At 40.6% G+C, this 56,524-nt stretch overlaps 2 protein-coding genes across 2 annotated transcripts; both read left to right on the top strand.

The window, feature by feature from the left end:
* The first annotated feature begins 26,674 nt into the window (after positions 1-26,674).
* On the top strand, positions 26,675-29,630 carry LOC106607506 (homeobox protein HMX3). The gene is made up of 2 exons (XM_014204516.3): positions 26,675-27,453; positions 27,864-29,630. Exons 1-2 carry the CDS (start codon positions 27,165-27,167, stop codon positions 28,472-28,474), a joined length of 900 nt encoding a protein of 299 aa, XP_014059991.1. The 5' UTR covers positions 26,675-27,164; the 3' UTR covers positions 28,475-29,630.
* Positions 29,631-35,276: 5,646 nt separating this feature from the next.
* On the top strand, positions 35,277-37,980 carry LOC106608753 (homeobox protein HMX2). The gene is made up of 2 exons (XM_014206873.3): positions 35,277-35,740; positions 36,922-37,980. Exons 1-2 carry the CDS (start codon positions 35,470-35,472, stop codon positions 37,467-37,469), a joined length of 819 nt encoding a protein of 272 aa, XP_014062348.1. The 5' UTR covers positions 35,277-35,469; the 3' UTR covers positions 37,470-37,980.
* The last annotated feature ends 18,544 nt before the right edge of the window (positions 37,981-56,524 follow it).

Below are 56,524 nucleotides of genomic sequence, written 5' to 3'. Positions count from 1 at the left end.
ACCACGGGCCACAAATAAAGAAGATGGTATAATAGCTTTTGACTGGCCAGCTCGTTCCTGACGTTAAATGAAGTGTCCAGTTGTGAGTTATCGTGGCCAAACGTCATTTGTACAGCCTAAAAAGTGGGGGCATTTTTCTAGCTTGTCACTCTGTGGCTATAGCTCATTGTCCTGAATGATGCCTCTGAATGCACAGTTGCCCTAATACGAGCATTTCACTCGCACCGCAAGAAGGGTTGTAACGGATTAGCCTGTCCATAGGAGGATAATATAGTGCATCCACTGGCACATCCTTAAACACTAGTGCTCTGCTGGTTTCTGGTCACATGTGAAGCAGCAGCTTGTAACATGTCGGCTACACTGCTCAATACAAAAGGAGGCTGATGTTCTCCCTTTGGATTAAATGGATTCATCGCACAAATCCTAGTTTCTTGGTCATATATAATGGGCAAAGTCTGTGTTTCACTGATAAATTAAGATTTTAAAAATGGGTGTACCTTGATTTTTAGAGTTTGATATATTGTTGTGTTACTTCAGGGAAATAACCATTTGGAAGTAACATGAAACAGGTTACCGTTATGGTTAGTATAGCCTGCAATGTACGTCCTATTCACTTACCTTCCTGGTAGAAGATAACTACACTTTAAATTAACAGTTTTGTGGGGATCACTAAATGGTTTGAGTGGAGTGGTCATTGAGTCAGGCTAGGTAAAGAAAGAGTAGTCTGAATTAGACAGTGTTCCTAATGTGAGGGAAGTTGTAGATTAATGAGGACTCTGCTTTGAGTGTATTGATCAAAGCCAATCTTGACTGGAAACGATTTCCCATGCTCCCCTGCTGGTTTCTGTTCTATTCTATCCAATGACTCATGAAGTTTGCCCAAGGGCCTTATCCTGTAGACGCTGTCATGCTGTGATTTTTGAAACATCAAACCTTTCCATATAAAAACCATCAACATTCATATAGGCCCTGCAGTTTTTTACAACCACGTAACCCGGAATAACTAGCTCTAACGCTATGCCCAAGCCCCAACCCTAACCCAGGCTCAGCCCCAGCCCCTGCCCTAGTCTCAGACTCAGCCCTGTCCAAGCCCCAGCCCTAGTCCCATCCTCATCCCCAGTCCAGGCTGCTGCAGGCATCGTTAGTCAGGCAATGATGGGAGCGGCCCGGCCTAATAGGAGGCTTGACTGACCCCTGACCTCTGATCGATCCCCTGGCTATGTCCAGCTGGGCCTCCCCAAAACCAGTGAGCTGGAGAGATGTTTAAAAGCTAACTCTCTTGCCCCTATCCGCTCCCCTACGCACTCATTAATTACGTAATTTACCTGTGACAGTGACAAACCTGCTACGCCACACCACAATTTATTATGGTCACTGTATAAACACATAAAATACAGACCAAACCCTGAGCAAGTGTGTGTGGGGGGGCATTCAGATTCATTACGTACAGTATAGGATAATGAGTATGGATGCATCCTCTATAGGGAAGTGTATAGACTGCTTTGTCTGGCCCCATCGTGAAGCCATGACTGAGGATCTTTATTTTTATATGTTTGTGCTGTCAGTTTTTTTCTCATATGGACACGAATGAAACCCAACAAAGTCTTTCAATGATACATTCATAAAACACCAAATATCCTGTCAAAGTGACAAGTTTAACATTTTGGTCACTGGAATATGAAAGTCATCTTAAATATATCCCAGTGTTTCCTCAACATGTAATCTTTGTATCTTAAATGTGCCCCATAATTTCCTGTGCCCCATTGTATAAACCCCTCTCTGTTGTCCTACTCTTTTTTTTATTTTTATAGTAGCTGTATTTCTATGTATCATTTTCCTGTTTCTCTTCCTTTTCTAGTCAGTTGGTTCTTCATTTCACATTATTTTTCTTCAAAACCTTTCCCTCTTTTCTGACCTCTCTCTGTTGACCATCCTCCTGTCTTCTTTGTGCCTTCTCAAAATACCCCCTCTTTACTTTATTTTTCTTATTGCCTTCATCCTACCCTTCCTTTATCCCCCTCTCTCACTACTTTCTCACTCTATCTATTCTGTGGCTCCTGTCCTGCTCCCATGGTCTTAAGTGTCCTTTTCATCCCTCCCTTACCTTCTTACTGCAACCTCCATCTATCTGTCTCCCTCTCCATAGCTCTCCCCCACAGCAACATTTCAATGCCAACTCAATCGAGAGGAGTGACCCATAGACATAAAGAAATGGCTTTAAGGCTTTCGAAATAAACCGAATCTGCTGCAGGTCGCACTGGGGGAAAATAAGCGGGAAATGTAAGTAAGCACAAAATAGTTTTTCATTAATAATCCAAATGACAACAGGCTTCTCTAATGGTGTCAGGGGGTTGTAAAATAATGTTACAAATGTTTTCGCTATTAAAGTGAAATGGAAAGCCAAATATATAACACTGCTGGCAGAAAAGTTGCGTTCTGGGGCCTGGGAATGGATTCCTCTCTGGCATGGGGAGATTGAGGACACAGTTAGGTGCTAGTGATGGGGATGGTGGTGGGAGGGAGAAAGGAGTTAACGTTACAGTCAAGGTCTTTCCAGGGGGGAAAGACATACAAAATCAATTGGTCAATAACTGCCCCCATTTTCCTAAGTGTGTGCAGGTAAGCATGGCGTCATCTGTTCTTCTTGTGCAATGCTTATTTGAACTTGTGTTTTTACAAATAATCAATGCTCCATTTTGACTGGTTAATAGACAGGCCAATAATAGCACACCTACTCAGAGAGAAGAAAGGAAAAAGAAATGAGAGAGGAAGTGAAAGGCACACAAACAACAGAAAATTGGACTTTGTGATGGATCTCTATACCAGGTAGTGTCAGATGAAGGTCCAAAAACTTGTCAAAGACTCTAGCCACCCAAGCCATAGATTGTTCTCTCTGCTAATGCACGGCAAGCGGTACCAATGCACCAAGTCTGGAACCAGCAGAACCCTGAACAGCTTCTAACCCCAAGCCATAAGACTTCTAAACAAGGCCGCTAAATAGCTAATAAATGGCTACCCGGACTACCTGCATTGACCCTTTTCTTGCAATAACTCTCTTGCACTGACTCTATGCGCCACACACTGAACTCTACACAGTCACTCACACATACTTACCCCTGACAACCCAAAACACACACACACACACACACACACACAGACACACACACACACACACACACACACACACACACACACACACACACACACACACACACACACACACACACACACACACACACACACACACACACACACACACACACACACCATACACCCACACATACATAACATGCACACACAGACATACTGACGCCAAACACGCGCACACACACACTCAAACTCACTACATATCCTGTTGCCTAGTCACGTTACCCCTACCTATGTGTACAGTACATAGTTACCTAAATTACCTCGTACCTACTAGAGGTCGACTGATTATGATTTTTCAACGTCAATACCGACACCGATTATTGGAGGACCAAAAAAAGCCGATACTAATTAATTGGCCAATTAAAAATATATATATATTTGTAATTATGACATTTACAACAATACTGAATGACTCTTTTATTTTAACTTCTTATGTGAGAGAACGCTTTGTCCACCACTGGAAACCAAGTGGCCGGGCAATAAAATAGCACAAAAGTAGAGGGGAAGGAAAGGAGGGAGAAAGTAACAAAGATCATTGGGGAAGTGAGAGACATGAGAATTATGGAAACAGTAAGAAAGTGAGGTTGGGGGAGGGCTTGTGGAACAATAGCTACCTACTGCATCATTGTGAGTAATATCCAAACTATATATATTTGCTTCCCTCCTTCACCATAAGTTTTCACCTAACTGCATTAATTTCTCGTATGCTTCTTTCAGATTAAAGCGAAGTCAACCACAAATTAAATGAGCCATGGGCTCGGCTCCTGCTGCAGATCAAATGTATTTTATAAAGCCCTTTTTACATTTTCAGTTGTCACAAAGTGCTTTACAGACACCCAGCCTAGAATTCCAAAGAGCAAGCAATGCAAAGGCAGAAGCAGAAGAAAAGGTAGGTCACAGAGATGCCAAGGGGGAGGCATCACGACTAGAGGTCGACCGATTATGATTTTTCAATGCCGATACCGATTATTGGAGGACCAAAAAAAACCGATTGCGATTAATCGGCCGATCGTTATACATATATTTGTAATAATGACAATTACAACAATACTGAATGAACAATCAATACTTATTTTAACTTAATATAATACATCAATAAAATATATTTAGTCTTAAATAAATAATGAAACATGTTCAATTTGGTTTCAATAATGCAAAAACAAAGTGTTGGAGAAGAAAGTAAAAGTGCAATATGTGCCATGTAAAAAAGCTAACGTTTAAGTTCCTTGCTCAGAACATGAGAACATATGAAAGCTAGTGGTTCCTTTTAACATGAGTCTTCAATATTCCCAGGTAAGAAGTTGTAGTTATTATAGGAATTATAGGACTGTTTCACTTTATACCATTTGTATTTCATATACCTTTGACTATTGGATGTTCTTATAAGCACTTTAGTATTGCCAGTTTAACAGTATAGCTTCCGTCCCTCTCCTCGCCCCTACCTGGGCTCGAACCAGGAACACATCGACAACAGCCACCCTCGAAGCATCGTTACCCATCGCTCCACAAAAGCCGCGGCCCTTGCAGAGCAAGGGGAACAACTACTTCAAGGTCTCAGAGCGAGTGACGTCACCGATTGAAATGCTATTAGCGCGCACCCCGCTAACTAGCTAGCCATTTCACATCGGTTACACCAGCCTAATCTCGGGAGTTGATAGGCTTGAAGTCATAAACAGCTCAATGCTTGAAGCACAGCGAAGAGCTGCTGGCAAACGCACAAAGTGCTGTTTGAATGAATGCTTACGAGCCTGCTGTTCCTGCCACCACTCAGTCAGACTGCTCTATCAAATCATAGACTTAATTATAACATAATAACACACAGAAATACGAGCCTTAGGTCATCAATATGGTCAAATCCGAAAACTATCATTTCGAAAACAAAACATTTATTCTTTCAGTGAAATACGGAACCGTTCCGTATTTTATCTAACGGGTGGCATCCATAAGTCTAAATATTCCTGTTACATTGCACAACCTTCAATGTTATGTCATAATTACGTAAAAGTCTGGCAAATTAGTTCGCAACGAGCCAGGCGGCCCAAACTGTTGCATATACCCTGACTCTGCGTGCAATGAACGCAAGCGAAGTGACACAATTACCCTAGTTTAATATTGCCTGCTAACCTGGATTTCTTTTAACTAAATATGCAGGTTTAAAAAATATATACTTCTGTGTATTGATTTTAAGAAAGGCATTGATGTTTATGGTTAGGTACATTCGTGCAACGATTGTGCTTTTTTCACCAATGCGATTTGTTAAATCATCCCCCGTTTGGCGAAGTTGCCTGTCTTTGTTAGGAACAAATAGTCTTCACACAGTTCGCAACGAGCCAGACGGCCCAAACTGCTGCATATACCCTGACTCTGTTGCACAGAACGCAAGAGAAGTGACACAATTTCCCTAGTTAAAAGAAATTAATGTTAGCAGACAATATTAACTAAATATGCAGGTTTAAAAATATATACTTGTGTATTGATTTTAAGAAAGGCGTTGATGTTTATGGTTAGGTACACATTGGTGCAACAACAGGTGCTTTTTTCGCGAATGCGCTTGTTAAATCACCCATTTGGCGAAGTAGGCCATGAGTCAATGATAAATTAACAGGCACCGCATCGATTATATGCAATGCAGGACAAGCTAGATAAACTAGTAATATCATCAACCATGTGTAGTTAACAAGTGATTATGTTAAGATTTATCGTTTTTTTATAAGATACGTTTAATGCTAGCTAGCACCTTACCTTGGCTCCTTGCTGCACTCTAATAACAGGTAGTCAGCCTGCCACGCAGTCTCCTCGTGGAGTGCAATGTAATTGGCCATGATCGGTGTCCAAAAATGCCGATCACCGATGGTTATGAAAACTTGAAATCGGCCCTAATTAATCGGCCATTCCGATTAATCTGGCGACCTCTATTACTTACACGTCGAATTGGTACTGGTACTCCCTATATTCACTATTTATACAAAAGTAAGTGGATACCCCTTCAACTTAGCAGATTCGGCTATAAAATGTTGCACACGGCCATGCAATCTCCATAGACAAACATTGTCAGTCAAATGGCCTTACTGAAGAGCTCAGTGACTTTCACCGTGGCACCGTCATAGCATGCAACCTTTCCATCAGGTCAGTTTGTCAAATTTCTGCCCTGCTAGAGCTGCCCCGGTCAACAGTAAGTGGAGTTATTGTGAAGTAGAAACGTCTATGAGCAACAACGGCTCAGCCGCGAAGTGGTAGGCCATCAAGCTCACAGAATGGGACCGCAGAGTGCTGAAGCATATAGAGTGTAAAAATCATCTGTCCTCGGTTGCAACACTCACTACTGAGTACCAAACTGCCTCTGGAAGCAGCATCAGCACAAGAACTGTTCGTCGGGAGCTTCCTGAAATGGGTTTCCATGGCCAAGCAGCCGCACACAAGCCTAAGATCACAATGCACAATACCAAGCGTCGGCTGGAGTGGTGTAAAGCTCGCCGCCATTGGACTCTGGAGCAGTGGAACTGCGTTCTCTGGAATGATGAATCACGCTCTACCATCTAACGAGTCTGGGTTTGGCGGATGCCAGGAGAACACTACCTGTCCGAATGCATAGGGCTCCCGAGTGGCGCAGTGATCTAAGGCACTGCATCTCAATGCTTGAGGCCTCACTACAGACACCCAGGTTGGAATCCAGGCTTTGTCACAACCGGCCGTGATTGGGAGTCCCATAGGGCTGTGCACAATTGGCCCAGTGTCGTCCAGGTTTGGCCAGAGTAGGCCGTCATTGTAAATAAGAATTTGTTCTTAACTGACTTGCCTAGTTAAATAAAGGTTAAATTAATAAAAAAAATATTATTTAAAAATGATTAAAATAGTGCCAACTGTAAAGTTTGGTGGAGAAGGAATGATGGTCTGGGGCTGTTTTTCATAATTTGGGCTAGGCCCCACTTAGTTCCAGTGAAGGGAAATCTTAACGCTACCGCATACAATGACATTCTAAACAGTTCTGTGCTTCCAACTTTGTAGCAACAGTTTAGGGAAGGCCCCTTCCTCTTTCAGCATGACAATGCCCCCGTGCACAAAGCCTATAAGGTCTATACAGAAATGGTTTGTCGAGATCATTTTGAAAAAACTTGACTGACCTGCACAGAGCCCTGACCTCAAACCCATCGAACACCTTTGGGATGAATTGGAACGCCGACTGCGAACCAGGCCTAATCTCCCAAGATAAGTGCCTGACCTCGCTAATGCTTGTGGAAGAATGGAATCAAATCCCTGCAGCAATGTTCCAACATCTAGTGGAAAGTTTCCCAGAAGAGTGGATCCTGTTATAGCAGCAAAGGGGGGACCAACTCCATATTAATGCCCATGATTTTGGAATGAGATGTTCGATGAACAGGTGTCCACATACTTACACTACATGACCAAAAGTATGAGTGTCATGCAAACACAAACTGTGTTCTGTATTGTTCTCTTCCCTTCACGATTGGAGAAAGTAGAGGGAGATATATTTGTTGAATTTGAATAGCTCATTTTTATGTGTCTTTTCTGTTTTAATAACTAATGGTATCTGACTAATCAATCAATTAATTAATAATCAATAATAAACCTCTCCAATTCCTGAATTAAATCTCAATCTAATTCTAGATTTGTGTTCAAATGTAATTGACCCCAACCCTTCTCGAATTAGAGCAGATAAGAAAATCTGGTTCCATTTTAACGTGGAGTGCAGTGTGTGTCTGTTATGTACCACTGCCTCAGCAAGGCCTAAACCTTTCTTTGTAGTGAATTTTTTATTTTTATTTCACCTTTATTTAACCAGGTAGGCTAGTTGAGAATAAGTTCTCATTTACAACTGCGACCTGGCCAAGATAAAGCAAAGCAGTGCGACACAAACAACAACACAGAGTTACACATGGAATAAACAAGCGTACAGTCAATAACACAATAGAAAAAAAAGAAAGTCTATAGACAGTGTGTGCAAATGGCGTGAGGAGGTAAGGCAATACATAGGCCATAGTAGCGGAGTAATTACAATTTAGCAAATGAACACTGGAGTGATAGATGTGCAGATGATGATGTGCAAGTAGAAATACTGGTGTGCAAAATAGCAGAAAAGTAAAGAAAAACAATATGGGGATGAGGTAGGTAGATTGGATGGGCTATTTACAGATGGGCTATGTACAGCTGCAGCGATCGGTTAGCTGCTCGGATAGCTGATGTTTAAAGTTAGTGAGGGAAATATAAGTCTCCAGCTTCAGCGATTTTTACAATTCGTTCCAGTCATTGGCAGCAGAGAACTGGAAGGAAAGGCGGCCAAAGGAGGTGTTGGCTTTGGGGATGACCAGTGAGATATACCTGCTGGAGCGCGTGCTATGGGTGAGTGTTGTTATCGTGACCAGTGAGCTGAGATAAGGTGGAGCTTTACCAAGCAAAGATTTATAGATGACCTGGAGCCAGTGGGTCTGGCGACGAATATGTAGCGAGGGCTAGCCGATTAGAGCATACAGGTTGCAGTGGTGGGTGGTATATGGGGCTTTGGTGACAAAACGGATGGCACTGTGATAGACTGCATCCCGTTTGCTGAGTCAGTGTCTCGAGTGGGTACTTACTCCGGTCCTGGCCCTACTACTCAGCTCTGTCTAAAATAACACTTTCCATCCTCCAAGTGATCACATCCTAAATACCAACAGCTCTTTCATTATGCAGTGTCACAGAGAGATAATCTAGCCCAGTGAATCTAGCCTTCGGTACATAGTTACATTAAGTACATGTCTCATTGGTTTTCTATGTCAAGGCCTGCATAGACAAGCACTGTAGTAGATGACTATGAACGTCTTTGTCAGTTAACTTTGGTCAGATTTTCAAATGGGGGTGCATTTACAGTGTAGCTAGATGAGAAAGTGTGCACTAGTGTTACCAAATTGACTGTGCATAATGAGCTAGTTGCTAAGACTCTGCTTAGAAGTTCTTCACAATGACTAAAAGGCAAATTACATGCTTGCTAAGTGCTCCATACAATGTTTCCTATTCTGAAGTGTTCAGTCTTCTGACAGATTTTTCACTCGATCAATACACTAACGAATCCTTGGTGTGACTAAAGAGAACTGAACCAAATGGGGCCTATTTTTTTTACTACACACTCGGTTGAATAGGTCGCTTGGGTCACATTTAGATATTGTTAAGTGGCTTTGAATAGCTCTGTCGATTTCACAGTTCCAAATGACCCGCGATAATCAGCCCATTAAAATGAAACCATTCCCCACATCTGACACACTTCCAGTCGCGGCTCATCTGAATAACAAATCAGGCCTGGAGTGCTGTCTCAAAAATGTACTCCTAGCACCTTTCATTTACCCATATCTCTATGTTTAAAACTACAGATGGGGAGTAAGCCTGGGAGCAGGGGGGAAAAAGGTCCTGTCAAAAGTGCCAGTGCCTTTGTGAAATTACCCGATTTTCTTAATTCATCCCTTAGGAGCGGATAAGTCTATCAATCTGTTAGATTGGAAAGCCATTAGGTGCTGTGGTTTATGTGTTTCAAGCTGTTAACTAGAAGCTGATTGATTATTGTTCCTTTGATGGGATATGCTGATCTAATCTCACTGTGCTAGAGTTTGCAATAAATTACACAATTCATTTCCCCCATTTAGAGGGAGAAAATCACACCTCCAGGCATGCCTGTGCTCGAGAGACAAAAGAGCAGGGAACCTATTTTATGGTGCCATTTAGCCAGCAAGCTTTCAGCAATCCCAGCCTTCCTCTCTCCCCCCCCAAAAAAATTGAAGCATAATCAAGGTGTATGTTTAGAAAATTTATTGTTATAATTTTCCCCCATAATCTCTTCCATTTTCCAGCCCCAGACGCGACATAGATCATCATCTAAAAAGAGAAAATGGATAACAGTTTAAAATTTATCGGTCTTTGATTCTCAATTATACGTGTTTATGACTTCATCTGTCTTCAGTGACTTCAACCTTTTCCATTATGGTGGAATATTATTTGTACGGAATCCATTAAATTCACAAGGCAGGACTCTAATGGTGGGGCTGCAGCAATTTGCAGAGGGAAAAGTTTTTGAAAGGTTGGCTTTAGGAAAAGCGCAGCTGTTATGACACTAGAAATTGCTTTATTGATGGGCTGCTCTGCTGCCTGTGCATTTGGCCATTTGTTACTCTGCCCATATCTATATCTCAGCCTGACACTGATAAGAACCTTTCTTTTGCCCGCACCAGATTACTGGGTTGTAATGACACGTCGAGGCAGGTTGGGTGCGGGCGTGTAAAATCCAGGGCTCAGTGGTGATTCTGGGCGTTTTGGAGGAGGAGGACGGGAAGCCTATAGGAGCCTGCACAATTCTGTCAGAGCTGCACATAATGGTGAAATACAGCTACATCGCTCTGACTGTGTCCATCAGAAACCAATGAGGTCATCATCTCTGTGGAGAAACGATAAAGGGAAAGAGGAGGTGATAAAGGGAGAGAAGGAGAGAAAATAGAGATAAAGGGGTGAAATGCCCTGTTTTTGAAAAGTGTTTTTATTATTTATAATATGATGCCACATAGTAACCTCATAGAACTACCACTTCAAATACTTGAAATGTCTTTGAGTCTGAGTGAGAACCCCAGATGATCTCAGGACTACAACATCCACCACAAGCTTTGTCAGTAGAGAGGCCACAACTATACAAATCCACAATACATCCACCTCAGACCCACACCACAGCATCCATAAGCAGGCCAAAGCTAAGGTCGAGTACAATAGATTAACTTGACATGGACTGGACCACATGTCATTTTTACATAGGAAGTGCTACGTTTTTCCATCACTAAGTAGAGTCCCCATCGTCGCAATGCATGTTTAGAGCCTCCTCAACCTTCTGAATGACATTGAGATCCCAGCTCACTCCATTGGCTGTAACCTGGTGCAGGGAGCAGATAAAAGCAGCAGACACCTTTCTCCTAATCATGCTTTAACTCAGGCCTCGCCCCACCACTCACCAATCAATACCTGCAAAATCCCAATTAAGGCTTCCCGGTTCATCGAGGGGCCACCAATTGCTTTACAAGTTAAATGCAATGCTTAAATCCAGGCAATCTCAGTGACCTTTAGTAGTTTAATGGTTTGTTCAAATGGGCAAGGCAGTTAAAAGCAAAAGAGGGACACGTGATTGTCAGGTTACACTGACCGTTACTACCAAGATCATGTGCTGCTGAATATCTTTAACTTTAGTGAACAACTAGGGTGAAGGTGATCAGAAACGTAGTCTCTAAATGGAGAATGTCATACAGCAGTGTCCCATTATTACTTTTACCTGACTCTTCTCTGACAATGTACCGTATCTTCAGTGGTGGAAAAAGTACTTGATTGTCATACTTGAGTAAAAGTAATGATATCTTAAAACCTCACTAGGATAGGGGGCAGCATTCGGAATTTTGGATGAAAAGCATGCCCAAAGTAAACTGCCTGCTACTCAGGTCCAGAAGCTAGGATATGCATATAATTGGTAGATTTGGATGGAAAACACTCTACAGTTTCCAAAACTGTTAAAATAATATCTGTGAGTATAACAGAACTCATATGGCAGGCAAAAACCTGAGAAAAATCCAACCAGGAAGTGTGAATTCTGAGGTTTGTAGTTTTCAAGTGAATGCCTATTGAATATCCAGTGTCTGTGGGGTCAGATTGCACTTCCTAAGGCTTCCACTAGATGTCAACAGTCTTTAGAAGTTGTTTCAGGCTTGTATTGTGAAAGGGGAGCGAATAAGAGCACTCTAAGCAGATGGCCCAGGTGAAAGCCTTTAGTTTAGTCACGTGTGTGGCCGTGAGCGCGAGCTCCGTTCCCTTTCCTTTCTAATGAAAACAGTATTGTCTGGTTGAAACATTATTGAATATTTATGATAAAAACACCCTAAGGATTGATTAGAAACATCGTTTGACATGTTTCTACGAACTCAAATTGAACTTTTGTTGACTTTTTGTCTAGACTTTGTGCCCGTGCTTTATGCATTTGGATTACTGGACTAAACGCGCAAACAAAAAGGAGGTATTTGGACATAAAGATGAACTTTATCGAACAAAATGAACATTTATTGTCTAACACGGAGTCCTGGAGGTGCCACCAGATGAAGATCATCAAAGGTTAGTGATTCATTTTAACGCTATTTCTGACTTTTGTGACACCTCTCCTTCTTTGGAAAATGGCTGCATGTTTTTTTGTGGCTAGGCGCTGACCTAACATAATCGCATGGTGTGCTTTCACCATAAAGCCTTTTTGAAATCGGACACTGTGGTTGGATTAACAAGAAGTTTATATTTAAAATGGTGTATAATACTTGTATGTTTGAGGAATTTTAATTATGAGATTTCTGTTGTTTGAATTTGGCGCCCTGCAATTTCACTGGCTATAGGCCAGGTGTTCCGCTAGCGGAACCCCCTTCCCAGAAAGGTTAAGCACCGGCCTGTACCCTAAATTCCGAAAGCGCTCTCCTGGCCCCTTACACTAAGTTTGAATTTGTCCTGCTAGGTGACCTACACTGGGACATGCTTAAACCACCTAACTATGTCCTAAAGCAATGGGACTCCGTAAATCTTTGTCAGAGTATGACCAATACCAAAAGGTATGACTCCAAACTCCCAGAAAAGACTACTCTTCTAGATGTTATCCTCACAAATAATCCTGATAGGTATCAGTCTGGTGTTTTCTGTAATGACCTTTGTGATCAGTGTTTTACAGCCTGTGTTCGTAATGGCTGCTCAGTGAAACGACCTGTCCTGACCTGTCATAGACGCTTGCTAAAAAACTTTAATGAGCAAGCCTTCCTTCATGACATGGCCTCTGTAAATTGGCATAGAATCAGCTTGATCCCCTCTGTCGATGAAGACGCTTGGACCTTCTTTTTTTATATTTCCAGTGGTATTGTTTACTAACACCCCCCATAAAGAAAATTTGAATTAAAAACAGGTTCAGCCCCTGGTTCAACTGATCTGGCAGAGTTACTCCACCTCAAGAATTCCATTTGGCGAAAGGCTCGGTACACGCATACTCAGGCTGACTGGCTCTCATTCAGGCAAATTAGAAACAAGTGCACTCAGGCTATCCGGAAGGCCAAAGTTAGTTACTTTAAGGAGCAGTTCTGTCTCTGTGGGTCTAACCCCAAGAAGTTCTGGAAAACGGTTAAAGACCTGGAGAATAAACCCTCCTCCTCACAGCGGCCCATGTCCCTTAATGTTGATGTGGTTGTTACTGACAAGGAGCACATGACTGAGATCTTTAATCACCACTTCATTAAGTCAGGATTCAAATTTGACTCAGGCATGCCTAATTGCCCATCCAACATTTCCTCATCTCCCACCCCTTCTAATGCGACTGTCCCTGATGTTCCTCCCTCCTGCCCCGCTACAAAGTTTCTCCCTGCAGGCGGTCACTGAGTCTGAGGTGCTAAAGGAGCTCCTTAAATTTGACAAAAAAAACCATCTGGGTCAGATTTTAGACCCTTTCTTCTTTAAGGTTGCTGCCCCTATCATCGCCAAGAATATCTCTGACCTTTTTAACCTGTCTTTCCTCTCAAGGGAGGTTCCCATTGCTTGGATGGCAGCCATGCTGCGTCCTTTATTTTAAGGGGGAGATCAAGCTGATCCTAACTTACTGGACAATTTCTATTTTGCCCTGTTTATCAAAAGTGTTGGAAAAACTTGTCAATAATCAACTGACTGGCTTTCTTGATGTCTATACTATTCTCTATGGTATGCAATCTGGTTTCCGCTCAGGTTATGGATGTGTCACTGCAACCTTAAAACCTCTTTGGGCTAGGGGGCAGTATTTTGACGTCCGAATGAAAAGCGTGCCCAAAGTAAACTGCCTGTTACTCAGGACCAGAAGCTAGGATATGCATATAACTGGTAGATTTGGATAGAAAACACTCTGAAGTTTCTAAAACTGTTAAAATAATGTATGTGAGTATAACAGAACTGATATGGCAGGCGAAACCCCGAGGACAAACCATCCAAAAAAATTATAATTTCAGCCTACCACTGTTTTCAATGGCTGTCATGTTTATTATGAGGCGAAATCCTCCCAGATTGCAGTTCCTAGGGCTTCCACTAGATGTCAACAGTCTTTAGAAAGAGTTTCAGGTTTGTTTTGGAAAAATGAGCTAGAATTTGTGGCTCCCATTTTGGCTGTAGTGTTTTCATGCGTGTGGATGAGAATGTGTTCTTTGTTGTTTATCTCCGGTAAAGACAATAACGATTCTCCGTCTTAAATTGTATCATTTATTTACATATTAGGGTAGCTGAGGTTTGATTATAAGCGTTGTTTGACTTGTTTGGAAAAGTTTATTGGTAACGTTTGGGATTCATTTTGTATGCATTTTGAAGGAGGGGAACCGGTGGATTATTGAATGAAGCACGCCAGCTAAACTGAGTTTTTGGGGTTATAAAGAAGGACTTTATCGAAAACAAAAGGACCATTTGTGATGTAGCTGGGACTTTTTGGAGTGCCAACAGAAGAAGATCTTCAAAGTTAAGGCTTTTATTATATAGCTATTCTGACTTTCGTGGCGCACCTGCCTGGTTGAAAAATGTTTTTCATGCTTTTGTATGTGGGGCGCTGTCCTCAGATAATCGCATGGTGTGCTTTCGCCGTAAAGCCTTTTTGAAATCTGACACAGCGGCTGGATTAACAAGGAATTAAGCTTTATTCTGATGTATGACACTTGTATTTTCATGAATATTAAATATTTATATTTCTGTCATTTGAATTTCGCGCTCTGCAATTTCACCGGATGTTGTCGAGGTGGGTCGCTAGCGGAGCGCCTGCGCCAGAAAGGTTAAAAGGTCCTAAATGATGTCACCATTGCCCTTGATTCTAAGCAATTTTATGCTGCTATTTTTATTGACTTGGCCAAAGTTTTTGATACGATAGACCATTCCATTCTTGTGGGCCAGCTAAGGAGTATTGATGTCTCTGAGGGGTCTTTGGCCTGGTTTGCTAACTACCTCTCTCAAAGAGTGCAGTGTATAAATTCAGAACATCTGCTGTCTCAGCCACAGCCTGTCACCAAGGGAGTACCCCAAGTCTCGATCCTAGGTCCCACGCTCTTGTCAAGTTACATCAACAACATAGCTCAGGCCGTAGGAAGCTCTCTCCTTCATTTATGTGCAGATGATACAGTCTTACCAACAAGCTTTCTCTGCCCTTAACCTTGTTCTGAACAATTCCAAATCAAAGGTCATGTGGTTTGGTAAGAAGAATGCCCCTTTCCCCATCGGTGAGATTACTACCTCTGAGGGTTTAGAGTTTAAGGTAGTCACCTCATACAAGTACTTGGGAGTATGGCTAGATGGTACACTGTCCTCCTCTCAGCACATATCAAAGCTGCAAGCTAAGGTTAAATCTAGACTTGGTTTCCTCTATCGTATTCGCTCCTCTTTCATCCCAGCTGTCAAACTAACCCTGATTCAGATGACCATCCTACCCATGCTAGATTACGGAGACATAATTTATAGATTGGCAGGTAAGGGTGCTCTCGAGCAGCTAGATATTCTTTACCATTTGGCCATCAGATTTGCCACCAATGCTCCTTATAGGACACATTACTGCACTCTATACTCCTCTGCAAACTGGTCATCTCTGTACAGTGCCTTGCAAAAGTGTTCATCCCCCTTGGGGTTTTTCCTATTTTGTTGCATTACATCCTGTAATTTTAATGGATTTTTATTTTGATTTCATGTAATGGACATACACAAAATAGTCCAAATTGGTGAAGCGAAATAAAAAAAGTATTTGTTACAATTTTTTCTTTTTTTTATTAAACGGAAAAGTGATGCGTCCATATGTATTCACCCCCTTTGCTACGAAGCCCCTAAATAAGATCTGGTGCAACCAATTTACCTTCAGAAGTCACATAATTAGTTAAATAAATTCCACCTGTGTGCAATCTAAGTGTCACATGATCTCAGTATATATACACCTGTTCTGAAAGGCCCCAGGAGTCTGCAACACCACTAAGCAAGGGGCACCACCAAGCAAGTGGCACCATGAAGACCAAGGAGCTCTCCAAACAGGTCAGGGACAAATACATATATCTGAAACTTTGAACATCCCACAGAGCACCATTATATCCATTATTAAAAAATGGAAGATTATGGCACCACAACAAACCTGCCAAGAGAGGGCCGCCCACCAAATCTCACGGACCAGGCAAGGAGGGCATTAATTAGAGAGGCAACAAAGAGACCAAAGATAACCCTGAAGGAGCTGCAAAGCTCCACAGCGGAGATGGAAGTATCTGTCCATAGGACCACTTTAAACCGTACACTCCACAGAGCTGGGCTTTACAGAAGAGTGGCCAGAAAAAAGCCATTGCTTAAAGAAAGAAATAAGCAAGCACATTTGGGGTTCGCCAAAAGGAATCTGGGAGACTCCCCAAACATGGAAGAAGGTACTCTGGTCAGATGAGTCTAAAATGTAGCTTTTTGGCCATCAAGGAAAACGCTATGTCTGGCGCAAACCCAACACCTCTCATCACCCAGAGAAACCATCCCCACAGTGAAGCATGGTGGTGGCAGTATGGTGGGGACGTTTTTCATCGGCAGGGACTGGGAAACTGGTCTGTATTGAAGGAATGATGGATGGCACTAAATACAGGGAAATTCTTGAGGGAAACCTGTTTCAGTCTTCAAGAGATTTGAGACTGGGACGGAGGTTCACCTTCCAGCAGGACAATGACCCTAAGCATACTGCTAAAGCCACACTCGGTGGTTTAAAGGGAAACATTTAAATATCTTGGAATGGCCTAGTCAAAGCCCAGACCTAAATTCAATTGAGAATCTGTGGTATGACTTAAAGATTGCTGTACACCAGCAGAAACCCATCCAACTTGAAGGAGCTATAGCAGTTTTGCCTTGAAGAATGGGCAAAAATCCCAGTGGCTAGATGTGCCAAGCTTATAGAGACATACCCCAAGAGACTTGCAGCTCTAATTGCTGCAAAAGGTGGCTCTACAAAGTATTGACTTTTGGGGGTGAATAATTATACACGCTCAAGTTCAGTTTTTTGGTCTTATTTCTTGTTTGTTTCACAAAAAAATGTATTTTGCATCTTCAAAGTGGTAGGAATGTTGTGTAAATCAAACGATACAACCCCCCCAAAAAAATCTCTTTTAATTCCAGGTTGTAAGGCAACAAAATCGGAAAAATGCCAGGGGGGATGAATACTTTTGCAAGCCATCGCAAGACCCACTGGTTGATGCTTATTTATAAAACCCTCTTAGGCTTCACCCCCCCCCCCCCCCCCACCCCCCCACCCCCCCCATATCTGAGACACTTACTGCAGCCCTCATCCTCCACATACAACACCCGTTCTGCCAGTCACATTCTGTTGAAGGTCCCTAAAGCACACACATCTCTGGGTCGCTCCTCTTTTCAGTTCGCTGCAGCTAGCGACTGGAACTCTGCAAAAAACACACAAATGGGACAGTTTTATCTCCATCTCTTCATTCAAAGACTCAATCATGGACACTCTTACTGACAGTTGTGGCTGCTTCGCGTGACATATTGTTGTCTCTACCTTCTTGCCCTTTGTGCTGTTGTCTGTGCCCAATAATGTTTGTTGCTGCTGCCATGTTGTGTTGCTACCATGTTGTTGTCATGTTGTGTTGTCATGTTGTGGTGTCTCTCTTGTCGTAATGTGTTTTGTCCCGTATTTTTATTTTATTTTTTATTTTTAATCCCAGCCTCCATCCCCACAGGAGGCCTTTTGCCTTTAGGTAGGCCGTCATTGTAAATAAGAATTTGTTCTTAACTGACTTGCCTAGTTAACATTAGTGTTAGCCACCTAGCTAACGTTGGCAATAACAGTTTGGAATTCGTAAACATATCATACGTATTGAAAATTCATCACATATTGTATTGATTGCAATTCATAAAATATCATTTGAATTGTTATGCGTAACACATCATACAAATTGTAATTTGTAACATATCTTAGAAAATGGATGATGAAAATCCACAAATTAATACATACCCTACCAAACGTAACATATCAAAGTAATCTGAGAGTCCCGGATTATCGTTTACGATGTTACGTCTACCCCTGAGTCCAGGTTGCAGCAAAAATAGGCCCAGACCAACATGTGATGTTATTACACCAATAGCCTAACAATAATGGACATTAGGCCTACGTCCGATTTACATTGCGCCACATGTTGTTTAACAAGCTAACTTTATTTCAGAGTCCCTTATTTCTGCAGGCTAGTAATTTGTCAAATATGTATAGGCTCATCATCAGGATAATGGGAATTTAGTAGGCTATTTAGCCAAGTGAAGTTAAGGCTTTGTCCGCATCATTGCCGTAAAAGGTGCATCTTTGTACAATGCAATCAAAGGTTGATTATGTTTAGAAAATTATGTTGAGAAAAGTATGTACAGTATGCATAAGCTGTAAAGCAATAACTTTAGAATGTTCCATAAGTCTATTTTGTTGCTCCTCTGGTAGGCTACTATGACTTTCATATTATTTATTTCCAAGCGCCTCGATATTGATTATTTCACAAGAAAAATGACAAATGGCAGCAGGGAATGACACGGTCAGCAGGTTCTATTAGAGAAATGATAGTATTGCTCATGGTTTGTTAAAAGGTCCAGTTTAGATACTTTATAGGTTTACATCCATCATCGTCTAATGACCTATATGATGAAAAACATGGAGTCTGGTGACAACGGCCCTGTGCAGCTAACTTCACTTAGTAATTGCCCCCATATTAAATATAGATTTTTGTTATGATATCTTGTGAGAATTATTTTCTTTGGGTCAAGAATCTCAAGATTATGATAAAATACATAGATTTAATGGCGAAATCACAGAGGGGGAAAACAAGAAACAATAGGTAACCTACATAGGCCTAAAGATGGTGGCTTCACCAAAATATGCTAGGTCATCAGTATTGTTGTTAGCTATTGTTACCATTTTAGGACAATGTCGACTGAATCCTGAAATGGAAGTCAATAATGAGTATATTTAACCATTTTATTAACACTTTTGATGATTTTTTAAAATGTAAAATTTGTATTTAACCTTTTGTTAACTAGGTTGCTAACATTAGCTAGGCTAGGGGTTAAGGTTTGGGTTAAGGTTAGAAGTTTGGTTAAAGGGTTAGGGTTAGGTGAAGGGTTAGCTAACATGGTAAGTAGTTGCAAAGTAGCTAAAAAGTCTACATGATAAAGGGGAAAAGAGCAACGGAGAAACAACAGCGGAAAGGCCAAAGGGTTGGTCTACTATTTCGGCAGCCCTGTTTTCATCCAAGAAATTGCCTTATTTTGCTTTGCGCCTCCTTAACACATAGGCCTATGCTTCGCTTGGGTTTTGGATTTCCTTAACAAAAGTCATGAGGTTATGTATGCCCTATCAACAACATTCTTGACATTGTGTTCCACATATTTTCGTCGCAGTAAAATATGTGAACTTGCATTTATTGCGTATGGATTTGTAATGTCTTCTTCTATGACATCTTCGCACGTCATTTTGGGGTATCCACACATAATTTTGGGGTATCCCACAACCAGTTTCATAGGTGGGCATAGAAAACTTATGGATGGTGACAAAATAGGCTACCTGTGATGATTAACAGGTGACAGGAGATGGCAATAACATCATATAGACGCAGAATAACTGCACTTAAGCGGTCATTTAAAGCTGAGATCCGTGATAGGCAAAACAGCGCCACTGACCTCCCCAGGCACATTTGTTATTGTTTTTGTTTTGAAAAAATGAACATCCAGCATTCTGGTAAAAAAATGATCATAGTACATACTCTGCTGTTCTATAGTGCATAGCAATGATGTGCAATGATGTCCGAGGGAAAAAACAAACATTGTTTGTTGTTTGAAGTAATGTCTTAATATCCCAAACAGATGTGGCAGTTTCACCACTATCGATTCCAGCTTTAAAGATGTGCTATAAGGTTTTGTATAATTTCAGCCAGTAGTTGAAAGTGGGGCTCAAGAGCCAAAATGGTCCCCAAAAATTGGGCATAATTGTGTATGTCATCCATTTCATATGATATGCTACTTCCTGCTATTTTTTTTCATGTCATATCATATATATTTTTTCATATCATACGAAATTCCTGTGATATGCTACAAATTCCAATTTCTACAATATGTTCAATCACTTTAAATGAGCAGGTGTTAATTAAGACCACCAAAGGCTTATCGGGGAAAATAATCTCCATGCTCAATAGGTTATCCAGCCTTTATCCTGTAATTTATAAATACTGTCATGACTATGGTTGGTTGGCATGGTCACACAGCAGCAGCCTTTTAGGCCTACACCACAGGGTACTTCCTCCAATAATGGCAACAGGACTTCACCTTCCTCACCATCATAATTAAGCCTATGAATGTGTATTCACTTCCATTTTTGACCTAATTGGCTTCCTCTTGGGGCCCACTCGCCAATGATGATGATGATGTCGATGATAATGTCGATAATGATTAAATAACATAGCCAAATCTAAATGAAAATAATAACAGATCGGCTATGATACATTAGGCTACATTTTGTGTTGCAACATAATCTCACACTCAATTCATGTAAATATGTACAAAAATAATTTCAGCAGATTTTGTGTGGCTTAATTTGTGTGAAAATACACACATTTTGTGCGTCTTAATTCGTGTTAAAAGACTTAATTCATAGGAAAATACATTTGTTGGGGGAAAACTACAGAACAATCTTTTGACTGTTATTGGAGCAATGCATTTTGGGCAATGGTGTTCTACACTGCCATTTTTTGTCTCCCACATTTATTTATATATATATATATATATATATATATAAAAAACGTGTTAACAACCCAATATTGTTAATCAACCAGGTTGTCACCGAAATAATTATAACATAATAATTGTTTTTAAAATTGTATTTTATTAATGCCAATGCTGTTTTCAATATTTATTTACGCTTAATACTTTGGGATACTGGTGCTATGTCAGATTTTATGAGGGTTGCCAGATTGCAGTACAAAGCTGTATTTGTCTTTTTTTTGTGGTGTCAATGAAGGTATTTGATTGGGGAATGGCGATACATTTTCATGATGGGAAATCTGTTTGGTTTAAATTCCCCTGGTGCAACTGCATGGTATTTGCAACTATAACGAGTCTGGACTATGATCAATTAAGCCATATCAATGCAGTTAAACAGGTAATGTAAAATAATGAATTATGTTGGCTAACATATGGCACGTCCAAGGCCGTTTCATGATGATTATTATGGTTGTGTCAATCATCTTATATACTTAGGCTATTGTAACAAGGCATATGCCAGCATTGTAGGCCAACTGCCTCTGCTTGTTTCAGACTCTCCTATGCCACTATTCCCAACATCTTATACCCCATAGGTTTTAAATCAACCCTTTTTAAGGTGATATAACTTGTATCATTATTACAGGGCTGTGAAACCCATAGCCGAATGCCTTCAGACTGAGCTTTTCTCATTATTTACAGTGCATTCAAAGTATTCAGACCCCATGACTTTTTCCACATTTTGTTACGTTACAGCCGAATTCTAAAATTGATTAAATAGTTTTTTCCCCCCTCATCAATCTACACACAATACCCCATAATGACAAAGCAAAAACAGGTTTGTAGAAATGTTTGCTAATTTATTCAACAACAACAAAAAACTTAAATATCACATTAACATACGTATTCAGACCCTTTACTCAGTATTTTGTTGGAGCACCTTAGGCAGCAATTACAGCCTTGAGTCATCTTGGGTATGACCATTCTCTGTAGATCCTCTCAAGCTTTGTCAGGTTGGATAGGGAGCGTTGCTGCACAAGTATTTTCAGGTCTCTCCAGAGATGTTAAATCGGGTTCAAGTCCAGGCTCTGGCTGGGCCACTCAAGGACATTCAGAGACTTGTCCCGAAGCCACTCCTGTGTCGTCTTGGCTGTGTGCTTAGGGTCATTGTCCTGTTGGAAGGTGAACCTTCACCCCAGTCTGAGATCCTGAGTGCTCTGGAGCAGGTTTTCATCAAGGAACTCTCTGTACTTTGCTTCATTCATCTTTCTCTTGATCCTGACTTGTCTCCCAGTCCCTTTCGCTGAAAAATATCCCCACAGCATGATGCTGCCACCACCGTGCTTCACCTTAGGGATGGTGCCAGGTTTCCCCCAGACACTTCGCATTCAGGCCAAAGAGTTAAATCTTGGTTTCATCAGAATCTTGTTTCTCATGGTCTGAGTGTCCTTCACGTGCCGTTTGGAAAACGTCAAGCGGGCTGTCATGTGCCTTTTACTGAGGAGTGGCTTCCATCTGCCGACTCTACCAAAAAGACCTGCTTGGTGGAGTGCTGGTTGTACTTCTGGAAGGTTCTCCCATCGCCACAGAGGAACTCTGGAGCTCTGTCAGAGTGACCATCTGGTTCTTGGTCACCTCCCTGACGACGGACATTCTTCCCCTGATTGCTCAGTTTGGCTGGGCGGCAGCTCTAGGAAGAGCCTTTGTGGTTCCAAACTTCTTCTATTTAAGAATGATAGAGGCCACTGTGTTCTTCGGGACCTTCAATGCTGCAGAAATTTTTTTGGTACCCTTCTCCAGATCTGTGCCTCGACCCAATCCTGTCTCTGAGCTCTACGGACAATTCCTTCGACCTCATGGCTTGGTTTTTGCTCTGACATGCACCGTCAACTTCAAAACCTTATATAGACAGGTGTGTGCCTTTTCAAATCATGTCCAATCAATTGAATTGACCACAGGTGGACTCCAATCAAGTTGTAGAAAAATCTCAAGGATGATCAATGGAAACAGGATTTACCTGAGCTCAATTTCGAGTCTGAAATCAAATCATATTTTATTGGTTACATACACATATTTAGCAGATGCTATTGTGGGTGTAGCGAAATGCTTGTGTTCCTAGCTCCAACAGTGCACTAACACTGCAGTAGTATCTAAAAATGATTCACAACAATACACAGAAATCTCAAAGTAAAGTAATGTAATTAAGGAATATATAAATATTAGATTGAGCAATGTCGGAGTGGCATTGACTAAAATACAGTAGAATATAATATAGTATATAGATATGAGATTAGTAAAGCAGTATGTAAACATTATTTAAACATTATTAAAGTGGCCAGTGATTCCAAGTCTATGTATATAGGACAGCAGCCTCTAAGATGCTAGTGATTGCTATTTAACAGTCTGATGGCCTTGAGATAGAAGCTGTTTTCAGTCTCTCGGTCCCAGCTTTGATGCGCCTGTACTGACCTCGCCTTCTGGATGATAGCGGGGTGAACAGGCCGTGGCTCAGGTGGTTGATGTCCTTGATGATCTTTTTTGGCCTTCCTGTGACATCGGGCGCTGTAGGTGTCCTGGAGGGCAGGTAGTTTGCCCCCGGTTATGCGTTGGGCAGACCGCACCACCCTCTGGAGAGCCCTGCGGTTGCGGGCGGTGCATTTGCCGTATCAGGCAATGATACAACCCAACAGGATGCTCTCAATTGTGCATCTGTAAATGTTTGTGAGGGTTTTAGGGGCCTAGCCAAATTTCTTCAGCCTCCTGAGGTTGAAGAGGCACTGTTGCACCTTCTTCACCACACTGTCTGTGTAGGTGGACCATTTCAGATCAGATGTGTATGCCGAGGAACTTGAAGCTTTCCACTTTCTTCACTGCAGTCCCATCTATGTGGATAGGGGCGTACTTTCTGCTGTTCCCTGAAGTCCGCGATCAGCTCTTTTGATTTGTTGACGTTGAGTGAGAGGTTATTTTCCTGGCACCACTCTCCCAGGGCCCTCACCTCCCCCCTGTAGACTGTCTCATCATTGTTGGTAATCAGGCCTAGTACTGTTGTGTAGTGTGCAAACTTGATGATTGAGTTGGAGGCGTGCGTGGCCACACAGTCATGGGTGAACAGGGAGTACAGGAGGGTGCTGAGCACGCACCCTTGTGGGGCCCCTGTGTTGAGGATCAGTGAAGGGGAGGTGTTGCTTCCTACCTTCATCACCTGTGGGTGGCCCGTCAGGAAGTCCAGGACCCAGTTGCACAGGGTGGGCATCAGACACAGGGCCCGGGACTTAATGATGAGCTTGGAGCGTACTATGGTGTTGAATGCTGAGCTATAGTCAATGAACAGCATTCTTACATAGGTATTCCTCTTGTCCAGATGGGATAGGGCAGTGTGCAGTGCGATGCCGATTGCATTGTCTGTGGATCTATTGGGGCGGGAAGCAAATTGAAGTGGGTCTAGGATGTCAGGTAAGGTAGAGGTTATATGATCCTTAACTAGCCTCTCAAAGAACTTCATGATGACAGACGATAGCGAAGAGTCCTAATACTTATGTAAATAAGGTATCTGTTTTTTATTTTTAATAAATTTGCTAAATATTCTAAAAACCTGTTCATGCTTTGTCATTGTGGATTGTAGATTGGATTGTAGATTGATGAGGAAAATGTTTTATTTAATCAATTTTAGAATAAGGCTGTAACGTAACAAAATGTGAAAAAAGGGAATTGGTCTGAATACTTTCCGAATGCACTGTATTTACGGAAGGCAATTTCCGTTTCATAACAGATAGCGTCCATTTATTTACAGTAGTGTGATGATTAATTATTGCTTTCTTCACTGGAAATACAGAATGTCTAAAAATGCCAAATATACCAAAAGCTAAATCAAGTAGAGATTTACGACTATTTAACCATGTTAATCATTACTGAAACATGCTAACTACAAACATTTAACTAGTTTAAGATAATTAATACATCACAACTAATTACAAATATTTTATAAAAATGATTCATTCAAGAGTTGGCTATAACATGAGTACCAACAAAGTGAGTGTGTGTATATGTGTGTAAGTGTTTGTATGCGTGTGTATTATGGGGTTTATTATAATTTCCCATCATAAAAATGTATCTAAAAAAATTGTTTTACCTATTTGCACAAATTGAACGTGAGATTGTGTTGTTTTGTGAAGTAGTGCGTAGCCATGCTGACAAGTCTTTTGTTGCTGATCCGTCTCCATCTGTGATTAAGGTCCTGCATTTAGCCTTTATTGCCCACAGAGGACGCTGTCCTCTCATTATTCATTTATCATTGGGCATGCTCTAACAAGTAAATGAATATCACTGAGTGAATATACATACCGCATTTACAGACTGCAATCTAAAGAACGAATGAACAAAATCGATTTGGTAAAAAATAATGACTATGCAACACAGAAACATTTTAGACATCCATAAAGTAGAAATATGATTAGAATTGCTCATTCATTACATATTTTAGGCTTACAGTTGGCTAACCATGACTGTTTCTGAGACCATTTCAGAATGAATTTCTAAATAAATCAGCAAAAACAAATGATAGTTCGAAAACAGTGTTCAGATCTCTGATGAAACAAAGTAAACACAGATGAGTCTTATTAAATTGTTGGGTTTAATTGTTCTAATTAAGGGGGAAATGTATCAACTGGGTCAGAATGTTGTATGGTTTACCTTTATTGAGGTAAACCTATGTTATAGCATACAAATACACACAATTCAGCATGTGTCCCATGAGCCTTTGTGTCCTAAAAAGCAATGCAAATAATTGCAACTTGACTACATTTGGAGTTAGGCAACTGATTAAACATGCGCATCCAATTGACAATCATTTGATTGCAACAATATTTTAATTAGGCTATATCTAAATGTAAATATAGATTCCTTATTCTGTAAACTTTTCATAATAGGCGTAGTGATAATATGGACATAATTTGCAACCTTTTTCAATAGAATTGTTGGCAGATAGTCCATAGGGGAAAAAGTCTAAATGTTCATCAATTTAATTTATTCACTCCAAATTGTGTCAAAACATGACACCTGGAGGGAAATGATCTTGTCTGTGCTGTAATAATTAAAGTTTGTATCCTACCCTGTAAAGTTATAATAGCTAGCATATAAACATAGTCGAATGAATCGTGTAAGTAGAATAGGCCCTATTTAGCTAAATATGTTACACAACATTTTGCGTGTAGCCAATTATGGGAAAAATTGAAAAATGTATTTACTGAGTAATAATCAAAGTATGTTTTCCCAAATGTGCTCTAATCCACAATATTCTACTTTGTTGTAGGCCTATCTTCATCTGAGCACATGAGTATTTATTTTGTTGGTATTTGTGTTACGAAAATGGCCATTATAAAAAGCAGAACTTACAGCCATCCATAGTTTGCCGAAAATTGGTATTGCTCTTTCTGAATCTAAGCTATATTATCGATAACTATGAATCATATCACAACCTCAAAATACCCAAATTAATATTCACTATAATGTTTTCCAATATTTGTATTTATTTATTTTATTTAGCTAATTGTGATAGAGGCATACTCTGCTATTAGACTATAGGCTGTGTTCGGTTAGAGTAATTTGCCTATTGTAGCCTACTTCCAAAGAAGCTCAGGCCAAACATGTCCTTTTGTGCTAACAACCCTGTCCTCATTTTCTACCTAATTGGACTATATAAGACCAATAAGACCAGAACGCTACAGCCTACAGCCAAAGCGCAATGTTAGGGTGGACTTCGTTGTTATCGCGTAGCCTACACCCCCTCTCTCTCTACCTCGCTCTCTCTCTGCCCGTCTCTCTCCCCCTCGTTCTACTTCCCATCTCTTCCTTAATCCCATTTGCCATTGTACATGCCCAATCGCCGTATACTTTCCGCATTTAACTTGGATGACATTTTTATTTCATCATTAGCATCCGGCGCCAGACTGACGCGGTGGACACAGTTGCATGTTGACTAAGGAACGCACAAGACTTGGATGCAATATCGATATTATTTTGTTCTCTCTGAAGACTATTTACTTTTCTGATGTGTATTTTATTTTTGACGTTCTCGATCATCTGGTTATCAAGACGATATTCCTAATTTAAAACATCGCAAAGAAGGACAATTACGAGTCTTCTATTTGAATAATATCACTGTTTCTAAGTCTTTTATTAACACTTACATTTGTGGTCTAAGGCATTCGGACCACAACCTCCAAGCAGCAATGCCCGAGACGGCGCAAGAGACGTGCACTCCGGTGAAAGACTCTCCCTTCTTCATTAAGAACTTGCTGAACTGTGATAGTAAACCATCCAAACCCAAGCCCATCTTCGCCTCGGCAAAGGTAGCTTTTGAAGGGGGCTTTTCTCTATCCCAGGTCGGGGACTTCAACTTTCCTCGCTTTGAGTTACCCACACAGAGGTTTGCCTTACCGGCGCACTATCTGGAGCGAGCCTCAGCATGGTGGTATCCCTACACACTCAGTGCAGCCAGTCATCTACACAGAACCGAAGGTAAGTCCATGAACATCTGATGGTCTTCTCTTTCTTTACCTTTTACACTATCAGAAAACGTATAATGTGCGTAATTTGTATAGTGTAAATTGCTATTGATGCTATGGGTTGAGCTTTCATCTGTCAAATGACATTCAAACAAGGATATACTCAGCAAGTATGTTGCCACTTATGATAAGTATTTCATTCAACGTAAGGCCATTGTCAGCATTGTATGTTTCTATTTTTCTTTTACGCGTTCGTTAGGCCATTGTCAGCATTGCATTGCATGTTTCTGTTTTTCTTTTACGCGTTCAAGTGAATGGTATAGCCAACTGCTATTTTATATATTTGCTAAAGCATACCCAGTGTCAACGAGGTATTGAACATGCAGTCATGTTTATAACCCATATTTCCTGTCGTCATTTTAGTTGCGGAGAAGGCAAGAGCAAGAGACTCCTCTCCAACCTCGTGCACGGATCGCGACTCGCCAGACCTGGTGCTCAAATCTGACCCAGACGGCAAAGAAGACGAGGACAACAAAAGTGGGGATGAAATAGTTCTTGAAGAGAGTGATCCCGAGGACACAAAGAAAGACAGTGGGGTAGACGACTGGAAGAAAAACGAGGACGGCGGGGACAAGAAAGCATGTCGAAAAAAGAAAACACGCACAGTGTTCTCCCGGAGTCAGGTGTTTCAGCTCGAGTCCACCTTTGACATGAAACGCTACTTGAGCAGTTCGGAGAGGGCCGGATTGGCAGCGTCTTTGCACCTGACAGAGACCCAGGTAAAGATTTGGTTCCAGAACAGACGAAATAAATGGAAGAGACAGCTTGCCGCTGAACTAGAGGCTGCCAATCTGAGCCACGCCACTGCACAGAGGATAGTGCGAGTGCCCATCCTCTACCACGAGAACTCTGCCTCAGAGACTGGCAGTGCCACCGGGAATGTGCCTGTGAGCCAGCCGCTCCTCACCTTCCCTCATCACCTCTATTACTCTCACCCAATCGTCACCTCTGTGCCGCTACTCAGACCGGTCTGAAAAACAAGAGGTTGTTGTCTATATTCCTAACTCGTACAGAACACTACACAATACAAACTAAAACAATATTTTTGTAAGGAAGAAAAATAAAAAATAAAAAAGAGAGCCATGCTTTCTGTCAAAGAGGACCTATTGCGCATTTTTATATTAGACTGCAGTTTACATTTTCTCTGGTATAATTTCACACTATTAGCATATTGTTATTATTAATATTAAAAGTATTCTTCTAATTATTGTTATAATAATAATTATAATTAGGCCTATTATTATTAGGCTTTTTGTTATTATAGCAGCTTTGAGATCATTTCCGCTAAGACTATCCAGTTCACACTGCCCCAAAATACATTTCAGCAAGCCTGTTTCCCCCGCGCAGAACCATGACATTCAGGAAATTACATTGGAGTTAATTTTGTTCCATTTTTATTTACAACGTGTGTTATCACAATTCGGTAAGATTGGTTTGTTTTCTATTGGACAATGTTTTGATATGGGCAATACTGTTAGCACTAGCATTTCACCCCAAGTTATGTGATAGACCCATTCAATTCGTTGTGTTTTCTCTTTGCTCAGCTATTTAGGAATGAATATCGGACAGATTATCGAACGGGCTCAACATTTTTTGGGGTTTTACTTAAAGCGCTTTAGCAGGGGACAATCAAGATACACTGTTTTATGTACAATATAATTGTAGCTTATAGGCTTATTGTTTTGATGTACTGACTCTCATTTATGCTTGCTCGACAATGTCCTTATAGCACAACTAAGAATTGAATGTCATTGCCTTTTGTGTTTTTGAAACTTTATCACGGTGTACAAATGTATATGGATATATTGAATCGAGTCAATGAAAGAAGCTACCAGGTGATGCTATTCCTTTGTACAGAAAAACCAGTTTTGATATTGTACTGCTGAATTCTGTTGTGAAATAAATGGAGGTTATTCCATATTTAAATATTTCAAATCAGTGCGTACTCAAGAATGCACAATGATGTAATTAGGCGTCGTCTACATATGACTCAGGCATCTATTCAGAAATGTCACATTTTGCCTGTTTGCCTCCCAAACAAATTAGGCTATTTTCGACTTTCAAAACGTCTTCATGAACAGGATGTATTGTTGCATAATGAAAATGAATATAAATAAACAAACAATACAACTTTCCATCAAATCTTTATTATAGACCCAATATAATTGTTGTGGCTTTCAAAATTGGCATGTGTGAGAGGAAATCAATATGCTCCTGGCATATACAAAGAGGAGGATATTCTGCCTAAATACTGTGTCTGATCATAAGTCAATTCCCATTACAGAGGCTCGACTGGCTCTATCTAACAACAAGTGCTACTCGTCTAGCAGACCACGTGGCCGACACTCCTCGGAGACACACTGCCATAGATATCGATGGTTGGCTGAATAAGATTATTACAATTTGGACCCTTGACATATTATATACAGTATATTGAAACATTTATCCTTGGAACAAACACGTTGGAAAATGTGAGTAGACCATGTAGCCAAAGGACATCAGAAAAAATTAGAATGAATCAAAATTAAGCATTATGCATATACATTGGCGCAACTTCACAAAGTTAAATATTAAAACCACACAGTAACCATTTTTATTTGCTTTAATTATTAGTAAATACTTTAATTTGCCATCCATATTGAATGTAAATACAGGTAGGCCTATCCCGAAACCACACGCTTATTTTGGTAGACCCATACATTATTATGTGAATGAAGAACCTGAGCAGGTGCGTAATCAACTTGCTGTTATGCACTTTCAAAGTTGTTTTACATTTAAAAACATGTATCGGTCAATTAGATGCGTAATTGCCACCATCTTGAGGGAAATGTAGTCTATTCAAAAGACAAAAATTACATTCCCTAGTATTACGCTGTTCAAAAATGTGTGTGTGTGCATGTGTATGCGTGCGTGTGGTGTGCGTGTGTGCGAGCACAGCTCGAGGCAAATTTTAACAATTCATTTAAAATAGTGTACGTTTAATTTCGCAACAATACTCGTTTTACTTGTGGATGCAGCTTCTATGTCCGTCTTCGGTAACGGTATACCACTGGACAGGTGCAATTAGCCCACCAAATATGCAATTTGTCTTTGACGTAATGGTTGTATTGTCAATTTTGGCTATGTAGTTTCAGCTGGGTCAGCAAAACATAAAGGCCTAAAGTTAGGGTTTGCTCAATTCGTTTTCATGTTCTAAGGGTTTAGATTGGTTGCATCTGGCTATTCACACACCAATGCCAATGTCTCTGCAATGCATGCCTACAATTCACCTGTGGAATGTTGCAAATGGTCGAAAAGATAAATTTGTGTTGAGTAGAAAACCTTTGGTATCTTGTGAAAAAGTTATCTCAAGTCTTTCGATCACCCATAGGCCACATTAATGTTTTAGGGAGTCGAAAGGTTTTGATAGCTATATGACAACGATTGACGTAGACTTTCTCCTCAAACCTTCACAATTTGTATCCACGGTATGTTGTGGACTGACTTTTTCCTTTTAATACATAAAGAAATATACTTTGTTAAATCATAATGTTTCACCGGTTTAATGTCAGTCACAAATTTTTCCTTTATTGTGGACGAGATAAATTGGCTCAAATTACATAGCTGCAACATTAGCCTAATATAAAGTTTTGATGTAGCGAAATATTTAACACATTTATTATCTACAATGTTAGATGGAATAACATAAATATCAATATGACTATAAAATTACTCTTGAAGATTAGACCTACTTTGTTGTTTTATTCAGCATTCCTTCCAGCTGAGTAGAAACCAGTCAACGCCTTGCCTAAAGGTCATTTTCTGATTTTGTCTCTAATGCAGTTATCGAAAACAAATCAGTAGCTACTCTATTATGACCGCATCACTAGACAAAGAGCGCATTCAAATATAGTCTGATAATCACTCATGTATTGACGTATTATATCATGCAAACTCCACATGGACCCATTACAGAGAATTAATAGATTGGGATATATGGCGTTCTTCCCCTACCACATATTGATCTACAAACGTCTAAAATATTGTTACAAAAAATGGCATTGTTCACGGGCAGTTCTGGTTACGCTCATGACCTTGATTTGCGCGCATAAATTGAAAAAAATGACAACTCGATAATTTCCATTTGTAGAACATATTTATGTAAAGTAGAAGGGGCGAGACCAAAAATAGGATAAAGTAGCCTACATTTGCAGGAACAGGGCAACGGACGTAATCGCAGGAAAGTTGAGTGCTGATCAAGTGCCAACAGCTTATTAAGTATTTTCAGCCCTTTCCTGAAACCCTGGGCATCTGTTCACGCATGTGTGATTCATGCAAATATCTGTGGAGATATTGTGTTGCAATTTCTTTACCGTAGGTAGGCATAATTATGTTAATTGAGCTTAAAGGGAAAATCCACTCAAAAATTACCTTTTGGTATTTCTTTTCATTAGTCCACTGTTGATACAGTCCCAAAATGTTGTGCATATCAGATGTCCCGTTTGAAAGATATTGGACTTTCAAGAAGCAAAGTGTCACAGGCCTCATCATGATGATGCAAAATGATTAGTCAGGAAAGCTTGAAAAAAAATATCAAAAGTAAGTTTGAATGGATTTTACTAATTGTTTATACATTGCCACAAGCCTGCATACATTTGTAAATATCGTGGCATCATTTTGTCAATAATGTATAAAATAAAAACAAACTTTTGGTGTCAAAGGGATAACATGGGCCTTAGCACAACACTTTCTGGACACACTTATTTTTTAGGGAACGGAAATCTTTATACTAGTATCTCATTTGCTTCGGGATTGAATGCGAGCATCAAGATTTTCATAAAAGTTCTATTAAGTGAAACATAGGTTGCGGGGCACAGTCTGATTGGAACAGTTTAAATGTTAATTGTGTTTTTAATTTGACATATAGTTGCTGTGAAGAATGACACCGAAACGCCAAGGGGCGGTCGATTTTCTTAATTTCTCCCCGAGGAATTGATGAGTCTATCAGGGCAGTAGATTGGAAAGCCATTAAAACTCAATGGTGAGGTTGTTAATTGGAACTTGATGGATAGGAGCCCTTGGATAGGCTATACTGATCCAATCTTCTTGACTTTCTGTTTTCCAATAAATTACCCAATTCATTTCCAGCCGAAGATTACATAAATTGTAGCCTACACCTCCAGGGTTCGCGCTCTGTTTTGCTCTTACGACTGCTTCGACCCTCTCTCTCCCTCTCTCCTATTTGAAAAAAGGAGCTGGGCTCGGATCCTTGAATGAAAATCGAAACATAATCAACGTTTATACTTAGAAAATGTATTGATATCATTTTCTCTGGTAATTTCCTTATTTTAGAGTTGGACACATCATATATCATAATACACACGTGTAGGGGTCTTTGTTTAATATTTATCGAAGCTTGATTCTTTGATCAAAGCTGCTCATAACTTCATCTGTCTTTCTAAGACCCCTTTCCCATAGTAAAGATCGTGTTCTGTTATTGCGGTAGGGCTGCAATACAACACCTATCACTGTGATAGAGCACGAAGTTAGACCGCGCAATGATGTTTCTGAAAAAAAATTCTATAAGTAAAATGTACAAACGTCATGGATAGAAAAAGACTGCATATCAGAGACGTGAATGCAGGATCTTCAGAAACGTTCAAATAAATATGAATGACACAATTACCTTTATGCAGGCATATAGGCCTACAATGAATTATAATGCCATTTATTTATTTATTTTATTAGGCTATTATGAACAATATATTCAGATTTGTTTAAATAACATCCTAATAACTGTGGAGTTGAATTTGTATTCAAGTGTCGGATTAATTATGTAATGATTTCTTGTTAAGGATAGCTTAGAAGGGTATAATTAAAGCTTTAAAAAGACATCGCTGCTGTTGACAAAGGTCTTTGTTTGAAAAGAGCGCGTATACAATCAGCCCATTTAACTGTCATGGCAGATTTCATGCCTCATGTGTAGTCACCGTAAATCCAGCGCAATCTGACTGCCCTCATATATTACCCCAGTACGTGTAGCTAGCCTACGTCTCGGTGGACATAATGCGTTCCTGACAATCATGGTTTCATCATCATCCTCATCAGCACCCTCATCGTCTTCATCATCGTCTTTATTATCGTCATCATTATAATCATCGTCATCCTGTTACTCCTTCCTCCTATCAAAGGATTAACAGAACCACAATACGAAACAGTATTGAACAGAATAAGGAGAAAGGCTGGGGTCGCCTCCCTTGGCGCAGCAGCATGAGGGTTCGGGCGCTGACATTATGATTAAAGCTGACCGTTTGTAATGTGTCTGGGGTCCCTTAGAAAGCAGTAAAGAGGGATAATGTGCTCGAACTGCGAACTCAAGCCCAGCACCTGCCCCGCCAGACACGGTCAGAGAGAGAGGGAGAGGAGATGCAGGGGCGGCGGTGGGGAGCGCCCCCGCCCTCCAATCAATTAGTCAATCAATTAGCAGGCCTCTACTCTACGCGAGGCAGAATAACTGTAGTAATGATCAAATGAATTCCTAATCGCAGATAATGGACCTGGAATGTGTTTATTATTTTCTGGAGAAAAAAATAGTAAGGTTCCGTATTAGTTTCAGAACTGTGTTGGATTATCTGACCAGTTTACCTTGCACAAGGCTAATAAAATACTTTCCATTCCTTCAATGAAGTCATTGTGCAGTACTTGTGTCTACAGTGGCCTGTAATAGCATGGTGTGCATTTCCCCCCGAGGGTGTCTCAGTGGTATGCTATTATTCAGTTGTAACTAATTATGTTAGGGATATGGGGTTTGTTCTTTGAGGGAATCTTCCAAACAAAGTATTTTACACTAGTAAGTGAAAAGGTTTAAATTATAGTCTATATCTACATCTAGAATAATAGACAAGGGGAGAATCATGACCAATCCAAACATCATGTCGATGTGAAACATTATTCTCTCCATTCACTTCAATACTATACATCTTGCATGGGAAATAATACGGGTCTACTACAGTGTAACAACAATGTGTTATGTTGTCTTGCAATAGACCTATTTGTGACAATATTAATTGGTAAAATTCCATCAACAAAGTATTGAATACTTGTGATTGAAAAAAAGGTAAAAGAAAAATCACTGAAGCTCATCGTTAAAAGACTCCTGGTAACTTCCATGGTTGCACCTGTTTCACATTTTCTCATAGCCTCGTGAGTGGGAAATTCATCCCCAGTCTGTCCTCTTAAATTGTGAATCAGGCCTACGTATTAGGTAAGTCATTTGCTACAGTTCCACGTGTGTAAATATATACACAAAAACAAAACAAACAGGCACAAAAAACGACACACAACATAAGACTCGAAAATTAGAAACCTTTACCTACACAACATTCATAGCCTAAACAATTCTCCCTTTTCAACCAAACGTCCAACGTAAATGAATGTGGGTTATAATAAGAGACTTGCTGCATCAGTTTCTAAATGAAAGTCGATGGATACTATGCCTATGCAAAACGTCTTGTGCTGTATATTTCTGGCAGAGAGAGATGTCTGATGAAGTAATATAATAGCCTAAGATGTGTGATTTGTCTGTACCATAAGGCCTATATTTGTCTACCTTCACTATCGGATTCAAAGAGGGACGTAAGATGGAATAAACGACAGCCTTTCCTTATCTCCTCTCATCCTATCTCAGAACCTCAACATGAGTTTAAAATTTCCGGGCTTAGTTTGAGCGTGTGATTGGCCCAGAGGAGCTTACCTACATGCAAATGAGCCAACGCCACAATACTGCCTTCAGTCCAGAGCGCGTGGAAGTAGACCAGGAATACATTCATGTTCCCTGAGCTCCAGGAAAAACCAACCCAAGCACCCCAATTTCTAAAAAGGTTTTACTAAAAAAAGACTATTTTCGAACTCTTTTACACAAGAGTCCTCACAGACCAATAATAAGAAAAAACTATACGATATAGCCCAATCTTACTGTTATGAGTCGAGAATGAGTACCACAGAAGACAACGGAAGCAAGTGCTCTTCGGCCCCGATTTCCACCTTCACTATTCAGTCGATATTGGGCAAGTCGTCGGAGAAGCCACGGTCCGGGGCGAAGGAGAGTTCCAAGGGACTGCAGCTGGCGAGGACGCGCTTGCTCTCGGTTTCTTCGGAAGAGGAGTGCAGTGGTGGGGAGGACTCAGCAGACTGTTTCTGCTCGGATCCTGGTCACAGCGAGCCATGCAACCAACATCAACCACTTAATTTTTCATGTTTAGGTGAGTAGATTACTGAATGTAATTTGTGTTGTGCGTAAAACGTACTAATTTTTGCTTTAAGATAGATTTTTCTTGAATTGATTTTCGTCGCTGACATTTTGCCTTTCGAAAATAAACGCTTATTTTCCAAGTAAAAAAGTTAAGTAGGCTATATATTGTATAAATCTATGTCATCTAACGGGATATTATCATTATTTCTATTATTAGGCTATTATTGTAGCCCAATAATAGATCAACAGTAGACTAAGGTAGGCTAGGCCTAATTATACACGTATTTATGATACATTTAGCCTAGTACTTGCTGCAATTTAAGCTTGTAAACTTCGATAACTCTATAGTAGCCTGTTTGTGACTGCAGATAGGTAGGCTATCACTTCACTTTGTTTAATGTGTCGTATTACTGCTAGATCAGCGAACAGGGGAAAGGTCAAATAATTAACAGGATGTTTCCCCCTTCATTCCAAATTTAATCGAGTCTTCTAATTGATTAAACATGTTTTCACAATGACTGCACTACATTTCGTCAATTGAGCGTTAAATGTAACCTGATTTAATTAATATTGTGCACCAGGCAGAGTCATATTAAATTGTTTATTTAAAAGGCCACTTACAACCTTTCAACGGTCAATTAATGAGTCAAAGTTCACACTTAATGCACTCTTGTACCGAGTATCGAATAATGTTCTTCTTTTAATAGGGATGTTCTCCAAACCTGGGTAGGCCAAAACAAAGCCTTTGAAAAATAAGGGTGAAATCTTTGAGACATATTCTACATTTTGTGACAGAATTGATAATCTGATCTAAAGGCAATAGACTAAAGCGTCCAGTAGCATATCTTAAGTTGATGCATATATCTTGAGGGTAGGCCTACACCATTTATCAATGTTGGTAGGCTATAGATGATATCGAGGAGGACATTGGGAAATCAGTGTTGAAATATTTTGAAATTATTTACATTTTATTTCCAACCTAGTGGTCTTTATACTGGGGCGGCAGGTAGCTTAGTGGTGTTGGAGTAGTAACCGAAAGGTTGCAAGATCGAATCCCCGAGCGAACTCTATCGTTCTGCCCCTGAACAAGGCAGTCAACCCACTGTTCCTTGGTCGTCATTGAAAATAAGAACTGACTTGCCTAGTTAAATAAAAGGTCAAATAAAATACTGGTATTTTTCCCCAATGCAGGTGCAACCAAGGGACTTATTTCAAGCCATGACGGGATTGCACGGCGACCGCACTTGACACAGCCTCTGCTGCAGGATTACAAAGAGGAACAAGAGAGACCATGCAATCCAATGTCACCTATTTCCGAGGAGAGACAGACAGACGGTGCGGACAAGCAGACTAACTCGTCCAAGAAGAAGACTCGTACCGTCTTCTCGCGGAGTCAGGTGTACCAGCTCGAGTCCACATTTGATATGAAGAGGTATTTGAGCAGCTCCGAGCGAGCTTGCTTGGCATCAAGTCTACAGCTAACAGAAACTCAGGTGAAGACGTGGTTTCAGAACCGCAGAAACAAATGGAAGCGACAACTGTCGGCGGAACTGGAGGCTGCGAACATGGCACACGCATCCGCACAGACACTGGTCGGAATGCCGCTTGTTTTTAGAGATAACTCCCTGCTCCGGGTACCAGTTCCAAGATCTATTGCTTTTCCAACGCCACTATACTATCCTGGCAGCAGCCTACAAGGGTTACCACTGTACAATCTGTATAACAAGATTGAATATTGACTCAATGCCTGTGATGACAGTCCAAAAAAATAACACGTTAACACACGACAGTACTTTCTTATAAATGTCTGCCAAACTCTTGTATATTATATCACTTTATTTGTTTAAAAAATATGTCTTATTATGCAGCAAATATTTTAACAAGAAAGCAACAAGCTTCTCTAAATGTATAAAATACACCATGTGTATAATAATTATTTTGAACCTTGATTTTGCGTTCTTCTCCCTGGTTACACGTTATATTGTGGGAATTTAGACACTGAAATACATATGTTATCAAGTGGACTGTTTCCCAAACGAATTATGAATGCATTCAAACAGTTTTAAATGTAATGTGAATGTGAATATGAAATATTGAGGTCCAACCACCTTAATCTGTTAAAATACTGGAAGAAATTGGGTTTATACATTTGGGGATATGGAAGTGCAAACTCGTTGCTTCGATTTTGGGGAAATGTTATTGTAATCATAGGCCCACCAAATGAACTGCTAATTCAATAAATTTTCTATATCAGTGAAACATGGGTTGGGATTTATTGTACATTGCCCGTTTTTAATATTTATTTCGACATCTCAATTGTGGCATTCAATCCAGTTTTTGAAAAACAGGAAAGGAAAAACGAATTTCATATGTACCATATAAAATAGCTTACTCATTTAAAATGTTCACACTGCAGCTCAAACATTATTAAAGACAAACCTATATTTGTTATTTTTCTGTGTAACTTTCTGCAATTGAAGTTTCAGTCAACATGGCACCCAGCTACAGTCGGCCAAACTCTCTTCTAAACGTATGACTCTGCAACTAACTAGGCCTCTAAAGGTGAACAGCGATACTAAAACACCCTCTTAGCCAGTGGCATAAGCGTCCAGCGCGCCAAAATTCATATTAAAAACATCTAGACTGCCTGGTAGCCTAAAAACAATGTAGGACACTGTTTTTCCGTATCCAACATATATTTGTCAAATGTGAACAATGTCATACTATACCCTAAGCCTCATAGGTCTGTTGTAACAAGTGCTCATATGCCTACTACTAACTGTGTTACTAACAGGATGTGCTATTAACAACAAAGTGTTGTCAACATGTTTTTACAAGAAGGGGACTACAGTTTCAAAATGATCTATGTATACAAGTGATTTCAGGTGTAGCCTTCCACTGCAGTATTACTGGCTGCAGATGGGTTTATGTGCTGCTTCCCTTCAACCATGGGCACATAATGAGTTAAGATCGTGTCAAACGCTTTGGTTATATTTATGTTGCCTGTCTTAAACACAAAGACTCTTTTCATCTGTCATCACAGTCCTTTGGCAAGTTAGCCAATGTGAAATGTGTCATATGTACTTATGAGTGTCAACTCAGTGGTCTGCTTAACCTATTTCAGGGGAAGGGAAAGAGATGTACACCATCAGCAACCAATCAGAGTCATGGTGGCATATTCTGACATTTGAAGTGTGCATTACAGGAACGTCTAGCCTTGTTGAAGGGAATGTAATAAGCAGTGGCATTGTTAAAGTTCAAGACTCACCGCATCGTTGTGTGATGCTTTTCCTTTTCAAGCTAGCCACCACTCAAATCAAATCAAACTTGATTTGCCACATGCGCCGAATACAACAAGTGTAGACTTTACCGTGAAATGCTTACTTACAAGCCCTTAACCAACAGTGCAGTTCAAGAATAAGAAAATATTTTCCAAGTAGACTAAAATAAAAAGTAATAATAAAAAGTACACAATAAGAATAACAATAACAAGGCTATATACAGGGGGCACCGGTACCGAGTCAGTGTGCGGGGTACAGGCTAGTTAAGGTAATCTGTACATGTAGGTGGGGGCGAAATGGCATACCACTTTGAGTGTTTATAGGGAGAAATAATATATTTAACTCTCAAATCACTGATTGGTGTTGGCCCAATTGATAGCAGTTTCATTGTCTATTGCAGGATTACAGTCTAGTTGTAACAAGTGTATACTGTACAATATTAGGTAATACATAACGTAGGCCTATAAGAATGGGGCCAACTCCATTTCAACTCAGGTCAATTCATGAAATTCATTGAAATTGAAGCAATGTAAAACTTTTGCCTGGAGCTTAGATTGCTTTTAAACTTAACAGACAATATTATTATAGTAAACTAAAACTGAAACTAAAACAAAACGAATAATAAAAAAAAGGATTTGGTGCATCTTTGTCATCTCACCTAACCTATGACCTGACCCATCACCTTATGCATTACTGCCCCACAGTGGCGAAAAGAGACATTCCACAAAACCAAAAAATTGTACAACACAAAAATGGCTCCTAGCCTCCCAAAGGCTACTTCATTTCACTAACACTAAAATTAAATAATAGAAAAACTAAATGTTTTTATTATACTTAAACTAAGTGACTAGTAAATCAGATCTGAAAACTAACTGAAACTAAACTGAATTTCGAATAAAATCTTAAAACTAATAGAAATAAAAACGAATATAAAAACAGACCTATAATCTTGGTTTCAACTATTGAAACATACATATTACGCACATTTTAGTTTTCCATGACCGCCGATAAGGCTATTAAAAAAACGGATAACTATTTTGGTACCATTGTACAATAATGCAGCACATGGAAAATGGTTGGAAATACACATTTTGGAAATAACTCTGTCTTGTTGTATCTTCTTTGTATCTTTGCTTGATCTTACAATATTAGGCTACAGTATTTGGTTGCTCTTGTGTTAATTGGCCCAATCAAACCATGCGCACACACACACACACACACACACACACACACACACACACACACACACACACACACACACACACACACACACACACACACACACACACACACACACACACACACACACACACACACACACACACACACACACACACACAGTTTTATGTCGTATAAGGGATCTCCCTCTCTCTCTCGGTGCTAATGGCTATACATTACCCTGCAGCATCATGACTAGCGAGGCTCTGTTGCCCAGCAGATTATTCCTGACCCAATTCCTGCAACTGCCGCTCGGTGTTCTGGGCAAATGGATCGCGTTAGACAACAGAAGTGATTTATGGGTAACTGATGCTGGCGGAGAGGTGCAGGGGGATGAATTTGTGAAAGAAAGGAAAGGGAGAGAAAAGAGTGAAAGAGACATGAAAAGGAGGAATAGCGTTGTGTGAATGAAGCTGTTTATTAGTTTTACAGCGGTCATTATGCCATCATGTTTGACGGTAAAACACTACTCTCCTGGATGGAAACTTGTGCACTGCTGACTTGTGGGAAATCTGCATGACCTGTTACATGGAGTTGTTTGATTTACAGGAGAGAGATAGAAAGGGTTGTAGAGACTGAGCGGTGAGAGAGAGAGAGAGAGAGAGAGAGAGAGAGAGAAAAAGAAAAAAATGAGAGGGGCTTGTGTTATACATCTCCCAAATGGCAGGTATGAATTACACATTTTAATAGTGAGGCAATGAAAATGATTTGAAGTGGTTTAAACGACAAAGAAATAGTGGCTGGAATCACGGTGAAGATTTCTTGAGATTATGTGTTGTGCTTTAGGATTGATCAAACCTGCCTGGTAAAGTGAAAAGCAAGTGTAATTCACTTTGTGGTATAATTTATGGCAAGGATAATGGTAACTGTAGAAAGAGGGGCAGGGAAAAGATGAGCTGAAGGATTTCCAGGATATTTCTTTAATCCCTAGAGGAAACTATCTTCAGGACTCCTAATGTTTACATTTTACTCAGCTTTTCCCATGTGGCAGTCCTAAAATGGATACAAAAATTACAATCATTTGATTAGCTACAGTTGAAGTCAGAAGTTTACATACACCTTAGCCAAATACATTTAAACTCAGTTTTTCACAATTCCTGACATTTAATCCGAGTCAAAAATCCCTGTCTTAGGTCAGTTAGGATAACCACTTCATTTTAAGAATGTGAAATGTCAGAATGATAGTAGAGAGAATGATTTATTTCAGCTTTTATTTCATTCATCACATTCCCAGTGGGTCAGAAGTTTACATACACTCAATTACTACTTGGTAGCATTGCCTTTAAATTGTTTAACTTGGGTCAAATGTTTTGGGTAGCCTTCCATAAGGTTCCCACAATAAGTTGGGTGAATTTTGGCCCATTCCTCCTGACAGAGCTGGTGTAACTGAGTCAGTAGGCCTCCTTGCTCCCACACGCTTTTTCAGTTCTGCCCACAAATTTTCTATAGGATTGAGGTCAGGGCATTGTGATGGCCACTCCAATACCTTGACTTTGTTGTCCTTAAGCCATTTTGCCACAACTTTGGAAGTATGCTTGGTGTCATTGTCCATTTGGAAGACCCATTTGCGACAAAGCTTTAACTTCCTGACTGATGTCTTGATATGTTGCTTCAATATATCCACATACCTTTTCTCCCTCATGATGCCATCTATTTTGTGAAGTGCATCAGTCCTTCCTGCAGCAAAGCACCCCCACAACATGATGCTGCCACCCCCGTGCTTCACGGTTGGGATGGTGTTCTTCGGCTTGCAAGCCTCCCCCTTTTTCCTCCAAACATAACAATGGTCATTATGGCCAAACAGTTCTACTTTTGTTTCATCAGACCAGAGGCCATTTCTCCAAAAAGTACGATCTTTGTCCCCATATGCAGTTGCAAACAGTAGTCTGGCTTTTTATGGCAGTTTTGGAGCAGTGGCGTCTTCCTTGCTGAGTGGCCTTTCAGGTTATGTCGATATAGGACCCGTTTTACTGTGGATATAGATACTTTTGTACCTGTTTCCTCCAGAATCTTCACAAGGTCCTTTGTTGTTGTTCTGGGATTGATTTGCACTTTTCACACCAAAGTACGTTTATCTCTAGGAGACAGAATGCGTCTCCTTCCTGAGCGGTATGATGGCTGCATGGTCCCATGATGTTTATGCTTGCGTACTATTGTTTGTACAGATGAACGTGGTACCTTCAGGCGTTTGGAAATTGCAGGTGTTTGGAGGTCTTGGCTGATTTCTTTTGATTTTCCCATGATGTCAAGCAAAGAGGCACTGAGTTTGAAGGTAGGGCTTGAAATACATCCACAGGTACACCTCCAATTGACTCAAATTATGTAAATTAGCCTATCAGAAGCTTCTAAAGCCATGAAATCATTTTCGGGAATTTTCCAAGATGTTTAAAGGCACAGTCAACTTAGTGTATGGAAACTTCTGACCCACTGGAAATGTGATACAGTGAATTATAAGTGAAATAATCTGTCTGTAAACAATTGTTGGAAAAATTACTTGTGTCATGCACAAAGTAGATGTCCTAACCGACTTGCCAAAACTATAGTTTGTTGACAAGAAATTTGTGAAGTGGTTGAAAAACTAGTTTTAATGACTCCAACCTAAGTGTATGTAAACTTCCGACTTCAGCTGTATATGACTGTATTACAGTATAGGGTAATTCTGTTCCAGTTAGACTGCACGTTTGATCTGAAACACAAACAATACCAATATCATGTTTGACAAGGCTCTAACAAAGTGTCATGTCATCATTACAACTTTATGTTTTCTTTATTGTATTTGTCACCTCAAATATAAAAATGCCATCTGTTACTGTTTACATTCCTAAAGAAATACCGTCCCACTGGGCACAAACTGGTTGAATTAACATTGTTTCAATGTAATTATCAATTTATCGTGATGTGGAATCTGCGTGAAAAATACATTGGATTAAAAGAAAGTAATCAACGTAAACTGCTTTGAGGGTGAAATTTCAAATCACAGGATTATGTCATCATTGTAGCCAATTTTCAACATAGACAAACCTTGTATAAAATATGTTGAATTGTACCTTTGAAACAACGTCAGATCTCCAATGTTATATATATATATATATATACACTGCTCAAAAAAATAAAGGGAACACTTAAACAATACAATGTAACTCCAAGTCAATCACACTTCTGTGAAATCAAACTGTCTACTTAGGAAGCAACACTGATTGACAATACATTTCACATGCTGTTGTGCAAATGGAATAGACAACAGGTGTAAATTATAGGCAATTAGCAAGACACCCCCAATAAAGGAGTTATCAGATCACTTCTCAGTTCCTATGCTTCCTGGCTGATGTTTTGGTCACTTTTGAATGCTGGCGGTGCTTTCACTCTAGTGGTAGCATGAGACAGAGTCTACAACCCACACAAGTGGCTCAGGTAGTGCAGCTCATCCAGGATGGCACATCAATGCGAGCTGTGGCAAGAAGGTTTGCTGTGTCTGTCAGCGTAGTGTCCAGAGCATGGAGGCCCTACCAGGAGACAGGCCAGTACATCAGGAGATGTGGAGGAGGCCGTAGGAGGGCAACAACCCAGCAGCAGGACCGCTACCTCCGCCTTTGTGCAAGGAGGAGCAGGAGGAGCACTGCCAGAGCCCTGCAAAATGACCTCCAGCAGGCCACAAATGTGCATGTGTCTGCTCAAACAGTCAGAAACAGACTCCATGAGGGTGGTACGAGGGCCGACGTCCACAGGTGGGGGTTGTCCTTACAGCCCAACACCGTGCAGGACGTTTGGCATTTGCCAGAGAACACCAAGATTGGCAAATTCGCCACTGGCACCCTGTGCTCTTCACAGATGAAAGCAGGTTCACACTGAGCACGTGACAGACGTGACAGAGTCTGGAGACGCCGTGGAGAACATTCTGCTGCCTGCAACATCCTCCAGCATGACCGGTTTGGCGGTGGGTCAGTCATGGTGTGGGGTGGCATTTCTTTGGGGGGCCGCACAGCCTTCCATGTGCTCGCCAGAGGTAGCCTGACTGCCATTAGGTACCGAGATGAGATCCTCAGACTCCTTGTGAGACCATATGCTGGTGCGGTTGGCCCTGGGTTCCTCCTAATGCAAGACAATGCTAGACCTCATGTGGCTGGAGTGTGTCAGCAGTTCCTGCAAGAGGAAGGCATTGATGCTATGGACTGGCCCACCCATTCCCCAGACCTGAATCCAATTGAGCACATCTGGGACATCATGTCTCGCTCCATCCACCAACGCCACGTTGCACCACAGACTGTCCAGGAGTTGGCGGATGCTTTAGTCCAGGTCTGGGAGGAGATCCCTCAGGAGACCATCCGCCACCTCATCAGGAGCATGCCCAGGCGTTGTAGGGAGGTCATACAGGCACATGGAGGCCACACACACTACTGAGCCTCATTTTGACTTGTTTTAAGGACATTACATCAAAGTTGGATCAGCCTGTAGTGTGGTTTTCCACTTTAATTTTGAGTGTGACTCCAAATCCAGACCTCCATGGGTTGATAAATTGGATTTCCATTGATTATTTTTGTGTGATTTTGTTGTCAGCACATTCAACTATGTAAAGAAAAAAGTATTTAATACGATTATTTCTTTCATTCAGATCTAGGATGTGTTGTTTAAGTGTTCCCTTTATTTTTTTGAGCAGTGTATATATATATATATATATATATACATTAATATAAATAGGCTGGGCAGCACCTCCTATTGGAGAGTTGATCTACAGCAATTCATTTGGTCTCATGTCCAGGGTAACCAAGCCCAGCCCTACTTAGCTTTTATATTTGTCACTGACTACTACCAATGTGCTATTATGAGAATGATTATTGAGAGACCTCTTAATTATTATACATATTCACTGTTGCAATCGAAGTCATTCGAAAGGGTAGGTTTAACAGAGCAAATTAAATGTAACCATACTTATAATATTTCATCAATGAGACTATTTAGGCCTTTATAGCATTTGGAAAGTCATCAACTGCTATTGTTTCAATCAACCCAGGGTTCAACTAAAAATAGACAATACATATGGTACAACCAATACATATGGTTTCAAGCTTTGGTTGATTTCAAATGTAATCTTCAAGTTAATCATTAATATGTTTGATTCATGTCTCCATCCCAACCAAATATCTAAGTCAAAGAGATTCTCTGGTACTTTTGTATACTTTTTAGCCAGTGGTTCTAAAAGTAGCGCACACGAACCAAAAACGGATCCCCAAAAATCACGTACTGTCACATATGTGCAGATATGTGCACCACGTCATTGCTCTCGCTCTTGCTCTGCTGTGTGTGCATGATGTGCCTCTTGCAAATGGCGAGCCGTTCATTGGTTGAACTCAAATTGCTAGGGGGCTGGCCCACGTGGAGGAAAATGTAGGGAAAATGTCTCAGTACATCTTCCAGAAAAACAGTTGCTTTGAAGAATTTGACATTGTATTCCCATTTGAACTTTGTTGTGTTTTTTAAAAATTGGTTGAAACCACAGTGATAACACCTAAATCAAAAATCTGACTGTTTTTCCATTGGAATTTCGTTGTGCTTTTAGATGGTTGAAAGCATATTGATCAAAGTCTCATCTAAATATTACCCAAATTTCAAAGTTGAAATGACGTGGTGTGCCCAGTGGGATGCATCCTTTCCATTCTGCAACCAGTATGATTTCAACCTTATATAAATAATAATATTCAGGAATTCAACCCTCATTTGGTTTCATAACCAATTTAGTCTCATGTTAGCCAGCATTTGATTTCCATAGGGGACTTGTGTACGTTTATACAGCACACTCTTAGGAACAAAGATGCTATCTAGAACCAAAAAGGGTTCCTCGGCTGGCCCCATAGGTGATCTCTTTGAAGAACCCCTTTTGGTTCCAGGTAGAACCCTTTTGGGATCAATGTAGAACCTTTTCCACATAGGGTTGTACATGGAATGCAAAAGAGTTCTACCTGGAACCAAAAAGGGTTATTCTATAGGGACCCGTTTGGAACACTTTTCTGAGTGTATTGTAGGGGAAGGTTATGAAACATAGCACCTTGACGAGATGCAGGGTCATGAGGTTGCTTCCAGAAATTAGTTCTAAAAGCGATCGCAATGCATTAAGCCAGACAACTCTCAAGACCTGTTTTGCTCTTTAAATGAATTTGAGGAAGGAATAATGAGATTTTTGAGGCAGGCCTGTCATCCGTCGCCCTTTACCAGCTCCCTGTATTTATGGACTAATGTTTAAAAAAGAGAGCTTGAGCCATAAGTGATTTTTCATGATTCTGTTTTATATTAACTGGAAATGGATGGGCTAAAGGGAAATTGTGTTTGCATGACTCCCCCCCCCTAACCCTAACCCTAACCCTAACCCTAACCCTAACCCCCCCCCCCCCCCCCCCCAATGTTAGAATAACCGTTTGACAGTGATTACAGCTGTGAGTCTTTATGGGTAAGTCTAAGCGCTTTGCACACCTGGATTGTACAATATTTGCACATTATTATTATTTAAATTCTTCAAGCTCTGTCCAGTTGGTTGTTGATCCTTTCTAGACAACCATTGACACTGAGTGTACAAAACATTAAGAACACATGCTCTTTACATGACAGACTGATCAGGTGAAAGCAATGATCCCTGATTTATGTGACTTATTTAATACACTTCAATCAGTGTAGATTAAGGGGAGAAGACAGGTTAAAGAAGGATTTTTAAGTCTTGAGACAATTGAGACATGGATTGTGTATGTGTGCCATTCAGAGGGTGAATAGGCAAGACAAAATATTTAAGTGCCTTTGAACGGGGTATGGTAATAGGTGGCAGGGCAATCTACCAAAGAATTTTAAAACTTAGACACGGTCTCGTTTTAAAACTTAGACACTGTAACGTTATATCCTAATTTGACTTTGGTGCAGGTCATGTTGTTCTTCACATTACAGTCTCGGGTAAACACACAGTATACTAAATCAAATCAAAGTGTATTTGTCACATGCACAAACATAGAAGGTGTAAACGGTACAGTGAAATGATTATTTACATAGTGGAGTCTTTTGTTTAGACATGTAGCTAGCTAAATAATAAACCATAATACCAACTCATAACGTTACTACCATGCATGTATCTGCAGGTAGCTAAAGCTAACCAACTAGGTTCAATGTTAGCTAGCTAGCTAACATTAGGCTACAACTAGCAATGCAAATGGCTTGCTTAGATACAAATAATATTACAACACAGATCATACATGTAACGTTAGCTAGCTAGCCAGCCAGGTAACTTTAGCTAGCTAGCTAACAGTACGCTTTGACTTGCAATGAAAAAGTCTGACAAAACTAGAAATATATAATATCTGAAAATGTAGCTAACTAGAATCTCTTACCCGTATACATGGGTGAACGCTACTCCTCCTCTGTCACGGATGCCAGGGTTGCCCTTAGTTTGAACATGTAATCCGGAGACAGGTATTTTATACAACAGCCATTGGTGTTCTCTTTTTGACTCCCTCTGCATATTTGCAATGAAAACGGCAGAATTCTCTTTAGCTATGATACGCTGCTTCCACCGGGCATTCCACTGATTTCAAAACTCGATCAACTTCACTGACAACAACACGGTTGATCACCGTTTCAGAAGACTCTACAATGTATGGTTCAATAAAAATGTTAACTAAAATCAGGGATTTCCTTATCGTCTGACTCATTTTCAGAGTCAGCATGGCACAATCTTCCTCCAGAAAGTGGAGAGCATTAGCAACACTTTTGCAGTTCTTTGTGATATCTTATAAACAAAACTGCATTAGAAAGGATTACTTACACATACTGAGCAACTCATGTTATAGACAGAAGCATCCTACATGGCAGACCAATCCAAACTCATCTCTTGGCATGTCCAGCCCATCCATTATCTCAGCCAATCGTGGCTAGCGGGAAGGTTCCTGTCTTTTCACGTGGCTAAACCAACTAGGCTCATAATTAAAAAATGTTACTCATATTTACAGATGGCATACAAGTTTGTTATGAAGGCACATTAAAGTTCCTGTTCCAGAAGGCATTTCTGCCAAAATACACATTATGATGAAAAATAAATGTTTACATTCAAATACCTCTCCTGTGAAGTAGTGACATGTGACATACGCCTAGTTTCCTGAAATGAGTCACTTATGTTTATTGAGTGATATTTTATCACTTTCACAGGCTACGTACAAAACCTGGTGGATGTGTTGTTCAACAGCATTGTGGGAACCCCCCTACCATATCAGGTGGTGTTACAGAAGGCTGAGGCACTGGCCAGACACCAGCGCTGCTTCAGAGTAATGGAGGACACTTGAATCAGGTTGGTCACATTTGATCTGGTCAATGGTCAAAATACTATCTGTCCTGGAAGTCACCACCTCTCTCTACCTCCCTCTGTGATATAAGAGCTGGGTGGGATATAGGAGCTGATGTCAGGCTCTAGCATGATCAGTATCTGTGAAGAGAAGGGCATGGAGCTGATCTAAGCTGTCATGCCCATCAGACGTTGGAAAATACATCACAAGAGACAAAAGGTGATTACTAATAAGACAGTACATCACAAGTGTTTAGTAATATCACCCTTTCAATAAGTGTCACACTTCCTCGTTTTTCTACAGATGGAGGACAGAAGAGATGCTTTTGAAATGGATACCCTGACTGAAAAACAGGTTGATACTGGATGTCTGACTTGGGTGAGACCTTTCACTCATCATTAAAATTATACAACACACATTTTTATCATATTTTTTATTATTAAATATAAGGGCAAACACCGCGGGGCTGGGAGACCCTGTATATTCTTCACACGTCAGGGAACTCCTGTCTTCTTTTTTTATTTCACCTTTATTTAACCAGGTAGGCCAGTTGAGAACAAGTTCTCATTTACAACTGCGACCTGGCCAAGATAAAGCAAAGCAGTGCGACAAAAACAACGACACAGAGTTACACATAAACAAACGTACAGTCAATAACACAATATAATTTTTTTGAAAAATCTATGTACAGTGTGGGCAAATGTAGAAGAGTAGGGAGGTAGGCAATATATAGGCCATAGAGCCGAAATAATTACAATTTAGCATTAACACTGGAGAGATAGATGTGCAGATGATGTGCAAGTAGAGATACTGGGGTGCAAAAGAGTAAGTAATAATATGGGGATAGTCGGGTGTGCTATTTACAGATTGGCTGTGTACAGGTACAGTGATCGGTAAGCTGTTCTAACAGCTGATGCTTAAAGTTAGAGAGGGAGATATAAGACTCCAGCTTCAGTGATTTTGGCAATTTGTTCCAGTCATTGGCAGCAGAGAACTGGAAGGAAAGGTGGCCAAAGGAAGTGTTGGCTTTGGGGATGACCAGTGAAATATACCTGCTGGAGTGCGTGCTACGGGTGGGTGTTGCTATAGTGACCAGTGAGCTGAGATAAGGCGGGGCTTTACCTAGCAAAGACTTAAAGATGACCTGGAGCCAGTGGGTTTGGTGACGAATATGTAGTGAGGTTGCTGCAGTTGCTGCAGGGGGTGCTGAGATTTTGGCCGGGGTTGGGGTAGCCAGGTGGAAAGCATGACCAGCTGTAGAAAAAATGCTAATTGAAATGATCGATTATCGTATATTTATCGCTGGTGACAGTGTTTCCTATCCTCAGTGCAGTGGGCAGCTGGGAGGAGGTGCTCTTATTCTCCATGGACTTTACAGTGTCCCAAAACCTTTTAGTATTAGTGCTACAGGAAGCACATTTCTGTTTGAAAAAGCTAGCCTTAGCTTTCCTAACTGACTGGGTATATTGGTTCCTGACTTCCCTGAAAAGTTACATATTGCGGGAGCTATTCGATGCAAATGCAGAATGCCACAGGATGTTTTTGTGCTAGTCAAGGGCAATCAAGTCTGGGGTGAACCATGGGCTATATCTGTTCTTAGTTCTACATTTTTTGAATGGGGCATGCTTATTTAAGATGGTGAGGAAAGCACTTTTGAAGAGCAACCAGGCATCCTCTACTGACGGGATGAGGTCAATATCCTTCCAGGATACCCGGGCCAGGTCGATAAGAAAGGCCTGCTCGCTGAAGTGTTTTAGGGAGCGTTTGACAGTGATGAGGGGTGGTCGTTTGACCGCAGACCCGTTATGCACGCAGGCAATGAGGCAGTGATCGCTGAGATCCTGGTTGAAGACAGCAGTGGTGTAATTAGAGGGCAAGTTGGTCAGGATGATATCTATGAGGGTGCCCATGGTTACGGATTTAGGGTTGTAACTGGTAGGTTCCTTGATAATTTGTGTGAGATTGAGGGCATATATGGGACACCATACAGGAAGGTATAATATTTGCACATGGTGATATTAGCAGAACACTACTTTTACAGTATTATGGGAAGTATGGTTTATTCTATATGGAATGGTTACATTTGAAAGTTATCAAAACCGTTTGTTTAGAGTATCTATATAAGTTCAGCAATTGCACTCTTCTCGCATTACTCTGTAGGCTACTAACCGATGCAAAGCTTCGACCTGTAGATATTTGTAGTTCTGGGATTTGTCTCCCAGAAAATATGTAAACAGCGGATGTAAGGAGAGACGAGACAAAACTAGCCAGTTATAGAATATTGTGCTGTAGGATGGACCGGACATTCAACTCGCAATTGATACCATTTGGTTGAGTTGTCAACTAACATGAATTCAACGTGAAGTCAAGAAAACGTTTCACCATGTCATTGGATTTAGGTTAAAAGTTGGGTGAAGGAAAGACGAAATTCCTTTACATTGATTACTTTTTTCAAATCCAATCAGTTTTCCACGTTGATTCAACGTCATCACATAACATTTTTGGTTGAAATGATCTGGAAACAACGTTGACTCAACCAGTTTTTGCCCAGTGGGTTTGCTTACCTCGCTGTACTCCCTACTGCCCTTGTTTGTTGTGCTAGAATGGAAAAGACACACCCAAGAAACACCCACATCAAACAACACTCCCAAGACAACTCTTGTTTGGCTTCAGTCATGGCCGCTAGCATTTCTTTATGACCAAGCTTCAAAATGAGGCCAAATCAGGATGTTCAGGATGCTCTTTAAGGGATTAATACAGCACTTAATCAAAATGTAGGGCCATCAGTCATTCATCATTCTGTAATGGACATTGTGCACAACCATTTTCTATTCTCCATTTTCTATTTGTACGTTTAAGAGGGGATTTATCTACTGTATAAGGCTTCATGATGTACACTCAGTGATCCAGAAGGTCCCACAGCCCTGCAACAGTTGTTTCAGATCCTCCTTCTCCTTTTCCCCCCTCCAGGACCTCCTCTCCCAGAAAGGAGTAGGGAAGATAAAGCATGTCATCATTCTATTAATGACGTACCATTTTTGTAATGGGACTTGCAGCAGTTGGCAGAAGTACAGGCAGCTTCTTCAATATCCTGGACATTATTTGTTCGTTTAGTTAAATTACGTTTCTAATTCCCTCATAATTACTTGTAATGAGGCTGTCTCTATCATTTTGATGCAGCTTCATCTTAATAGCGAATGTCATCCTTTTTAGGGATAATTAGGCCAGGGAGTAAGGCTGGGGTTTGTTGTGCGCTGCACACACGGCAAATTGGTTTGTTTCCTGACATCTTGTCTTCCCGCAAATTGGTAAATTAAGTTTCTTGGCTGGGACATTATAACTGTTAAGTTTGCTTTCCCGGCTCCCTTAAATGATTGGGTAGGCTGACAGGGAGATGCCTGTCGTTTTTCTGTGCTTGATTTTTTGCCTGTAGGTAAATCTTACCATGATGCTAGGAGATTTTATACCAGTTGAGAGTGTACACATTGCATGAGATTAGCAATAAAACTGCAAATTGTTCTATCAGCGTCATGGCAATATGTGTGGAATTGCAGGAAATTAGCCGTCCCCCCAAAAATCCATGACAAAATATTGGGGGGGGGGGGGGGGGGGGCCTTATGCTCAGACCTTGTAGGGGTAGGGATGTCATTGTACAATTGTACAATTTAAATCTCCTAAACTTTGCATAGGAGAATATAAATAAAGAAAATATCATGGATTATATAAGAGATAAATATCATATCGATATCATTGTTTGTTACTTTCAAAATCCAGTATATATATTATCCCTAGGGCTTACTACATCACACAACTTGCAATGAGGCTGAGAGATTTTTTGCGTTACTAAAGCTCATTTCCTGCTATTCTACACATTTTGCCATGAGGCTGAAAGAAAATGTCGCAGTTTTACAGCTTTTTTTTGTTGCCATGCTTATGACATGTTCATATGCTAACTGGGGAGGGGTACTTGATAATCCAATCACAGCTGTGGCCACTGCTGCTGAGAGGTTTCATTTCTGAAGTGTCACAGACAGTTTGGCTCTACATGAGCCTGTTACACACCGATTAAAAAAGGGGAAAGAGTGCTCCCGCGGTGGTCATGTACATTTACCCAAACCACAAAAGGGTCTAACGTTAACACCATGCTGCTGACATTACCTTCAGACGAGGTCCTGGCACTGTCTGTATCAGACAGGACGATAATCATATATTTCATAGCGGAGAACACCTATCACTCCTGTCCTGTTTAGTTAGTGGATGCTGCTATTACTGGGAAACATATGACATTATACAGTATGTTTCACATGTATGTGGTGGGCTATGTTAGGGTCTGATTAGCTTTATGTCAAAATGACTGAATCGTCTAAATAATTGAATGACCACATCAAGGTATAGCAAAGTTCTACCTTTTTTTCCTTAGAAGGATCATATATGTACTGTACATACTTCAATTCTTTCCCCATTGAAGAGAAAGACTTTCCTAATTTCAGTGTTATTGTTTGGGAGTCTTTTAAACCGTGAAGTGCTCCTTGTTTCTGCTTGGCTGTTATCTGTTTGTTATCAGATTTGATAGGAGTCTTTTTAATACAGCAAGTGGGGTGCTCTTTGTAACAACCAAGTGATCTCTTTTAACTCCAGGGGTGTAGTGCACAGAAAGATTATCTGTCACTGCTGGCTGAGACTGACTGCTGACCATACACCCTGCAGCACTGGGGAACACAATCAGAGTAGCACACGAGCAACTGACAGCTACTAAGGGATCAGTCCCCTAGAAGGGAATACATTGTATTTGAGGGGTGAGAAAAAGAAAGCCCAGGGACATTTAAATCCGTGTGAAGTGTCAGTCAAAGCAACAACCCACATGCGATTTCCAGTCTGTAGATTTGTGGGCATAACAGTGTTATTGTCAGATATCTACCTTGTTTTTAACAAATGGTTATATTTGCATTTGAAGTAACATAATCCAGGATGATCATCATTAGTCTGCTGTTTACAAGAACTGAAGCAAATATGAATTTATTTACGTGCCACCATTTTGACGATGATATACAGTAGCAATTGAAGAGTTGACAACTGACAGAGATAAACTGCTCTTCTTCTGCCACATCCCTCTAAGGAAAGGCTCTTTGAAACCATCCCCAGTTCAGAAACACATATCATAAAATCCCTGTATGACTGCCAATTTGTGTGTGTGTGTGTGTGCATGCACGTGTGTGCCTGTGCGTACATGCACATTTAGCCGAGTGAGTTTGTGTGTATATGGGAACCCAGGATCTCTTTGAAAACACATTTGTAACCATTAGTTGAGTGTAAGATTTCATGTGCACAATGCATCCTCCCTACTGGTGTCAGAGTTTCTGTGTAGCTCCTCTGGCTGGTCTGGAGGGACGAGTATAAGAGGGGGGACTGGAGCCTGGGTGTCCCACGGACGATGCATCACGGCAAGCAAAGCGTAACCTGAGCTTCCCCTCTGGCCCTGGTGCGGCCTGCCACAGCGCACTCCCGTTCGGCCTCCATCACACCCTGGGGATGCTTTTAAAGAGATTTGGTCAGCGAGAAAACAGCTCTTCAAAAGAATCGTTGTTAGATTAGAAAGTAATTAGTAGGGCCCAAGGCCAAGGATTCTCCTGACAAATGTTGCACCCCAAACAATCAGTCTTAGAACTGGGCGGCCAGTGAGCCATGCTCTACACAGGAGTCTATAGGTATTTTGGCAGAGGGCATTCCCATGGTTTTCAGGGTGATAGTTCCCTTGGGGTCATCAGGGAAGTTCACAGGACAGTCGAACTAATGAGTATTGGTTCACAGGGGAGAGATTAGCAAGGTGTTTCATGCAAGGTGTGTGTGTGTGTGTGTGTGTGTGTGTGTGTGTGTGTGTGTGTGTGTGTGTGTGTGTGTGTGTGTGTGTGTGTGTGTGTGTGTGTGTGTGTGTGTGTGTGTGTGTGTACGCACGCATGTGTCTGTGTAAGTGTGTGTGTTTGTCAGAAGGGACCATTTCTTGGCTTCATGTTTAGAATCTTACTCAGATAGTGGGACTTCAAAAGATGAATTACACATTACTGAACCATTTTATCACAAGCTCAAAAATTCCAGAAAAAAATTGCGTTCATACTTTGGCATAAAAAGTCGCAGCTCAAAACACAGCAGCTTTCGGTCACATTGCAAGTGTTACTGAGAGTTATTGCAGCTCATTTTCCTTTCTTAAGATCTTAGGTAAACCTTTTTTGTTGACTTGCCACCTGTTCTATGTAGCCTGCAGGAGCTACCGACAACCTTGCCTCTCACCGCGAGACAATACGGAGGTGATTGGGGATGGGGTCTGTGGGTAAAGCCACTTGCTGCAGGGTGGGATTCGACACCAGCCCCCTCACAGCATCCCAGGTCTCTGTGCCGCTACAGCCTCCAGCACATCAGATAATCACGAGGAAACCATGAACAAGGTCTAGCAAAACTACCGGTTCCAAGTGGAAAAAGCATCTACAACACCATTCTCCACGCACTGTAATTTACAACTTGATAAGAGCTATTGATAAGAGCTAGGTAAATGAGTAATCGGTCTGGAGAAGGGAATTGTAAATATAAATGACATTTGTTTTAGATCTATTTTACCTTATAATCACTGGAGAGAAATGTGAAACCAATCATATGGCAGCAAACTGAAGCATATCAACATTCCCACTGTAAAGTTTATGAAATGATGTGCAATTATGCAGAATTTAAATTGTACGGCCTTTTAACTTGCAGGGATGGGCACTTTGAATGTATTATTTATAGGCTACCCTGAATTTCTCTGGTTATTGCTGACGATCCTTAGTAATAGTGGATAATGTAAAAAAAAAAATTCTAGGCTAATTCAATCGTTATGGAGCTGAGCACAGACCAAGTTGTAACAGTTTCAACCCAACACATGGCACAATACTTGGCCATGTCATCACATAGTTCCATGGTTAGTGCAGGCTATAGACGAGGGTATAGCCTACCATTGTACACTATTCACCCGATTATAATTCTATGTACATTAATCTTCCAACAGTACCATGGGTTGAAGAACTGAAATGTGGCAATTTTCAGAATGAATCAGAAACACAGTTCTTTTTTCATGCGTAAAGGCTCTCCAAACCATTTTTTTTATTATTCATAAATACTTTACTAAACCTAAATAATCTACAAGATCAGAGTATTTTTAGATCTACCAGTTGGTGCTGAAACAGAGATGAATATGCATATATTTAAAAGGACTTTCTTTCATTGATCGCTAATATTCTGAACCCATTCTCTCAATATATTCTATTGATTGTTGACAAAATTAAAACCAGAATTTATACCGTATTTAAAGGGATAGCTTAAGATAAAAATCTACTGAAAACCCTGTTGAATGAAAACGCCACAAGAAAATCTGTTGGCCAGCAAGTGAGAGGGTTTTCAGCAGTTGAAAGAAATGTATTCATAGTGCCCAAGGTAGCCACAACTGCAGAGCATGTTATGCGACTGAATAAGTAAAGTCTGAATAACAAATACTGAGAAGTGCGTAGGAAAAGAAGTGGTCTATCCATATCTATCCATGCCATTTGCAAAAGAGAGGTTTAACTTGCAAGGTCAAAGGTCAGGATCAAAGGGTATCCTCCATGGGACAGTTTTGAGACCCTTCAAGAAACGCTGATCCGAGCTTTTGTAAAGGAATTTCCTCATTACAATACATTTCCAGTGAGGGAAAAAGAAACACTAGGTACAGTGGCAATATGGCAAGCCCAAGGGGCTTTTAGGTAGATTTGTGGATAGAAAGACTGATTGGAGATAGTGGTTGGTTGCCAGTAGGCCAGTGGCCTTTCATTTGCTGAGGTCAGAACAGAGAGAGATCACAGCTTCATGGGCTTGGAGTGACCATTGGTGTTTGTCTGTTTAGCCTCTGGTGTGTAACCAGGTCTTGACCTTGCCTAAAGATTAGTATCAGTATCAGATTTAACTCTCCCACCCATAGCCCTCTCT

Source organism: Salmo salar, chromosome 01 (genome assembly GCF_965601325.2).
Source record: "Salmo salar chromosome 01, fSalSal1, whole genome shotgun sequence".
In the NCBI taxonomy this organism is placed as follows: domain Eukaryota; kingdom Metazoa; phylum Chordata; class Actinopteri; order Salmoniformes; family Salmonidae; genus Salmo; species Salmo salar.
This window is presented reverse-complemented; position numbering and strand designations above follow the sequence as displayed.

Excerpts from the sequence above, each read along its gene's own strand:
- LOC106608753 (XM_014206873.3), top strand. The coding sequence starts at position 35,470 with ATGAGTACCACAGAAGACAACGGAAGCAAGTGCTCTTCGGCCCCGATT. Across the intron at positions 35,741-36,921 it reads ACTTAATTTTTCATGTTTAG|GTGCAACCAAGGGACTTATT; the intron begins GTGAGTAGATTA and ends TCCCCAATGCAG.
- LOC106607506 (XM_014204516.3), top strand. The coding sequence starts at position 27,165 with ATGCCCGAGACGGCGCAAGAGACGTGCACTCCGGTGAAAGACTCTCCC. Across the intron at positions 27,454-27,863 it reads TCATCTACACAGAACCGAAG|TTGCGGAGAAGGCAAGAGCA; the intron begins GTAAGTCCATGA and ends TCGTCATTTTAG.